This window comes from Styela clava, chromosome 9 (assembly GCF_964204865.1).
Source record: "Styela clava chromosome 9, kaStyClav1.hap1.2, whole genome shotgun sequence".
NCBI lineage: Eukaryota > Metazoa > Chordata > Ascidiacea > Stolidobranchia > Styelidae > Styela > Styela clava.
In genome coordinates this window covers 6,131,709-6,203,624 of record NC_135258.1, presented here as the reverse complement: position 1 = coordinate 6,203,624, position 71,916 = coordinate 6,131,709, and the positions used below count along the sequence as shown (strand labels likewise).

General features: G+C 34.9%; 7 protein-coding genes across 14 annotated transcripts in view; 3 read left to right on the top strand and 4 right to left on the bottom strand.

Moving 5' to 3' along the window:
• Positions 1-1,861, top strand: part of LOC120340026 (uncharacterized) — a 3,585-nt gene extending 1,724 nt beyond the window's left edge. Inside the window, exons 3-5 of the mRNA XM_078116527.1 lie at positions 61-196; positions 568-677; positions 919-1,861. Of these exons, the coding sequence (XP_077972653.1) occupies positions 61-196; positions 568-677; positions 919-1,085 (413 nt within the window). The 3' untranslated portion in view covers positions 1,086-1,861. The remainder of the gene's footprint in view (positions 1-60; positions 197-567; positions 678-918) is intronic.
• An 8,989-nt stretch (positions 1,862-10,850) lies between these two features.
• Positions 10,851-14,015, bottom strand: LOC120339141 (uncharacterized). 5 transcript variants are annotated; one of them, XR_013477960.1, is made up of 9 exons: positions 13,887-14,015; positions 13,508-13,631; positions 13,108-13,232; positions 12,433-12,524; positions 12,079-12,115; positions 11,972-12,004; positions 11,521-11,553; positions 11,243-11,433; positions 10,851-11,171 (listed from the first exon to the last, which is right to left on the bottom strand). XR_013477960.1 is itself a non-coding variant. In XM_078116555.1 (8 exons), the coding sequence occupies exons 1-8, from the start codon at positions 13,975-13,977 to the stop codon at positions 11,396-11,398; spliced, it is 573 nt and encodes a 190-aa protein (XP_077972681.1). In that variant the 5' UTR covers positions 13,978-14,015; the 3' UTR covers positions 10,851-11,395. The 5 variants fall into 5 exon arrangements, 4 of the variants coding, with proteins under 4 accessions (XP_077972681.1, XP_077972679.1, XP_077972680.1 ...); XM_078116555.1 differs by having other exon boundaries at positions 10,851-11,433; XM_078116553.1 differs by lacking the exon at positions 11,243-11,433.
• Positions 14,016-17,390: 3,375 nt separating this feature from the next.
• Positions 17,391-41,926, bottom strand: LOC120340027 (uncharacterized). 4 transcript variants are annotated; one of them, XM_078116282.1, is made up of 44 exons: positions 41,799-41,926; positions 41,078-41,131; positions 40,661-40,840; positions 40,107-40,198; positions 39,701-39,722; positions 39,231-39,248; positions 38,798-38,827; positions 38,053-38,085; positions 37,585-37,638; positions 37,381-37,413; positions 36,993-37,019; positions 36,612-36,644; positions 36,417-36,449; positions 35,942-35,974; positions 35,656-35,688; positions 35,150-35,182; positions 34,704-34,736; positions 34,244-34,276; positions 33,735-33,767; positions 33,371-33,403; positions 33,256-33,288; positions 33,017-33,049; positions 32,586-32,618; positions 32,358-32,390; positions 31,959-31,991; positions 31,536-31,568; positions 31,204-31,236; positions 30,746-30,778; positions 30,434-30,466; positions 30,143-30,175; positions 29,331-29,363; positions 28,709-28,741; positions 28,325-28,360; positions 27,948-27,989; positions 27,521-27,553; positions 26,599-26,631; positions 24,777-24,934; positions 24,405-24,507; positions 23,615-23,711; positions 22,734-22,812; positions 21,803-21,891; positions 20,955-21,089; positions 19,603-19,637; positions 17,391-19,162 (listed from the first exon to the last, which is right to left on the bottom strand). In XM_078116282.1, coding segments are annotated over exons 1-44 (2,133 nt in total). In that variant the 5' UTR covers positions 41,854-41,926; the 3' UTR covers positions 17,391-19,160. The 4 variants fall into 4 exon arrangements, with proteins under 4 accessions (XP_077972408.1, XP_077972410.1, XP_077972409.1 ...); XM_078116284.1 differs by having other exon boundaries at positions 20,971-21,089; XM_078116283.1 differs by having other exon boundaries at positions 40,661-40,834.
• An 884-nt stretch (positions 41,927-42,810) lies between these two features.
• Positions 42,811-48,675, bottom strand: LOC120339582 (dual adapter for phosphotyrosine and 3-phosphotyrosine and 3-phosphoinositide-like). The gene is made up of 5 exons (XM_039407741.2): positions 48,461-48,675; positions 47,469-47,653; positions 46,018-46,132; positions 45,133-45,277; positions 42,811-44,152 (listed from the first exon to the last, which is right to left on the bottom strand). The coding sequence occupies exons 1-5, from the start codon at positions 48,665-48,667 to the stop codon at positions 44,022-44,024; spliced, it is 783 nt and encodes a 260-aa protein (XP_039263675.2). The 5' UTR covers positions 48,668-48,675; the 3' UTR covers positions 42,811-44,021.
• Positions 48,676-58,767: 10,092 nt separating this feature from the next.
• LOC120338688 (uncharacterized) lies at positions 58,768-60,460 on the top strand. The gene has a single exon (XM_039406598.2). It carries the CDS (start codon positions 59,045-59,047, stop codon positions 60,080-60,082), a length of 1,038 nt encoding a protein of 345 aa, XP_039262532.2. The 5' UTR covers positions 58,768-59,044; the 3' UTR covers positions 60,083-60,460.
• A 1,824-nt stretch (positions 60,461-62,284) lies between these two features.
• LOC120338691 (uncharacterized) lies at positions 62,285-65,602 on the top strand. Its single transcript, XM_039406602.2, has one exon. The coding sequence runs from the start codon at positions 62,496-62,498 to the stop codon at positions 63,726-63,728; it is 1,233 nt and encodes a 410-aa protein (XP_039262536.2). The 5' UTR covers positions 62,285-62,495; the 3' UTR covers positions 63,729-65,602.
• An 856-nt stretch (positions 65,603-66,458) lies between these two features.
• On the bottom strand, positions 66,459-68,057 carry LOC120338687 (3-oxoacyl-[acyl-carrier-protein] synthase, mitochondrial-like). The gene has a single exon (XM_039406597.2). The coding sequence runs from the start codon at positions 67,860-67,862 to the stop codon at positions 66,534-66,536; it is 1,329 nt and encodes a 442-aa protein (XP_039262531.2). The 5' UTR covers positions 67,863-68,057; the 3' UTR covers positions 66,459-66,533.
• Between the last annotated feature and the right edge of the window lie 3,859 nt (positions 68,058-71,916).

Below are 71,916 nucleotides of genomic sequence, written 5' to 3'. Positions count from 1 at the left end.
GATAAAATTTGATTGCTTTGTAGAAGTAAACTTTTCTTTACACTAATTTTTTCTTTCCAGGTTTACTGTTCCGGGATCTACAGAAAGAACCTGCACATGGCAGTTTTCGAACAATTCTCCATGATGAACTTTTGCTTCCACATTTTGATAATGGAACTTTCAAATCAGATTTGTCTAAAAAAACAAAGAAAAAGATGTTTGTATTACAGTATTTATTTTACTATTGTGTGTGCCTGTGTTACCTGCTCTTTATATATTTACTGTCTACTCAAATGTTTTTTTAAACTTTCCAATGGAACAATATTAATTCTCAATGCCAAAGTATTTTTTCGAATACGGAATTAAATTTAGTACCAAATTTAAAACAAATAGCAAAACAGTACAATCTTGAAATAGGAATCCTGATCATACTTATCTTGGATTGATTTAAATATATTCTTGTTAGTGTGTTTAGCATTGCCATCATCATGCAGGGATTAAGTTAGCAATATGTAAACAATATTTTTCTTCCTGGTTGTAGCACTCAAATAGCTTCTCCTAGTTACAATTAATCCATTATACTTTCAGTCATTCTTCACAAGTTGCAACATCATTATCAAAGCTTGTTAATAATTTCCCCTTTGCAAAATATCTTGAAGCAGAAAAAGAAATCAGCAATGCAGCTTTGACCTCAAAAGGTGAGATAAATTTATTTCAATACAGGTTGCATTCTTTTCATATTAATTAATCATGTGGTGAACAAAAATACGTACGCTAGTCTCTTGTCGTGCTGGTTACCAGTCCAGATCCAACTTTCCAAACTTACATACATGTTCAAGACTAGTGTTATCATTGACTGTTTTGTTATTTATTAAAATGTTCTACATTTCAAATCAAGTTTAATTCAATTATACATTTTAAAATGAGGTACATTTTTAGATCGCCGGCTACTCACTGATGATATCTGGTGGTTTAAAGATAAACTTATCTATGAAGAATTTAATGTTACAGTTTATGAAGGCCAACTGAAACCCCCACTTCAGTTACAGAACATTTATCAATATGGCTGTGTAGTTCTTGGAATGAAGACTTTTTTCATAAAATAGAAGTTTTTCGGCGACTTCCACCTCATCCAAATGTAATCTCTGTATTTGCTAGTGGTTGGTTAAAGGAAATGAATCGATATTTCGTTGCTACTGAAAGATGCCAGTTCCAAACTCTCAGTAAATATTATGAAGAGAGAAAACAAAACAAAATTCCTTTTGATCCTAGACTTGCTCTTGTACATGCAAAACAGTTAGTTAGTGGTCTACAACATCTGCATAAACATCATATTGCTCATGGGGAATTGAAATCAGATATTCGGTTTTCACTTGACATGCAAAATGTGAAGATTAGTTTTCATACCCTTTATACAATATTCTTCTCTTCAACAGTCAGCTTTGTAGATGATATTTTTTCTTTGGGTAGAATCTTCTTTAAATTATGGTCTAATAGACATGATATAGTTGCATTCGCGATACATCCTATGAGAAATATTGATCTCGCTGATTTGTTAATTCCTAACCCTCACTTGGCCCACGATTTGCTCACAAGGATGAGAAACGAAGATAAAGATCAACGGCCAACAATTCAGCAGCTTGTTGATCATGAATTCTGGAAAAGTATCAACATTTAGTTTTTTCTTCCTATTTCTTTCGGCTTGTTGGTCAATTCTACTGACTAGCACTTAACCTACACGAATTCCAAAATGTCGTAATTATCTTTATTAAATTATAACACGGTGATTGCAATAGCGTTCAACGACTTTGAACCAGACGTGGGGTTTCATCCACGGGCTCCACCACATCATCCACGGTGCAAACAATTGGCTAAGCCATTCCAAACTAAAAAATTGCAATGCAAATATGCAACAATGCCTGCTACTGAGTTATATTTATAGCTTGTTTTTCGTGAAATTAGATTCATTATCTGATCATCTGGAGTAAGCATAGTTTGACAGGAATTTCGTTAATAATTGTTTCATAGGTGAAATTACTTTGAAGTCATTTTATATTTTTAACTTTGATTTGGTAAACAAATTATGGAAAACTCGTAGAAGACGTTAAACATTATTCTTTGTTTAAGAGTAAACGACTATATTATTTTTTATTTTCAGATCATCTGTGAAAGGTTAAATAAATGACCACGAAATTTTTAACTATTTCTCATATATTTGGTTTTAGATATTTATATTTAGAAAAATATCAATTGTTTTTCTCGAAACTAAAGCTGGGTATCAAACAACGATACTCGGGGTTTCTAACATCTTACTACGATTTAAAGAATCGGTGAATTATTCTTTATGAGAGAGCGTTGTTATTGACGAGCTCAAAGTCGCCTACTGGAGATAAATAACAACCAAACTTATTCTCTCTGCCAGTCAGTCAGTCAGTCAGTAGTTTATTTTATCACAAACCGAATGTAAACATTGACGTACAAAATTGAAAAAAATGAAAAATTAAATTTCAGTGTGAAGGGAGACGCGATAAACCAGAGAAGGTTATCGAGCAACGTCACCTTTGAGGCAGTAAGTCTAATATTAAATCATGATGAGAAAGAAGTCAAACATAAAATACTAACAAAAGCCGGACCTGAGACGCCATTAAGCGACCCGGTAACCCGGATAATAACGAAAGAAAGCAACTCCAGACACGACAGGCCGCGGTCGCCATGGTGACCGCATATCATTGAACAACCAACCAAGAGAGCCGGACTGCCGTGGTTATTCTGTGGCTGCGCTAAAGACTTTTGTCCTCTTGGCGCAGTACCGGTATCGCATTTGAGAGGGACATCACCGGATAGTTTTAATTAATTTACAAGCTAAGCAATGTTTTAAATACACACTCGTGGGGCTATGTAGAGGCTGTGTGTTGGAGGTAAATAATATATATACGATAACAAGAAGAAGAGTTAGAAATGGGAAAAAAATAAATAAATAAGAGGTAAGTTACACATTATTCTGATGTATGCTAAGTGGTTGTTAGACCGAAACGTTGTTAGCGTAAAACATTACATGATACAAAAGATGCACATTATAAAGAAAGGTAAAACCAGTAGGATATCATACTATGAAAGTTGAAACACAGAACTTGTGCATTTGAGTGTTGACCAAATACCACAAGGTAACAATCGAGCAATTTTAAGAAGTAGTTCACAAATTCAATAAAAAGAACAAGACTTATTAATTTCACTGTACAACATATAATCTATAAACAGAAATAAGGATGAATAAATAATTCACTGTGCGATATACTATAATAAAGTATCACAAAATAATCCAAGCTTTTAATTCCAGGTGATGTCGATTTGAGGGCTGTGGATCAAGTCAGGTATTATCTTGATAAACACGAAGGTAGGGTAAAAGTGTGACTTGACAAGTTCAAGGGGCCTGGTAAGAAGAGATCAGAAGATTTTTATATATAAATTTGAAGGTCACATAGGATGAGTCATGTAGGTCTTGGGTGGGTTATTCCAAATTAAAACGCCTTTGTATTTTAAAGAGTTTTGGGATTTGTTAAGTGAAAAGCGAGGTACAAATAAATTACTCTTCGTCGAGGAACGAGTGTTGTGGTCATGTACTGAGCTAAGTGTCACAAAGTAATGCTCAAAAGCTGCTGGTAATTGATTTTTTTGGATTTGATGCATAATCTTAGCAATTTCTAGCTTATGGATATCAAGTAATTTTAACACTCTATGATTGTGGTATAGAATGTTTAAGTTAGAACGTAAAGGTGCCCGGGAAAGAATTCTAATAGCCCTATTTTGCAGAATTTCTAAGTTGCGCAAATTTTTTCGAGATGTAGAACCCCATGCAGCAATAGCATACTGAATGTGGGACTGGAAAAGCGCGAAGTAGATGGTCCTCAGAGTAGAATCCTGTACATAATATCTGAGCTTACACAGAATCCTTACAGTCCTGTATAGTTTCTTATGCAATTCATAGGTGTGCGTGTTCCACTTTAATTGGTGGTCAATATTGAGTCCAAGATATTTAAAAGAATCGACCACTTCTAATTTGTTACTCTTAATTTCAACTGAAAGTTTTGGGTATTTGATGCGAGATTTTGGGCTGAATACCATGATTTTAGACTAATCTATATTTACTGTTAGTTTGTTGCATAACATCCATTCATAAATTTTATTTATTTCAGTGTTCATATTTCATTTATTTCAGTGTCCTTTGCGTTGGCGAGCAAGCAAGCATCATCTGCAAACAATTTACTCAAGAGCTTCGAGCAGTTGAACAAGTCGTTTATAAAAAGGAGAAAAGCTAATGGGCCAACTACGGAACCCTGAACAATTCCGCAGTGGATGGGCAACATTGGAAATCTGTGTGGGCCTACTTCAACAAATTGATAACGACCCGTCAGGTAATTGGATAATAGTTTGCCTGCATTACCTCTAAAACCGTAATGTTTTAACTTATGGGTGAGAATAGTGTGGTCCACAGTGTCAAAAGCCTTTTTTAAATCTAAAAAGGCACAACAGACATAGTCGCCTTTGTCTATTTTATCATAGATAAATGAAGTCAAATCAAGTATGGCATGACTGGTTGAGTGGTTGGCCTAGAATCCGAATTGGCATTTGTTTATCAAATTAAATTTGGTACAATAAATCATCATTCTAGTATAAATTAACTTTTCCGCTATGATGCTAATTGAGGATAAAATGGAGATTGGTCTATAGTTCGAAGGGTTATTCTTTTTACCACATTTAAAAATTGGTATTACTCTAGCCATTTTCAATGAGGAAGGATATATTCCTAGACTACGATAAATTGAAAAAGTGACTTGGTACCGGTGATATAATATCGGCAACTATTGTTAGGAAATAGGAGGAAATACCATCGGGCCCAACAGCTTTAACCCTTTTTCAGGTTCCTGATTACATAGAAAACTTCCGAAGGTGTTGTTAATTCAAGAAAGAAAGAATTCTGCGAAGGTACACCTAGAAATTCGGTACATGGTTTTGAGCAACGTGCGATTTTATCTGCAAGTTTGTTCCCTATGATTGAGAAGAGTTTATTAAAGTCGGTGGCCACTTGAACTGGATCAGAAACTGTGGTACCATTTTCTAGTAATAATTCTGAGATGGTGGTGTTATCTCTTGACTTAATTTTGATGATGTCTTCGATGGTTTGCCATGTGCGTTTCACATCGCCTCTGTTGTTCACTAGAATATTATGGTAATACTGTTGTTTCGATTTTCTCTGCAAATGAGTTAGAATGTTTTTGTACTTTTTGTAGTGAAGACGCTGGGATGCATTTCTCTTCAGATACATTTGCCTGAACATATTATTTTTTGTTTGATTCACTTATAGATTCCCCTGGTAATCCGGGGCTTAGAATACAATTTATTTTCTCTACGTGAAAGTGGGCGGAGTGGTGCATGTTTGCTAATTAACCACTTAAAATGGTTGAGAAAGAGATCGAATGAGCTATTAAAATTTTGTTCAGATAAGATTTCACCAATATAACGGTTGCACATCAACTCGACTTCTAATCTGAATGTGTCAGTAGAAAAATTGGCCATGTCACGTTTCATGCGTGTTTCTGTTTTAACTCTAGGACTGGATGAAGATAGTGTACACATAATAGGGAAATGATCAGTAAGATCACTAAGAATAATAAATGATGATGAACAAGATTTTATGGTGTTGGTGTAAATGTGATCTATTAAGGTGTGGGAGGATGAAGTTACTCGAGTGGGTCTAGTGATAATTGGAAATACAAAGTGGGACAAAAGCATATCTAGATAATTGGAAGTGGGAGTATCGTGGGTGTCTAGGAGGTTGATATTAAGATCACCTAGGATTAAAAATTGCTTTTTTGCCCTCGCTAACTTGTCAAATAAAAAAGCCATGGCTTCAGTAAAAGATGGAATATTGCGATGCGGATGCTTATAAATTACCCCCATAACTAAGCTTTTGGCTTTTGAGTTTGGTTGAGAATACTTGAGTTCAATCCACATGTCCTCACAATTTTGAAAAGATAAGTTAAAATCTTGAAGAATTTGGTATTCTATGTTACTTTTGATATAGATACCTACACCACCAGCTTGCGTTGGGGAGGGGGCATGGATAAAGACATAGCCAGGAATGTCCACATTGGTAACAGTGGACTGACTTTTGATTCTGGTTTCGCTCAGAGCGATAATTTGTGGCAGGATACGGAAGTGAGAAATCAGTTCCATTAGAATTAGATGATCAGCGTATTTACCCAGAGATCTAATATTAAGATGTAAGACAATGAGATCAGAGGGTAAAAAAGTGGACGTTTCTTTGTTTATAGAAGATATTTCTAGATATCGACACAGAACTGTAGGAACGTGAGGGTGGAAGCTTGTCGATTCCCATGAGCTAAGGTTAGAATTTAGTTCTTGGACCAGTGGTATTGTTTAAACAGAATTTTTGCAAGAAAAATCTTGAGTATGAACACAAAAGCTGATGTGAAGAGGTAGATCAGATAGCATAAGGGGCATATTGTGACAGAAGTCCCACTACAAGTATCATATAAACAGTTGTTGGAGAATCTTAGGTAATTCATTACAGAATAAAAGGGTGGCGTTTTTAAAAAAATCAATGAACGTCGCGTGTTTACATAGGTGTGGCATGGCGACAGAGTAATTGTGCTTCAATACCGTATATATTTGTGTATTACTTTATAGTTTTTTCAGTATTTTCTATAAAACACGTTCCTGCCTATTTATCAATGCGATTACAGTTTTTATTTGATGTTGTTGAGTATGTCCAGCAAATATATTGTTGATTTTTATATTTTTATGGAGTCATATGTTATCCTAAACTAAGTTATAGCATAAATCTACCCTCTGCTTTGAATCCCTCTGAGTCACCTTTCCCGACTGAACTTACTTGGGGGAATCGATGACAATAAAGACAAAAAATATGAAAGTATTAAAACTGCTCACCACTGATTTTTCTTTATATTTCACTGAGATAGTCTGTGATCAATTTAGTCTTAGTTAATTGCAAAAAAAGTTTGAATAGGTATATTGGGAGAGAATCGTGGAGTTAGATTTTGGCATGTTTCCACTTAAGCTGAAGTCGCATTTCTAAATTCGTTGGAGTCAAAATTCTGAATTCGCCGGAGTCGGAGATTACGACAATAAATGGTAAAAAACAAACTTTTCATTAGAAACCCCTGAAGCTTTGGCTTTACTGCGCGTTTTTTTGCATGGCGTGTATACGCAAAGTTTTTGTTCACAAATTTTTTTAGCATTTGGAGGAGTAGGCGAGGTTTTTTTAATTCAAAGTCAAATCAAAATTTTCCAACTAGAAGTCGTGAATTGATTTTGAATTTTTTCTGCAACCCCGACAGAGTAGCAAGGATTTTAATATTCTCTGTTATACATTAAACGTAAAAATCAGCATGTCGATCACACTCCTTAATTATTGAATAAATAAAAAAAAAATATTTTTTTTCCATGAAATATCAATTATATTTGTGAGCTTTCATTCGATTATAGACAAACTTCTTCAGTCAAAACAAGATACGGCTGCAAATAATAGATCAATAGTCAGTTAAACATATTATACTAAAAATACTTGCAATTTCAGCCAAGCGAACATTCTTTACTTACTATATAATGTTTAAATGTCCATTTTGAAATCTAGTTACTGGTTAGTATAAAACGTGTATTATAGAATTACCCACTATTACTTTACCCTTGTTCGGCGTGATGAATTTCTCACTTGGTCCTGGAAATTTGAAAATAATATATGGTGAAGTAGGATTCGTACACTATTTCTGGGAGACAAAAAGTTTAATTCTACCACATGTAATATAAGGAACCTTTGTCCGATTACCAGTCCTGATTGGGTACGGAACTAGGTAACCAGTTAAATATTCCAGATAAACGAGTAGGAGAGGAAACCGCAGCCGCTTCTTAAACTAACCTATGTAGTGTTAATTAAGTCATTTTCAATAGTTACCAGTGACCATATATCGATCTCTATTCCCAACACGATATCTAAGATATCCAACTGCAGCCTATTACAAACTCACCGGTATCATATGTTGAATGCTCTCCCTTTGAAGTAAACTATACAAAACAAAATATAGTTTTATTATTGATTGAGCCAGTGATTTCCCTACACCCCCCCCCCCCCCCTATAGGGGGTGAACACCCTCCCTAAAATTTCAAACACCCCCCCTAATTTTGAGGTGCGATTCCACACTGAGGGGTTCTAAACCGCAGTCTGCGGGCCAATTACGGCCCGCGTGACGATTTAAAATGGCCCGCCGAACTTGAGTGAAATAGTTTAACCCTTCATGTGGTACCTTTTGAGTTTTAGATACCGTCTATTGTTACATCATTACCACAGTTTAAGCACGTTTATTTCGTAACAATTGAATTATTCCGGTATCTTATGTATAGGTATGGGTATTATGATTACACACTGCAGTATTTTAGATGTCAGCCATATATTAAGAAGGCTTAAAGATGTCACAAAACGAAAACTAGGAACTGAAAACAGACGTTTTTTAGATGAATGACAGCGTTTTTATTTCTTTATTGAAAAGAATCAAACTTCAGCAATTTGTCTCCTTACAAAATATTTCAGTTCTGAAGGAATACAACATTATGATCAGTTGACGAGCGTATTTCAAAATTTAATTCATACAAAAGTCAAACAAACATGTTCAAAAAAATTGGAAATGTGTAACAAAACAAGCCATAAGTAGCCATTCATACAATGTCAGATGAGCAAGTAACTTCATTAGTCACTATCAGTTGCAAATTAGTTGTTGAAACGTGGTAGTATATATTTACGGTTGAAAGCCGTGCTTGTTATCTATTCCCCGAGAATTCTATCAGTTAAATATTATAACTATTGATTTTATTACATAACACACTGCGATGCTAGGTGTATCAAAAACTGCTGCTCTGGATTTTGGCTCGCCGTCAATCAACTTGGGGCCCCCCATGTAGGCTACATCGTTTCTTAAATACATACCATTTTTTTAAGAATACAAATAGCCTATAGTTTTATCTCTAATAGCAAATTATTCACCCCCCCCCCCCCTCTAAATTTTGAAACACCCCCCTAAAGAGAAAAGCTGGGGAACATACTGGATTGAGCTACAACAGCTTTTACTGTATTAGGTATGTACTTTTAAGTTAGGGAGAAGAGACAAGCCGACAGGCGCCCAGGATCTCCGCTGATAGTTGAGGCCCGCACTCAAGCAACCGGGTACCATCCATCGAAACTTGAGGATCTTAACGGCAGCTCGATTCAGAAATGGAGCGGGTTGTTACCAATGGTAACAGTTCATTTTGAACGCTGCGCGTTCCGTTGACATACTCGCGTGACTCGTATATACAGTGGTTAAAAATTAAAAAAAAAAGATGTTCACTAAAATCCCTAAGGCTGCTCCAGTTTGAGGAGTATCGAGACCGAAGACGACTTATTGGAAAGAGGATTTTGCTATGCGGAAGGTAGCGTTCTTGAAATTTTGATTTTCGACTTCGTTGGCGAGAAAATGATGATAAATTGTGAAAAAAACTAAAAATTTCATAAAGATCAGCGCGTTTTTTGTTGTTACCATGGGAACGAAACCTCAATCCGGACTTTCTATGAAACGCTCATTACTTATCTAGTGACAGGATAATCCACGTGATAAATTTCATCCGGATTAGTCCAGCCGTTAAGACGCTACATCTAAAGTCTAAACGGACAGACAGAACGACTGATAATAAGTGTCTCTTAGAGCGGAGATCCAATAAACTACGGAAAAAAATAATTGCCTGTAGGTCTTCCGCCAAATGTAGAGAATATTAAAACGTACCTACAGGTGGTTCACTAATAGCTAATTTAAGTGTAGTAAATCACATCGTTCGTGAGACTAAGTTTTGAATATTGCCACTTAACTTAAAGCTCATCGGAAAGCATAATGACAATTACCGTACGTTATACAACCATTTTTTGGGAACAGAACATAAAACTAGCAAATAACACGCAAAACTATAAAAACGAGGCAATGTTTACAACCCTGCTTAAACATCTGTCGGAGCGGCTGCTGAAACTGCAATTTCTACGTCATTGTTGACTTATTTCTGATTGGTTATGGTTGAGCGTTTAGGTAATAAACAAGGTAGTCGATGCTCGGGGAAATCCAACGTTGAGTAGCTAAGCAATAGGCTATTATGGCACACTGAATATTGTATCACCTATGACTATAATGATAGACACTAGAATAGACCTAAAAAAAAGCCAAACGGAAATTCTGACGCCAAACGTGTTTAAAAAAGCTAAAAATGTCCAAAAATGGCGGTAAAAAAGCCAATATGGCAACCCTAGTGCCAATAGAGAAAAATCGATAGTATATTTATTATGACCCTTAGTCTATTTCAGCGTTTCTCAAACTGTATTCCACGAAACACTGCTGTTCCATGAGCTTCTTCGAAATTGTATTTAAATTGGTCGCCATGGCAATCTAGATCGTGTTTTGGCGACTCTGGGTCGTAGATTTGTATTCTAACTGACGACAAAGAAGCGGAACGGCGGACGGGCCTCGTGTCAGACTCCACCTACCAATTTTACCTTCTAATTACTTGGTGTTTCGCGAGGCGAGATAACACGTAAGTGTTCGAAAAAGCTGATTTATTTATTATGGTCATTAATGATGCTGAAATTGTAAAATAAGTAGTTTATGTGTGACGTAGAACGGCTGCCGTTTACAATCACAGTATCGATACAATCAGTTTTACGCTATTTCGAAGAACGTGTGGTCATTAATATGGCTCTTAGAATTTACATGGGGACGGAGTGATTGTGCTTCATGCCCGCATATATATAAATGTGTGCATTGCTCTCTAGGTCCGTATTTACTTCAAAACACGTACCTGCCTACTTTATCAATATAATTAAAACATTAATGGTAATGGGACAAAAGATGACCGAGCAATATTTTAATATATGAAAAGTAATAGTTGATAAACGTCTTGCTCCCAACTTTATTATCAAAAAAATACTTTATTCATTCATAAATCCACCTCATCGAAAGCAATATAATGAACTTTGACGTTGGCTATTGTCTTGTAGAAACAATTCGATCATTCTTTCATGTGAAGATGTCTTGGGAGTTCCACTGTCATTAGACTTTCATGTTCAAGTTGTTTCATCATTTCTAAATTAAAAAGCATTAAACGTGGAATTACCTTGTTTGTTGTTTTATAACATGGACAAGTTGACACTCACCGACTCATTTTTTGTTGATTTACGGCTTGCTTAGTTTTATTCCCAAAGTTTGTGTGAAAATTATACAACACTTTCCTTAGTTTTTATTCGATGTCCTATGAGTATGTCCAGCAAATATTTTGTCGTTTTCTGTTTTTATGGGGTCAGATCATGTTAAAAGCCTAATTGAACTATATCTCTGCTTGGGATCCCTGTAAGTCACATTTTTTGGCTAAACTTACTTGGTGCAATTACTAACAATAAAGACAAAACAATACACAGCAATTAAAAGTGCTCACCACTGATTTTTCTTTGTATTTTACTGAGGTAATCTGTAATCAGTTTATTGGTATTATATTGACTATAGGATCGTGGAGTTTGGAATTTTTCAACTTGACGTGAAATCGCATTTTCAAATTCGTTGGAGTCGAAATTCTGAATTTGCAGAAGTTGGAATTCAAGACAATGAATGGTATAAGACAATTATGTTTAGAAGCCTCAAAAGAATTAAGTTTACTGCGCGCTCTTCAAAAGGCGTGTATACGCAAAGTTTTGATTCACAAAATTCACAAAATTTTTTCTCAATTTTTGGGGGGGTAGGAGTCAAAGTTTTTTTCAACTCAAAGTCAAAACAAATTTTTTCAACTACCTATTAAACACTGATAAGCTATAATAATAACTCATATTATGAGTAGATGACTCTCAAAACCATTAAAATTTACCGTTAAAATTTACACACAATTACGTTACCCTTGCTGAGCTTGATGAATTCCTCATTTGGTTCTGTTGATATAAAAAAGAGTAAATGGTAGAGTAGGATTTGTACATTCGCTCACCTCAGCCCAATACTAACTCACCGGCATCATACGTTGAATGCTCTTCCATTGAAGTAAACTGTACAAAACAATTTATCATTTCAATATTAATTGTGCTACAACGGCTTTACTATAGTAGATATGTATAACTTTTAAATGAGGGAGAAGAGATAAATACGGAAAAAATTATTGCCTGTAGGTCTTAATGATATACTAATCAATATGGTTTTATTCATGTGACTTCATTAAGTCATCGCTAGGGCAATAGTACACGCTGCTTGTAGACTCTTGTGAACCCGGTTGATGTGGGATTCAAATGGTTTAATTCAATGAGTCCCAATTAAATAAATAAGCATTCGGCATAATATTCCTATAAATGTATTTGCCTAAAACTACCTTAAAATAAACAGTCACTACCAAACAACATGCAGCAAATGAAACCAAGATCATCAACAGATTGATTGATATAATCAGCTTCCAACTCACATCTGTAAAGAGTCGTAAAATAGTCACATATTAGTCGTGTTTGCTAAAAAGATCGGCAAACAATGGTGACGGAATGAAGTGTTCCCATACGTTATAAAACAGTGAATGCCGGGCCCAATGAGACTCTGCCGGGTTATTGAAAAAATTTAAGAAAAACCCTAGAAAAGTTGAAATAGATTGACCTGCTAACTCCGTTAAACTGCCGCAATTATATGGTTCCCTAAAAGTTAAACTATGATCTGAAATGGAACCTAACGAATGTGCTTGCTATTTTGCAGAAAAAGATTATTTCATTCTTATTCTCATTACTTTATTAATATCTCGTTCAAGCATTTTTGCAGTCGCCGTCACACAAGCCCCGAAATGGTCAAACGGTAAACAAAATGGCAAAAAAGAAACTGCATGTCAATGCGCAATATCTCACTCATAGTCACAAAATTCAATGTATTCGAAATCGGCGGAATGTTTTTGTCTTTTGAAAAGGAAATATAAGATTACATTCGTTTACTCAACTCAGTTCCGTTTACCGATTTATTCCGCCGGTTAAAAACTAATATTACTATATAAACAAAAAAATATGAATACCGTTAGTTGAATTATTTTCTGGAGACGTTTTTTTCCTGCATGATAATTGCTTTTCTCGTTTCATTGTTGAAATTGTTTTGCTGTGTTGTGAGTTCCATGTACTCGAAAGATACGTTGTTATGAGGCTGATAAGAAATTTATAACTATAAATGAGATTAGATAATAATAGAAGAAGATATAATTGAATCTGACCACTACTCTTCCGAGCGATTCAAAGATAGACCCGGCTTATAACTTCAGATGCATATTATTTCCATCCCAACTCCATTTCTACAAAAACTTTGCGGTTTGTAAGCCGTTTTCAGTTTCAGATGGGTGTTTGTAATCTTACCAATACTGAGTACGGGAACTAATTCCAATATCAACAGAAAATCTAACATCCGGGCTTCAACTAATATACCTATTGAGACGACCAGAATCTGAATTTTGCGGACCGTTCTGATCGTGCAGATCATCGTCTTCAATATCTTTCTGCTCCATATTTTTTCTGTTCTGATACTTTTTGATCGTTTGTGCTTCTGCGTCTGTTTAAACAACACAATCTGTTGAGTATATTATGTGGGCCAAAATTTTAGTGCGAGGGATTTGATTTGTATGTGTTACGCGCTTAATACTTTTAAATAAATAATATGGATATCAAGCGAGGGCAACAACAAGAACCCTAACAACAGCAACAACTTAGCAAAACGTTTTATTGGTTTGTGGTTTTATTCTAATTGGTAACTTTTATAACGATGCTCGTAATTGAGCTATACGCTGAGCATGTCATCAAATATTACCTTTATATTCAACAACATTTTTGTTGCAATCTCTTTGTTTTTGGCTCTCCTCGTGGCATCGTGTAGCAGACAACTGTCCCTTTCTAACCATTATTACTATCTGGAACTAAATCACTACAGATAAAAAAAGTTAAAGTAATTTCATAAACATTTCATCTGTCAATGTAAACTCCTCATTTTATATCGGAACTTTGGTGCATCTTTACTATTAGCACAAGCTATCTCTTGGCGATGAATGCATACATCAGAGCTGAAGTCTTAAATGCAATCCGGATACGCTACTGACAAAACTCACTTAGCAAAATCGTGATGCGCCCTAATAAAAATAAAAATAAAATACATTCATGTATATCAGCAATTGCAAATCTATCTAACTTGAACAATTCAACTTGCAAAGGCAATCCTTGTTATTGCGGTGTTTGATTTTATTGTAATTCGATTCTTTGTGGAGTTACGAATATTATGAAATTATGATGTATAGTCAGCTCAAATATTCCTACTAGATCTAGAAGTCTTAGTAGAGTTACGTAACAATCTTGGAGCTGATTAGCATATATCGCGTCCTGTCAGAAAAGATCATACAACAGCCAACTGCCATTTCCCATTGTAAAGAAATAAGGCCGTGTTTTGTTTGCACGCGTCATTATCGGTGGGAAGTGTTTGTTTCCGTAAAAACGCGAAACAACAGGAAATGATTCTGTGTGTTCAAAGTCTAGTTGTTGCAAAAACATGACGATTGCACAGATTTAGATATAATTTTAATGGGATAAATACGTCACTATACTTATCAGACATTTAAATGGGCGTGTGAAAAAGTATTTTCACTTTGTTGTTGAATATGTTGATAATAAATTATGTATGGTGTACAAGCACCTATCCGCTGACCTATTCAATTATCTTAGAAAAATTTATTTATATGCTCTCAATTAATTAATTGCATAAAGATATGAAAAATACGAATAGCAAAATTATGGATTTTTAAAAACGGAATGATGGAACATATCGATGGATGCATTGTTAAGCGCCAATGCTGGACTTCATTGTGCCATATTTTCTTCTTCTGATAGATGAATACTATCCAATATTTCCTCTGGACAAAGCTTTCGTTTAAAACCCATTGTAAATATAGCGATATCAGGAATGTAGCGTATATGCAGTAATTTCGAAAATCTAATGAGGCCGCAAAATGTAAAACACTGACCAGGTGAGCTACTGGTGCCACCATGTCTTCCGCGTTCCCGTTATCAGTTTTTTTTATTCAATTTTCATGATATCCAACGGTGAATAATTAGCCTTGATGTTTCCGACGGAACCTCATAAATGCATGAGGATCAAATATTTCACTTTGGCCATTCATTTTCGTCTCATATTCAAATAATAAAGTATATAATAGGGCCTTTATATTCTAACAACTTTACTATGTTCGATCAAGATTCGTCTGAATAAAAGGGTTTTATCTGGGGCCGAGGATATGATACTGATGCAATGATGACACAATCTGAACTCAAGCTGTGAACGCAATTGCGCAATCTACCTCACGCAAGACGTTACGCACGAAACGTCACATGAACGTTATCACGACAATGTCGTCGTCGCCCTTTGCGTCGTTACGCAAACTTGGCGTCAAAATAGTTGATCAATTTTGTTCGCAAACCATTGGAATCGATAGTACAAATTCTGCAAAAAAATGAGTTATGCGTATGTTAAGAAAGTCATCCGTATATTCAACGAAAGGTAATTTTGTATACTTTTCAAAATTTTACATATATTGATGATACACTTCTCAAAAAGGTATTAAATCTTATCAAAATACAAAAAAATTGGTAGGTGGGACTAAAAATAGAATTACACATCTCATCGGAACATCTCGTGAAAAATAATGCCAGTTAAAAATAAAAGACTAGATAAGCTTTTATATGACATATAACAGACCATCTGATATCTAATGGTTTAGAAGTTATTTTGATTTGAAATTAGGGATATTACAATTTTTTAACGCGTCAAATCGATGCGACGCCGTGGGAGGTCAGGGTGAGAGAGTAGCATCGTTCTGGGGATTCAGAGTTCAAAGAGTTAATTAACTCTTTGAATCCTGAAAGCCGCTATAGCGGCTTTCCCGAGAAAGTCTTCTGACGCTGAAAGCCGCTTTAGCGGCATCCCGCATGAGCTATGCAACTTTGAAACCCTCATATCTTGCGAACCATATATTATATTTAGACAAGTTTTACATCGTGTGAAAGATAATCTACAGGACTAGTTATAATTTAAAAATTGAGATAAAATATTGTGATCATCTTGTGGAAATTGGCAAAATTAAAAAGCATTAGAAACTTCTGAAAAACTCCTAAATCTAATTGAAAAAACTTCAATTTGTTTACTTTTTAACCTAGTAAATTATCGACAACATTTATAGAAGTTGAAGATAGCTTTCCAGTGATACAATTAGATTGAAATTATGTTGCACCATTCAAATTTTAGAAGCATTTTTATTCGTGATTTTGTTTGTCGCAAGATCGAGGCGACGTCAAGGTGACGTAAATAACGACCTAACACATTTACGCCGTTACGCAGCGACGTTAAGCAATTACCGGTACGTTGGCGCGTAGCTTTATGTTCCATACGAAAAACACTTTTCCCCGCATGCTCGTAACGTCATTTACTTAAGTTCGTACTCGTGAAGTGACTAACGACTTGTAAACGATACACGAGGGAATTTACGCATTACATCTAGCCTTAAAATCTGTTCGACTAAAACACACAATATGCAGTGTTATTGCCGTTTTAATTAATGTTTAGCTATTTGACTTTTCCGTTGTCGAGGATCGTCGTCTCTAGAGTAGACCCTACACTGTTATCTGCAATTCAAATTCCCAACAACCAATTATTCCATAATATCGACCTCGGACCAGGGAGTGCCAAACCAAAAATGTGAGCAATCTTAGGAAGACAAACCTTGGTTCGATTCCGAGGCTTAGTAATATTCAATTCATATGAATATTCATAAATATAATAGATAAATAGACTAATCAGTGATATTGGCCTCCATAAACAAACAAAGTTGTATTAACAATTTTGAATGAAAAAAAATCTACAGTTGTCATAATTTTAACCGGGCTGGATTATTTGTCAAAATTGAGACTGTCCCGTCTATACGAGGACGTATAGTAAGCCCAGTATATGAAGTACTGATACATTTGCGTACGTATCGCATCTTCTTGTTCATTGACGCATTGTCTGTATGCATTTTTAATTAGATAAGCCATTTTCATAATGTAATAGAATCAATTGGCTTGGAGGAAATCTACACTTACGCTTTAGATTTGTCAGTAAACTCAATCTCTCGACTCCAAAAATTTAAGCTTTGACCTTGCTTGATCGAACTTTAGAATTGTATCTAGCGTATACATAACCCAGCGTCAATCGGACACTTTATCAAAACCGTTTCACATTGAGCTTACGGATGATATCAACTCTTTTTTTCTAGATTCATTTTGAACACAAATATCACCAATGGAGATTTTTATTTCACAACTTCACAATACGAATAACACTTCCCAATATCAAAAAAGTAAAACCTTTGTTAGTTGTGGATTTGACACAAAAACTTTATATCAGCATCGTCATTGACTACATGATATTTGGCATGGGGGTTGAAATGAAATATTTTGACGATGAATCGTTCAAATAAAAATAGTCCCAACATCCTCAAATTTTTTGAAAATTGTATCATTATGAATCCCTATCGATCGGTTAGCTTAATTGCTGTTGATATCGATTTGATAAAAACCAGTAAACAAATATTTTTCTCATTTGGAGTACTCAGAGGTGGAAAAGTTTACTTTTTCTGTTGTTGGGTTCACAAACTGATATTTTAAATAATTAGAGCGGGAGCTGTTTGTTAAGGGCGATAGTATAGATTTTGAGAGATGGTGTAAAATAACTCAACAAAGCAATAGTGATAAACGTTGATACACAAATGAATATTCAATCAATAACAACAAGTAAAAAGAAAACAGGGAACATTATAAGCAAAGTCTTAGAAATTTACCATCAGATTATATAAACAAATCCTGTCAACTTATAAAATATTTTGTAAAAATTGGAAGTTACATGCAGGGCATAAATCATCTTTAAAAAATTCTAAATTCATACAATATTGTATGTGAAAATTCGTGCATGTTACATTCTACACGTACCAAAAATCTGGCAGTGCAACTAATGCAAGTGTCGCCTCGCCTCTATCCTATCCTTTATTTATACAGGTCGATTATATTCCATTTAAGCCCAAATAGTTTTTGTCCATTCTCATGAATGTGGTGATAATCATTAAATAGGGCTATAACGGAAACTTTATTCAAACTGTTGTACTTACTCTTCCTCATTGATCATATCGTTGATGGATATTTTTATTTCACAATCACAACACAACTGCACAATACGAATAACACTTCACAACATCGAAAAAGTAAAACCTGTGTTGGCTGTGAATTTGACACAATAACTTTAATATATGAGCATCGTCATTGATTACGTGACATTTAGAATTTTACGTGTGGTTGACCCAATATACCGTGTTTTTCCCAAAATAGCCTGAATTTTAAAAATGATTTCAACATGAGCCCTTTCCCTAAAATAAGACCTAGTCGACAGCGCCATTTTTTTGACTTAGTCGATAGCAAGAAATCTCTTCTATACGTTTTAAATGAAAAATAGCAGTTATTTTAAATGAAATCGTGTTATTTATAGATAAATGGACATTGGTTTTTATATTTAGTATATTTAAAAATCTCGTAATGTTCTATTTTGTATACTTGTTTTTAATAAATGAAAATAAAAGACAATCCGGCTTGCTCATTACTTACTTGTTTCCCCAAAATAAGAAGGGGTCTTATTTTGGGGAAACAAGTAAGTAATGAGCAAGCCGCTTTCAAAAAATTCAGTAGCAGACTCACAACTTGGCATTGCAAATATGTGAAACGTTAAGATACAAAATAAACCTTGTCACGAATTTTTAATTGTCACTTTCCTCAGTAATATACAACTAGTGGACATAATACAATACAGATTGAACACAATACAATGTTTCGTATATACCGAGCAAAAGTTATCACTTTCAATCGAAAAATAATTTTATTGTAAGTTCACAACTTAGAATTGTCACATTTGTAAGCATGTAAAACGTTTGAATTGCAAAAAAAACCTTGCCAAAAAAAATGTCATCTTGAGTCATAGTTAACTCTTTTATCTTCTTCTTTACCTCTTTATCATTACTTGTTCTGAAACGAGAACGACATCTTCAGAGTGGGGTGAAAACTTTTTAATATTTTTTATATTAATAAAAGATGTACTCTGGTTAACATTGCGAAAGAATAAAATTCAGAAAATTTTTACTTCATTTCACTTTTTTCACAATCAACTAGCAGTTGCTGGAATTGAAGCTCAACATTTGAAACTCGGATGGATCATTCGATTTGATGAATTGGGTTCAGATCATGGTAGGCAACACTAAAATGAACTAATCAAATGGTCCATAAACACAAATAAACCGGCAGATACCGGTCAAAATCTTGCAACTCCCATATTTTCCCTTCTGCCTTCTTTATATTTTCAAGCATGTAATCTTCACATCAAAAATGATTCCTTTTTTACTATAAGAGTACACAATTAAAATGCACTCAATAAATCAATATTTTATTTGAGTCTTTTGTTTACTTACAAGTTTGATGGACATCATTGCTTTCTTGTAGACTCCTGTAAAATATTAATTGTCACTTGGATGTTAAGTTCAATTGCAGCTTTGATTTTAAACAAGTCTCTAGTCGAGCGTTTCTCTATTATTTTTTGTCCTGAAACACCTACGTTTTTTTTTATCTCGCCCCGCAGAATTTAGAAGATAAAATTAATAACAGAAAAAATGTGTAATGAATTTACTTTATGGATCAACTTGCAAAACAAGCTTATCACGACATCTTTTGAGGCTTCCAGCAATTTGCCAGCAACCATTAAAAATGAAATACACGGAAACAGCCTTAGGTAAAATGTTAACTTGACAATTAACAAACGAGAATATCGGTCAGAGACCGAAGACTTATCGATCGAAAGTTAGGGGATCCCAAAACAGCGCTCTTACTCTATAGTGACACCTTGTGTCCCATCAATAATTAATTAATAACTCTCTAATTATACGAAATAATCAATAGGCTTCTGGTACGACATATGATGAATGCACATGCAAAATCTGGAGCAGATTCAATCTCGCTTTCGTGAGATATCGCGTGCATCTAACAAACAAACAAACAGACAGACAAATAAATACCTATACCAAATAAATATCAACATACTTACCGATTAAAATCGATAAGTAATTAGGTCGACCGTTGAGAATATTGAACGATTGACGGAAATGACATGCATACCTTGTGTATATAGTCAAACCGTTAGATTTGCTCGTGCTGGTGCATGCGGGTATAAAATCGTGTCTTACAAAACTTTTGGTTGGATTGTCTATCCTCACAAATGTTGAAATTAGGGATGATTGAGGAAATATGAATAGGTTCAAAATATGAATAGGTTACAGTACAATCCCATAAATTATAGTTGAAGTAGATAAGATAATTTATTTCGACTCCCTAATCAGCACAAACAGCGATAGAACGATTGATAAAAACAAATAAATAAGAACTGATTATGAAATCCGAAAAGTTGACAATACCTTGGATGGGGTTTAAAACGTACAGAATATAAGATGGAAAGTATTGCCAAAAAGAAGTGGTGCGAGTTTACTCACCTAAAACTATTGAATCAAATTATACACACTCGCACACACACAACCATAGGGGATTAATAAAATTAGATAAAAAAGAGAAGACTCAGATGAATTATATGGTAACAAAATTATATGGCAACAAAGTATGCACGATTTCTCTAGTATGAGTCCAATTAGTGTTTTCTATGCCAACTCTCACAATGATTTTGCAATGTCGTATTCTACCTTAATGGAAAATTATAATAAACAGACTGTATAGGAAGTGCAAGCTAGTTGTGAAATAAAACCAAAAGGAACGTTACTGCGTTGCCGACATACCCATGCCTGCATGAATATCATCTCTGTTAGCTCCCCTGGACGCTATGTCAGCATACACTGCTGTTCCCGTTAGTTTGACTTGGAAACACTGAATACCGTTCTTCGTGCCTACATAATACCTGCAAAATTCGAAACAAGGCATGCTATAGATTGGCACTCTGCTTGACGTACAATCTTACTGCGTTTAGGCTTCGTATTAATGCGATACAAATATGGTGTAAGAAGCGTGAAGTCATGGCTTTCTCAAACATATAATAATACAAATAACGGATCTGTGAATACTTGGTTCATTCCACAAAAAGTAACATGAATACGACTAACCGCCGTAACCTGCTTTGGAATGGTTTGCATAACTTAAGCAATATTGTCGCTATTGGACACGAAATGCACTATGAATCGTTTGTATTTTTTTCGTGTTTGTGAGAAAAACAATCGCTATTCTCATCAACTACTAGACCGGGGGTCGGCCACCTACGGAACGCGGGCCAGATCCGACGCGCAGAGTAAAATAAAGCGCGAGGAGTTGAATATATTCTGGACGTAACTTTATTGTGAGATATGTGTAGACTAAATTATCGTTTAACCTAAGCATTTAGTGAACAGCTACTAGTTACTCGTTTAACGAGACTACAATTTAATTGTAATTACACAAATGGCAAAACTCACAAAAGTTAATGCTGAGTGCAGAGGGTTCAATGGAGCAGAAAGTATTCGAATAGGGCTTTTTGAGATGCAATGCAATAAGAAAATAAAATCCATAGACTGGTTTCAGACATAAAAAAAATAAAGTTTCTGCTGCTGCCTATGCAGATACAAAACAATTTTGTCTTACCACCAACCAGAACCTCCGGTGCTAGCGCAGGTTCCTCCCGTGGCTACAAACTGCGCTCCATCGTGTTGCGAGAAATCACCTGCTCCGATCTGAAAGACAAACAAGAGAGGGTCACAATTAGACTACCGTTACCATACCGCAGTGTTCACCATTTCACCGAACCTTTCGCTAACGCGAAGGCGGAACCGCCACAAGGTGCGAACTTTTTAATTTTTGTGACGTCATTGCACACAAAGAACGAATCCCAAGGATCTCACATAAGATTTTGGAAATGATTAAATATAATAGCCTTCGAAATATACAATTTTCAGTCACTTTTTTTATACGGTAACAACAAGATGAAAAATACTAAAAAAATTATTATAAGAAAATAATCCATAGATTCAATTCGTGGCTAAGAAAGCAAATCGCTTGAACGCTACAAAATCTCATTGTCTGGTCTAAAATAAAATGCTTTTCAGATCTAGTCTGGGATCAGTCACGAACAGTGAGCAGACATTCAAATGAAGTCTGCCATTCACATGTTATTTATTGAAGAGTGGGTTATAGAAACAACGGCGCTCCAGAAGTATGTGTATCAATATAGAGGTAACTAATTTTGTTGTGTAAATGGACTGAAACCCACGGGTAGGGGGATATTCACATGACTAACAAAAGCAGTCTCCAAATTCGTATTAGAATTAAAAAATAGGAAAATCAGAATAAAATTATGGCTTAACCCTATTGTGGTACACATACTACGGGAGTACCACACCAACCGGGACGGAGATCGATCTGACCTTTCGTTTTGTATGAAAATGTTCGTATGATAGAAGCATCTAATTGTACTGAACTCACACAAATACCCGTTTAGTTGTTATTCATCCGACACAGAAATGGACTTATTTTCCACTAATTACAAATATAATCACCAAAGAAACAGTGAACTCACCAAAGTATTGGATTCGGTTTTATCAAATTTTCCAATAGTCAGTTTATACATGGACGCTTCGTCTCCCACTCTGAATGATCTGAAACAATAAAGCATATCATTTGGCAGAGTCTGAATTTCAAGTAAAATAGCAAATGCATTGTGTTTAGACTAATCATTCATTTTAAACTGTCAATACCAAAACTATTTTACCTACTTTTTTGTATTAATGATTATTTTTTCGGTTGACCAAATAATATATCCCTCCCAATCAATCGGGTATTGAAGAGTTTAACACATTCCTCTACTTTGCAGCTTAGATATGTTATATAAGTCAGCTTTTAAAACCACTTCATGATAAGCTGAAATTCTCTCAAAAAACTAATAAGCTACTTGTCTGATTTGATAATTTTACTGGGTTTAAATCACAAGCAGAACGAGCGATGCACAAATATACTGCACAAGCCAGTATCAGGATTTCCGCTGATAGTTGAAACCCAGAACTCAAGCACCCGGCGATTTTTTTTGTTTATGCCGTTGATGGGCGCTAGATGATTCCAGCACTTCTTTCCAATTTTTTTTTTGGTCTTTTCTGCCGCCTTGTTTTCTTTCATATTCCCGCACGTTTTGGTAGTTTTCTTGATGACTCCAACAGCAACGTAGCCATTCGCGTACATAAATTTGAGCATAACTCTACAGTCTTTATGAAATACTTTGCCACAAACAATGTTCAATACTGAATAGACAATTAAACACTGATACGAAGACCGAGATAACTGATTTAAGAAATTACGTATAGTTTTTGAGTTATCAGAAGCTTGAACGAGTGGGAAATCATGATTTTTAATTTCTACATTAACGCTAGAAGTGTATAGCCATGGAGCTCAGTCAATTAAACTTACTCGTAAACTTGAGTTATCACAGTCCCGATTTTTGGTGTAAGTTCGATTTTGAGTTTGTAATTCCCGTATGAGGTAATCTTATGCATATTATCCAAACCTTTGATACAAGAAGAATATATTACAAACGAACATATTCATTGCACGTCTGTGTCCTATGGACTATAGCGAGGTAACAAGTCAAATAACGTATATTAATAAAACAGTTACAAAAAGCTACAATTTACCGCTTCACTGCTAAAATGTCAAGCAGATGAAGCTATATTCGTGTTTCAAATTTATCAATATTTAGTTCTTTTATAAACCTCTTTTTAACAAGAGAGCTATGCTCAAATATATGGACACGTAGAGTCACATAATTTTGATGACGTCATAGCGAAAAAAAAAGTAATAGCCTTCTGGAGAAAATTTTTATCTTTAACCACTGAAAATTTCAAAGCAATTGGTCCAGTATTCGAAAAGAAAAGCGACTTTTTAAAAACGTGTCAAAGAACAACAACAACAACATAATATTGAAACGATCGTTATGTCCACTACGTGTCCAATAATTCTAACTAAGTTTGTCGCATCCAACAAATTATCGTTTAGTTGAAATACAATCCGTATTTACTGTAGTCTTTGTAAAATGAAATGTATAAATAGTTTTCAACATACGAGTGGCTGTACAAAAATGAACTTTTAGATGAAGTTCAAGACCTTGCCTTGAGCAAATTTATAAAGCAATCATGAACTTCTTCAAAACGTAATTTTTTATGGTAGTGTTCAAAAGCTATTTTGTACTGATAATATTTACCAATCCAGTAGTTATCTTCAGCGGGCTTTCCTACATCCGTTTGGTACAGTTCTAATGTAAAATCCCTAAAGAAGTCAGGATTTGGCTCATATCTCATCAGAACCTGAATACATCGCATTTTGATATAGAAAACAAACTCTGATTTGAAATAAGAAGTTTATAGTAAAACAGTAAATTTATTGACATTCTGTATTCCTCAAAATTAAATTGCTTGAATTATTACCTAGGTCCAACATATTTATCTTCAGCCAGTTGTACGACCGAAGATGATCATAAGTTCGGATGAGAGATGCGCAATAGGCATGTGAAAGACACAGATGTATTTTAAAATTATTAATATATGAATAACAAAACAAATAACAACAATCGTACCAGCCAACCCTTGTGATTTGAGCAGTAGACTTCTATGCCAGAGAGAAAGGCTGGCAATGTCAGTTTGTAAACCGCCCCTTCCTTGTTAGTATCCCAGGTCAAAGCATTTCCATATCGGGTCTCGTCACAGCTTTGTGCTAAATCGTTTTTATTCACCTCTGCAAAACAAAGAACCAATGCGAATAAAAATTATGTGCTATCTAATTTATTCGAACATGAGAGACTTTTCGGTACGTCTCTATACCCTTGACTACTTCCCTACTTGTATTGCAAATGATCGTATGAATTGTTTTCCTAATTGTAGTCGTCTTGTACTTGATTGGTGTGATCTTTTGCAGCAGAAAATCTCTTTTTCTGCAACTAATGAGTCAATCGATTTACTATTTTTAGTAGCTTAAGGCGTGAGTTGTCGTCAGAAGAATATTCGGAATTTTTCCCTCCTATGAGATCCATCACTCCATCGAAATTTTCGACGTTTTGTTTTAATTACCAAAAACACAGTTTTTGTTCTCTCACGCGTGATCATCTACTTGACAACTTCCTTCGTTTTAGAAATCGATGCTCAATCACCTTTCAGTCTCGCATGCAGTGTTGCCATATTGGCTTCTTTAACGCCAAATTTGCCATTTTTGGCTTTTTTCAAACGCGTTTGGCGTCAGAATTTCCGTTTGGCTTTTTGGCGTTTTTTTTTTTTGGCTTTTTTCAAGTCTATTCTAGTGTCTATTATTAAAATCATATGAAATACAATATTTAGTGTTCAACAACTGAACAATAGCCTATTACCTGTACTTAGCTACTTAACATCAGGCTTTCCTGGAGCCTCTATTCCCTTGTTTGTTACATTTACTCTTAACCATACCAAATAAGAAATATTTGCAGTTTCTGCAGCTGCTCAGACAGATGTTCAAGCGGGGTTGTAAGCATTACCTTTTTTTTATAGTTTTGCGTGTTATTTGTCAGTTTTTGACTCTGTTTCCAAAAATTAATTGTATAACTCAATTTTCATTATGCCTGGTATGGTTTATGTGAGCTCTAGTTTAATTCTGCAATTGCAGTAATCAAAATTTACTCTCACGAACGATGTGATTAACTACGCTAAAATTACTGAATTAGATATCAGTGGTCCACCTGTGAGGGGCACGGCGTTAGATAATATTTTAATAAAATTGATGATTTATAAATTTAAAAAGTGAAATTTTTTCTATAGTAAGATACAATATAGGGAGAATTTTTTAAGATATATTACAAGTTTAAGTAGAAACATGTAGGTATATTACACGCTGAAGAGGCACCCTGTCTTGTATATATTGAATGGTAAAATAAATCTGTCTACTTGATATTTATTTCACCTTCTACAGTTCTATAGGAACTTTACTTTCTATTTGTGTGCCTCACTGAATGGCATGATAGCTTTACGTCTTTAACATCATCAATACGTTGCCAAGGGCTTAAAATCTGACTAATCATGGGGCTTTTCTACTTGGTAAATTGTTGGCTTTTCCTGGCTTTTTTTGTGTCTTGATTTGGCTTTTTTTGATCGCTGGGATCTGGCAACCCTGCGCGCAGGCTACCGGTACTGCAATTAGTTGTTGAACTTCCGTGATATATATTCGAGATAGGCTCTTCCACTACAAACATTTGGTTTAGATAATAGATACTATTTCAACAAAATATTATTTATTTTCATTTTAATTCTATTAGTAGGCTTGCGAGTGAACAGAGCTATGTTATTTGACGATTCTACGTATAAAAAAAAACACTCGTCATCATTTTTTAAATCTAATATTACAAATAAATTAATTCTTGTTTTATAATTGCTCACCTTCGAATTTGCTACCAACAGCTGTTCCGAAATCTGAAAATTTAAATTAATTTCGAAATGTTTGTTCGCGATATTTTACGAAATTGATTTTTTACAAAAATTTGGGTCGCTTGAAAAGACGTTTGGAATCACTGGTCTAGTATAGTTATAAGGAAAAGTAAATTTTGATTTATTCAAAAAATATCAACAATTCCATCAAGTGAATCATAGGTCTATCATTGTCCAATATATCTAATAAAAAAATAATTTACTAAGAGGAAATAACCAATCACCAAGAGAAGATGCGAATTAAATATAAGAGCTATATTGCAGCTAGAAAATATCAAAGTTTCAGTAATTTGCCATGCAATGTCATCACTCGAGTACAATATTTACTACGATAGTAAGCACGATATGCATTTCCTTTGTACGATCTGAATCTGACCCAATCAACAAATTTGAAAATATTACAGAATTTGTTGTGTTCAATTTTTTGCGAATTGTCAGTTGCATTAAAAATATTCTGAGATTATCAAAGTTGAAGGGAAAAGTGAACTTTGACTTTCTTTCAAAAATATCCACAATTCTACTAAATTATCTATATGTCTACCGCTGTCCAATGGTAATTTAGTGGGAAGAAATTTTCAGTCAACATGAGGACGATAAAGAGATTGTTATGCCGATATAAGTGTGAGAACCTTGCTGCAATGGTAAAACATCAAAATTACGTGAATTTCTAATGCAATGTCATCACTTAGACAATATCCGCGTCCTTTGGTAAGTACTAATAGCATTTGGCTCTTATCGGGGAAATTCAAAAATATTACACTCATTTTGTTTATTCAAATTTTCACTATTTCACAGATATTCACTATAATTTAGAATTATCTAAGATTTAGCAGTCGCTTCATATAGTAAATAGATATAGATAAACTTTGAATACCTGCTAAAGCTGACGTCATGTCTTTTTTGAATGCTGAAATAAAATGACGAATGCATATAATCAGTGAAATTATGATTGGGATTCTAACATTGACAAAAACCGAGCAATAGCAGACCATTCCCACGCTGCAGATACTTATTTCAACGTAGCATCATTAAGCATTTTTATTTTCAATTGCAAGGGATAATTCGCGCAAGAATGATCTCTTTCTGATAATAGACACCAGGCGTATTGATTTGCATTAATAAGCAATCGATGACGTAAATAGTATTAGTAAAACTACATAACAAATGAAGCTGGTGGTCAAGTGAAAGGAAAAATCATAAGTAAATATACGATAAAAAATTTTCCTAGCTCATTAGCTAATTCTATGTTAAGAGAACGGTTACAAAAGAATATTACAAAACCGTATCCTATTTATGCTCACCATTCCATTTTGTGTCATAGTCGTTTGCCATTGGAGTCATCACTATAAAATGTGGTTTAGTTAGAATTGGAGCAGAAAAAACGCAAATGTTTAGTGCTTGCAAGTTTGTACAAAATAGGATTTGGGTTCCTCAAGTGGTAGTAGTAATATATAAGTGGTGACACTGACTATATAACGGGGAAGAAACATGTTTTCCGCAAAACGTAAGCAAACAAATTTAGTTGACGAACCACCGTTTTTCATGAAAACCTACTGGCTATTTAAAAAAATACAGAAAGTTTAGTAAAACAAAGTCCTTTATAATGTCCATGAAATAAGCTTAGTGTGGCGGCATTTTAATATTTGAGAAGGTTATTTGAATGGTTAGCCATACTTACCTGTAGCTAGTTCTTTTTTCAGTTCACGATCGGTGTCTGTGAAAACAAGCGGATATTAAAGTTAATTCTACATCAGAAGATAGGACCTTGAACTAGATTTATCTTCCTATTTTAAAACTTCTATAACTAAATAACTTCTATAACTTAATAAAATAAACAGGAAATGTTGAATCACATTTCAAAGGTTGCGGTTAAGTCGGGAACAAAAACTAACTATTGAGGATATAAGTCATGTAATGAATTCAAAGTCCATAAAGTGTATTTTTCGCTAAATATTATTATCATTATACATTATTATATTTATAAGTATCGTATACATCTACAAATACTCCATGGCTTCCAACTCGCGTTACCAACGCTTTGTAGAATTATGAAATAACTCACCTTCGAGCGCTTTTACTGTTTGGTTTTTGTAATCTAAAAAATGTTTACAAAACTTTATAATTTTTGATCGATATAAGAAAAAAATTTAGTGCCGTGGAAATAGAAAAATGCTTGTTCCAACTCATGATACTGAACCATTAAAATTTTTATCTCTACTGCAACTCACGACTCCGGTTAACCAAAATGGCTCCGACTACAACATCTTCAGGACCGAGGAGATGAATAAATGCTATATCCAACTCACGATACTAAACCATTAAAATTTGACCTGGCTAAGACTCACAACTCCGGATAACAAAGATATGAACCCCACTGCAACATCAGCAAATATATCTAAATACAAATCTAGACTATGACTAGTATACGCCACGTAGACTTTTACAACGGTACACGTTAGGTACTCTCGTAGTGTGTGTACCAGGTTAGGGTAGAGTTATAATTTTAGTTCTATTACAAGTTCGGGGACTGTCTGTGATAGCCAAGTGAATATCCACCTGTCCATAGGTTTCAGTCCCTTTACACAATTTGATGTAAAATAGGCGAACAGAATTAGTTACTCCAATATTGGTACACACAGGAGCGGCGCCCGTTAACTAACGAAGTAAACGCAAATCATATTTACCTCCCATTTCACCGGTTACGTCAAGAACTTTGGCTGCGAAAACAAGAATTTATTCAGTGTTCATTTTGACACATTTTCAATTCGAAACATAAAAAAGCACCCAGAAATGTTGACTGCCGTAATGTAACACAAATAAACACTGCTTATTACAAGCAGTTGTATACATATAATATTTATTTGTCGACATGAATTTCTGTTAATTTAGTATCCTGATTTGCAAATAATTTTATTTATATTCCACCATGAGCAAAAAAGTTATGATTCTGATGATAAAACATTCCATGCTTCTGAAAGAATAACAAAGTAACACAAATGAACACTGCATATTATACTGATCTCATCGCTATGAATATTATTATTAATTCCCTTTTATCTAGTTTTCGTCATTTCTTTCATCCCGATTAGTGTATAGTTCCATTTACACTTACAAAAACGATGACTTGGTGTAAAAGGACTAGACTAGACTTATTATGGCAATAAAAACACTCTTGGTATTTGTAAAAATAAATCAAACGATACACAGATGACAAACATATCTTTTTTTTATGTGGAAGCAAGAAATTTGAGGCGCAAAAACACATAATGGACAAGCAACTTTTGAAAAAATAATTCACAAATATTCGATGATATGCAGATGACTTTTCAGGTGTTTCCTCCAGTTGGCACCAACAAATTTAATGAGTATGAACTTAAGATGACTTTTGAAAACATGTTAAGAATGATGGGTTAATAGTGGAGCATCGGGAAGATAATTGATAACAGAATGGCCCGAACCATCATTGTCTACAGATTCGTTTAAAGATATCACTCACCCAAAATTTTCTTTTTAATCGCTTTTAATTTCTCTGTAATAGAAATAAATTCAACGTATTTTTTTAGATTAAAGTTAAGTTAAATAATAATTGCATTGCTAAACACGAAATTGTAAAAATATCATCGAATAAGCATCAATAATATCTCTATCTTCCAAGTTCTATGATAATTTAAAAATTTTATTTCGAATACGTGTGCTTTGAAAACATAGGTTTATATCCTTATACTTAAGATTTTCTACAATTCTTTTTGGGTTATGCAAGTCATATGCCATATTTAGCAATACATACCCGGAAAAGTCTTCTTAATATTCGCTTCAATTTCTGACAAAAATTGTTATATTTGAGATTGAGTGATAAAAAGGATCAAATAAACAACACGTATTTTATAACATGGTATGTATAAATTTCAAGATTTAATCCGTCGTTATCTAACCTAATACTAGAACGAGGTTAGTTGGAAATTTATAGAAATCTGGTATATAAGCAAAGAGACAATTTTCATGTATTACAACTTCTTTAGTTATATAAGTGTTTATTTATTGTGAAGTTTCGAGTACCATAAAAAAATACACATCAAAAAGAATATATGAAAGCATTCACCCGTGGTAACGTTTGCTACGTCATGCATCGCTTCTGTTAATAAAAACGAAAATTAGAGAAGTAGTTTCCGACAGAAACTGTTTACAATTATTGAGTCTTGCATGCAAAACAATTTGACTACATGCCCATAACTTCAAATCCTTACCAATTCATGTTTTTCAGCATAACTAGGTAATTATGGCCGGTCGGTGTTTTCAGCGCTTGGGCGGTGTGACTTAGTGAGACATAATATATTTTGTGACTGGGAAAACCATTGAATTCAGATAATGTGTTAAAATATTCGATTACGGTCCAATTTCAAATGAATAAATGCAAGGTAAATATGACGTCAGGTCCCAGCTGAATGCCATTATTACGTTCATATTCCATGATTTATCAATTAATTCTTGTTGTGTACTTATAATTTCCGGGTTCACGATCTATTCATCCATTATTAGGAATATTGACAAAATACTCACTATCAATTGAATTCTGAAGAATTTTGTCTTGTGCTGAAATTAATTGATTGAAAATAAAACAAAATGTGATAACTTACCTAAAAGTGCGAATAAAAAATTTATTAAACAATTCGGTTTGCTATTTTACGGTTGTGACCGCCACAGAGAAGACCGACCTGATTCCCGGATTACAAAATTGCTCGAAAATATGAGTAACGTGATTAGCGCAACTTTCCATGCCAACATTCTATGTTTTCTTGCAAGGCAAACATATAACGTTTTTCCAATAGTAATAATCACAGTAGAACTATTTAACGTAGATTTGAATTTTAAAAAATTCATTTCAAACCAACCTGATTTCCTTTTTCCCAGACTTTTTTCAATCCCTGTGTTATAAAATTTTTTAATTGAAAAACCATGAAAAATCAAAAATAAAGATATTTGAAAATATTCAAAAGTAAAATTTAAACTATGTTGTCGGAATCGACTAATGCAGAATATGCATAGTGTCTCAATTCATTAAAATCTCCAAAATATAATGCAAACAACAGAGTTCAAAACAGATAAAACTTTGAGTAAATTGTCGTTTTCTATGTGAATAATCAATTTCACTTTAAAAGGCTTGAAGAATGTATTACATTTAGATAACAAAAATATATTACATTTATTGTTAAGCGTTCAAGGGCCGCCTTGAAGTTCTCTGGTGCCGCATGCGGCCCCCGGGCCGCGAGTTTGACACCCATGGGTTATACGACCTATATTTTGGCAGCACTTACTGTCTGTCGTAGAATTGATTGTATTCTTGAAAGCTGTGACAAAATATCAAACATTAGTTAATTTTACTCGACGAATTAAAGACAGTCAAACTGGGTGTAGATGTTACGACTTCCTCTCTCCCTTTCATGAGGGCACGGTGACCGAACGGTAAATGATGAGACTCAATTGTGTTGACATCAGGTTCAAATCCCATACCCGCCATCTAGGGCGCAACGGGTTGGGTAGACAATGCCGAACCGGAAAGATTCCATTGCTAACATGTCGTCAGATATCAGCTTGCATAATACCATTATTTCAGAGCAAAAGACATAAATGAACGCGGAATCGGAAAAGATCTAAACTGGTTACATAGTTAGGTCGCACTTCATGACGTTGTATCAATTAAATAACATACTGACCCAATACTTTCTGATTGACTTTCAACGCTTCTCCTGTTAAAATTGAACATTTTCTAACTTTAATATGTATAGTAATAAAATAAGGGAAAACCACAATTATATAGACGACGTTGCTTTTTATTTCAACTACCGTTAAAACTAGTAGATATCTGCCAGTGTACAGCGTTGTTCAGAGTTCGTAAACAATTTCGCAAAGTACAACCAGAAAATTCCGATTGAACTACTCACCAGCTATGCTGGCTCTCATATCGGTCAGAAAACCTGCAAAATATTTCAAAATGAAGTCGATGTTTATATTCTTCAAAGAGATATGGAATGGCAATACTGTCGACCATAGGGTTGAAAATGAGATAATTCCCAGACCAACCCATACGTAATGCTATAGTAATATAAATATCCTATATACAGCCCATATATATTATACGATGAACGGGGTTGCACCAGAGATACAGGATCTACAACATTAAGCAAAGTTAACTGGAATAAATTAAATACGTTTAGATTGTATAGGCTACGTTTTGGATGAATTATAGTTAGAAATATGTTGCACAACAAAATAATGTTAAATTGAATTTCTAATGTTCATATGTCTTTAAGTTAATCGCCGAAATTCAACAGAAAAAAGCATTTTTCTCATAAACCTATCTACATTTACTCACCCAACATGTTGCCCTCAATGTTACCGTAAAAGCCTGTTTGAAATAAAACTAATAGTTTGACAAGTAAAAGACTGCAATACTGTAAATTTGGCCTCAAATATCACAATAATCTCGTGTCTATTGTTATGTGTTTAAGTATTTAGTACCGCGATAATTTGTCAGCATATTTGCGTTTTTAGTAAAGCTATAAAAATGATCACAAAGCTTAAAGTATTCGTATTGTATTGAGACAGTCTTACCCCCAATTTGAGCTGTATAGTTGGCGTCCATGTCTGTTTCAATACATAATTGTATTTAACGCGTTATACTGCATTTGATGAAAAATCGATATAGAATAGATTTAGAATTACATACCATTTATTCCTTTATTGACAGCGTCTAAAACTTCTAGATACGGATAAAATATCAATATGTCAACTGTGTGGTTTGGTTTATGATTATTTCTGTTGTATCTCGCATCAAGAATTGTGAGTTCTAGTTCGTTTTAGAGTATAGTCTGACCACGCGGATAAATAAAATTCAATTTCAAAATTAGTTTCGCTTCTATTGGTTGCAAATTATCGAATTTGTTTTTCAGAATCGAGTCTACATCTAATGCATTTTTTTTTATTTTTATTGATCTGCTTCGTCTAGTTTGGTGGACCAGTCAAATTTGATAACACTGAATTATTAAATCTATTGCAATGTATGTTTTGTTATATTATCTCTAACAGCTTACTTTCCATTTTTCCACCAAGTAATTTTCCCTGCTCTGTAAATTAAAAATAATATAAAATATGGATTATTTTATCTCAGTGTTAGGAGGAATGAATGTTTCCTTTGCCTTTGACTATCCCTTCCCTCTGCATCACCATATACACTTGAGTATTGTTTTTCGAAGTGATTTGTATTGACAAGCTAATTTTAATATTCACTTGTTGTGTTGAACTTTTTAAGCCGCCATAAATAAGAAATGATGGCAACAGTTTCTATTTTATTTTATTTTATGGTAGTTGCTCAATGAATCAGAACTAAATTCCGGAGTCAGTTTATATCTAAATTGAAAAACATAACTTGAAATACTCAAAAATACTAGATTGAGAGTTAACGAGTACTGTGATATCTGCCTAAATGTCTGACGAAATTTTGATCAAAAGAAAACTTATTGTCACAAAAATGACGCAGTAGATCTTTGCTTGAACGAATATCCATTGCTAATTATCACATGCAAATATAAATCTTACTTACCTGATGTAGAATTCACCAACTCATTGGTCAATTCTGAAACAAAAGATCATATTCCTAATGTCATCGAGCTATGAAAGCGGCCACTTACAATCCACTTACGTCCCATTTAATAAAAACGCTGGAATTTGGCCCTGTGATTAGACTAGACTTTGTTGGCACAGGCAACAGATTTTGGTGGGTCGCATGCTCCTCACTCAGGGTTTACTAAATTGTTTGATAACCGAAAAAATTCAAGTTTTCATAAATGTAGTGCCTACTTTGTCAGTGGGTTGTAGCTTCTTGTACAAAGACTTGTTTGGAGTGGAAAGAATGACAAATACGTGCACGCAACAACGGCTGTTTATTATTCGATTAATTTTTGATTTAAAATTCAATTTACAATCAAGATTTCATCTTTTTATAAAACATTCGACAATTCTGACGAGCAAAATAACATCATAGTCTGAAATAACATCTTTACCTCTAGTGGCCTCATCTATTTTCATCCCTTGCTCTGGAAAAAGAAAACATGGGTTTTCGTAGTTTTAAAATTTGATAAAATTTACTGCTAGTTAATGATACTGGCTTTTGAAAGGATGCGTTACAGAACTATATAAGAGTATTTGCATTAGAATTTGCGGAACGATCGAATTTGAGCATAAATAATTATCAAATTGCTAAAGACAAATAAAATGACTTTTCATATTTGAACATATTTAATATAAATCCCTTCTCGAAATAATTTGTTCAAATACGGTAACTAGCAATTACTGAGTAGTGCAGAGCAAAGTTGTGGGCGATCACTGAGAAGCAAACGATATAAAATTAAGGTAGGGAAAACTGCGTCAATGTGAGCCGATGGACGTGAGACTTCTACAATCATAAGAAAAATGCGAAATGCAAAATTATAAGTAGATTGGAACTCACTTGTGAAAGAAGTCATTATGCTATCATCAAGAGCTAGAATTAAATTAATCAACATTGTTAAAAAGTTCGCAAATTAATAAAAGCATGCTTTTATTGAAAACAAATGTTCTCGAAATAATCACATACCTGCACAGACTTAAAACGAAGGAGCAAAGCTCAGATATAGACACGGAGTTTAGAGGTCATATAAAATAATCTATATTACTGGTGCGCAACAGGCGTCCCGCGGGCCACAATCCGGCCCGTCAAACTGTTTAGTGTATCCAATTTCTAATTTCTCTCTTCAAGCATAAAATTTTACCTCGACAGTTTATGTTTAAAAAGGCGCTCTCGTGGGTAAAAATATTTTTTTTTTGCTCTTGTGGCTGCGTTTAATCGTTCGCCGTTTGCCCGTGCCTTCATTACTGTAAATTTGGCTAAGCGATAGCCTTTAGCGATGTTTAGCACCAACAACCATTTTTAGCAAATTAACCCATAAGTTCACTCGGTATCAAATAATAACTCACCAGCCAAAGTTGCTGAAGTCTTTTGTTGGTGCTCTAAAGAGAACAGCGAAGGGACAATGAATTATTAAGCCTAAATGTTTGTAATTGAAGATTCGTTTTATATGACGATGCATCGCTCATTCACGCCTTCAGTTGCAAACAAGGGCTGTATATGTAGCCACTGTTATCTATGTCTACGCTCTTGCATGCGTCCGAGTATATTGATTTGTGGCCTCACGTTCCAAATGGCGTCTGTGACAGGGTCTTGATAAAATGAATGCCTAACGTTAGTAAAAGTGGGATTTACCTCTTGCTTGTTGTTCAATAGCGGTCTTGTGTTCTGAAAACATGATAAGTAATTAAATATAAAAATGAATAGGAAAATAATATTAGTTTCTGAATATGAGCAGATTGTGTGACTTTGTTTTAATATAAAACTAATTATTTCAAATACAATTCATTTATTAAATAAACATAAGTTCGTAACTATTGGAATGAATCATTACAATGTTATTGCTTATAATAATACAATCTTATTCGCAATATCAAAGAGAGGAAACTAAGAAAGTAAAAAATTAGTTAAATGTAACATTCCTAAACTGAATTGGTAGCCTTTTTAAATGAAATGAACTGTCCACTATCGAGCATTACATACATACATAGCGAGGTACACATTATTATTCACCGCCATTTTTAGTGTGGAACCGGGAACCTTGGCTACCATTTTTGTAAGTGCTATCTTACATTTCGAACTGCAACTTATTCGGATGATAATACTTTACCCAGTAACTTCAATTTAAATTTAGCTTCTTTTTCTGTAATATAAAAAAGTACAGAGTGTTCATGATGTACTATATTGAAACTAGGAAAAAGAAGTTGCATACGTTTCGTGCAACTGATTGTGGTCATATAAAACTTTTGAAATTGAAATTGAAGAATTTATAGATATAATAAGAATACCGCAAAAAGTTTCATACCATCCATGCGAGCCGCAAGGTTTTTTGAGACATCTGAATAAGAAATAAATTCTAGGAAAATAATGAAATGACAGAGGTTGACATGAACTGAAATCAATGAGTTTAAGGCGTTACATACTGCGCGAGAATCGAATGAAGAGAAAACAATTAAGAATGCTCCGTCAAATAGCAGAGGTTAAATGAACTATTTAATTATAATAATTAATAAATTTAGTAAGATTGGGGCGAATCACTGTACAAATACTTATTATCTTGACTAGAAATCCATCAAATTTTATTCTTTGATATCTTGTACTCCACACATAATTTAAATTTGAGAGAGGGAATTTCAATGGGGAATAAATATCAGATGTTTCGTATTTATATGAAACAGAGACTTACGCTTAACCCTTTCCACCAAACGCTTTCCTGTGAATAATTATTGTTGATAAATATTATGCAATGTGAATCAAGATAGCAAAAAAGAATATATTCATAGTAAAGAATTAGTTTTGTAATATAATTATTTTTGCTTTTCCTGTGCAAACGAATCCGAATTCGGGGCGTATTTGATTTTTCAGCATGCTGGAATCACATGTTGAAAACTTGGGCTTAAGCTAACATAGAATGTAACAAAGCATGAAAATTGAATTCGCATTTGTGTTTAATCAAAATTGGAAAGAGTTCTCTTGGTTTTCATAACCTACAGTTATATTATGTGTTATTGGCTAAAGAAATGAATGTCAAGTGCAGTTATAAAAAAAAATGTAATTCAATAAAAATATTTTACCTGACATTTTTTTCATAATTTCCTTTGTTTGATCTGAAAATATAAAATGATTGCAATTGAAGCAATTTACCTTCGCGGGAGCGGTTAAGTAAGAGTGTTTAATCACATTTTTCTCGCTAAACGCTGCTCTACCAAAAACTTGTCTTGCACTTTAGATTTTCCTGGTTTTCATGTTGTGAATTATATTGTTGCGAACGAACTTACTGTTTATGGCACTGATAACACGCTCTTTCTTCTCTTTGATTCGCTTTTGCATTGCTGGAAAGATTCAAAGAATGGAAGTTCAAATTACTTATACTGTACAGCAAACACACGCTTTTATGCTTCAGTCATGCTGGGATTTATACTTTATTCTGTTGGATTTGTTACTTTTATCAATGACCCAATAAGTGTATGTTTTAGTAGAGTAAATATCGAATACATACTACGCGACGTGGAAGAGTTCGACAATTCGACAATTTGATCTAATACAACAGGCTTTACAAGCAGAGATACTTGGCTACTAAATTGCCAAAACTTCGAAACTAACATTAATGTCCTTCTCTGTTGACACCACTGACGAAAGAAATACCTAATCACAATCAATATTTCTGACATCTTAAGAAACTATTCATTTTACTTTAAAGGGCAAATTTTGTATTTTTTGAGTTATTGTTAGTAATATATCCTTACCGTCAATCTTCTTATTGAGGTCGGCATACATTTCTGTAAATAAAAGTATGAGCTGTAATAAAGCATGTTTAGGTGTGACTAAAACACCCATCCTTGGTAACTGAGAATAAGCTGCGATGAATTATTTGTGTGTGTGTAACTAAAACGCCAATCCTTGGCAACTAAGGATTTTTTTTCACTACGTGAATTTATTTCGTAAACAGCCATATGTAGTAGGTAATACAAGAGGAGGTTTCCCGATTTTAAAGACTTTGAGAATTTCAATAAAATAATACTTTTTCTGAATGCTATTGCGAGTTATCAGTTTACCATGTAATATTTAGAGATGTTAAGCTTCACATATCATTACAGCGTTTCGAGACGGACGGTCTTAATTATAACATAACATATTTTATTTGAGGTAATTAGAGGCTTCAATGACAAAGCACTTGATTGTTTAGTAACGAGAGACATTCCGGGGATAGGATTTTAAAACTGTTACTAAAACTGTCAACAGTAGCACAGAAAATTGTTTCATTTCAATGTCTCATCTGAATCCTTGTTCGGAGCTAAGGTGTGTATATTCCCCGTGGAAAATAATGTAATAAACTTGCTTCGAGCCAATAGTAATAAATATATTATTATAGTAAAATCTAATATAATGAATATTATAGCATTCCACGTATATTAATTACTCTATCAGAGAACAATTCGACAGCGAATATTGCCGACTAGTAAATACACTTTTTCATGATGTAATTCTTACCATTTGCTTTCTCTATGACGGGATCGGGTTCTGCAAACATAAATGGAAAAAATTGAAATGTGAAATGAACAAACGTGAGTTGATTGTGCAGTAGAAAAGTTTGTATATTGAGTATTACTATTATAAAAAGAAAATTATTGGAGATGATATTGCCCAATTGATTATTTCATCACTTCGACGGTTCGGGACCTTGCTTGGGAAAATAAAAATAATCGAAATTGTCAATCAATGGTTCTACGGTATTTTATTTAAAAACAAACGTAAATTATTATTTAGCGACGAAAAAGTTACCAAGAAAAGTAAATATCCGGGGCTAATTCTAGAGTCTGTCCGTCTAAATTCTAAAATATCGTGTCCTATACTTGTCCCACATGTCTCACGATTTACACTGCTACATAGTTTGCTACTTCTACGTAAATCAGTAATCACTTACCTGGAAACGCTGGGGGACCTTAAAATATAAAAAGTATTTCAATAATCCAAATAATTTTACTAATAAAAGCGAAACGCACAAGTGAGTGGAATTGAAAACTGCTACCACGTGAACGTACTTCATTCCATTGTCGAAAAAACGACCGATGGACATATATTTAAAAACAAAAATATACGAGTAAATAAATGCAAACGGCTTAGCTCAAATAAATTTTCATTGCTAGCCACTATAAATTCAAAAAAAAATTTAATCAAAAGCGAAAATCAAGCAAGTTGGTCATTTACCTAAAATACGAAGAAATACCAGAGAAACGCACAGGCAAAAAAGTGTCTATATGGCTCTATTCTAAAAAAAAATTTGGTTTTTCACTACTAACATGTTGAAAGAGATTCAACAGCATACAACAAATTATACAACAAATTAACAAAACGATTCATGGTTTTGTTTTTGGATTAAGCAGTAAAACTCACCGGGCACTTTTCTATCCTTTCCCTGGAAATACAAAAAGTTCGATAATAAGCTTGTATATGTAGAAGAGGAAGAATTAGTTCAACAGACGCAACTTTAGAATCGTGTGTTTATTTCTGCATTAACGTGATACAAATGTATTACGACATTTTTGTGCCATGAGTCAAAACTATACTCAAGTTCCAAATCCAACATAAAAGTGTCCAGCAAAGTATGTGAACGGTATGTGTATGTTTGCAATTTTTACATTTCAGTTGAAAAAGTCTTTTTATTTTTATAATGCACATATAGTACTTCAGCTCGTATTAGAAATCATTCTATTTTTAATATGTTACGGATTCGGCCCATGGGCCGTCTGTTAACGACCTCTGATTTAAGCAAAAGTGAAAAACGTTATTATTCATTTACCTCTACAAATATAAAAACTGCAAATGTGCCGACGAGAGCAGACATCGCAAACACGTAAACTGTGATTGATAGAATCAGTTTCCAGCCTATTTCTGAAAGATTGAAATATTGAATTACGTTAAATGCTGGAACGTTACCTAAAAAATTGCATTCAAGAGCTTCAGTCATGTTAATGCAGAAATATTTCAAGATTGCAGGACATTTCTAAATATGCTTTATATTTAATTGTACGCATTTCATCAGTTGTTCAAAAAATAAGAGAAGAAATTGGTGCCATTAGCAAGAGAAAAGGTTGAAAAAGATGCCAAGTGTAACGATTGAAACAGCGACAAAGATATGAATAATTGACCAAAGTAGGCGGTGGTGATCCGATACTGCACCCACCAAATAAAGTTATTATTGCTCTTTCGGCCTTTTCAAATTAGAGGTGCTCTTTGCATATCAGAGTATAGTAGGAGTGAAAAACGGCATAAAAATATTGCAAAGTCATTTTTTAAATTTCATTTTTTTTATATTTATGTTGTTGCCAATATTTCTTGCTATAATTCTCCAACCTGCAGTAAATTTTCCAAACATTAGTTCACGTTCCATTCTCTGTCTTTTCTTTTTAGGTAGTTTTTGGATTTCTTGTCTCATTGAAGTCTTTTCATTCTCGTGTTTATCGCTTCCATCCAGATCTGTTTCATCCTCATCGGAACTCTGACTTTCATCCGATGAAGCTTGATCTTCTGAAACTCATAGATAATAATAAAATCCGATATCGGGTCTTGGTTTTGGACCTTACTCAATTCAGCAGTCAGTTTCGTCAAGAGTATATTCGCAGAAGTAAGATGTTTCGGAACGGGATATAAAATTACAAATGAATTTTAGAAAAATATGAACTTTATACTCAATATAGCGGGATATAAAATCGAATGAAATTTTGTCAACGGGAAATTCAAAATTTTCAATCATGAATTTATGCTACTCACCGACATCTCGCTCATCAATAATTCCATCTTCACGGGTATTCGTAGCGCTGGTTTCTAAATAATAATTTTTTGGGTTCTTTATTTGAGTATTTTTCACTCGAATTTGGGCATTTATCTGCTTTTGGGGTCGGTATGGTTGCATGAAATACGGAATACGCTCAATTTGTTGGATTAGGGAAATTCAATTCTAGTTGGGAATTCAATAACAGGGGTGGGCAAGGTCTCTATACCAGGGACCAAACATTTTGCCCACCTAGACTGGCGTCCGTGTAAATGTGACAAAAAAAGTTACATTTTATGAACAATATTTACAGTGTTACGAAGGAAAAAGGGGAAAACAATAAGCCTCCTGCAAAAATCCAAATTTTATCGCAATATCAACAATTCCTAGAGCTATTGTGTAACTGAAACATCAAAATTTGGTTTTACTTTGATTGTGGGAGGATCAGGCGGGCCAGATTGAGTCGCCAAGCGGGCCGAATTTGCTCATCTCAGATGCTATTGAAACTTTGAAGGTCGTCCGTAATTCCGCTCACAAATGAGATTCTTTTATTTCTGAATGAGTGCGCGTGACCTGCTTAGCTTCTAGGTAGCCAATGAAATTAGGCTTTATTGTTATCAAGCGTTGAAATAATCTTCTATGAGCTACTACTTTTTTGGTTCAGGCCAAATCTTTCTTAAACAAAAAGTAAAACTCTTTTAATACATATTACATTATTACCTGCTTCCAAACTGCCACGGTTTGAAGGATTCTCATACAAATTTTCTTTTGACATGTCTTTAGTTTTAAAATGCAAACAACGTTGCAAAATACTGAAGCAAAATTTTAAAGTTAATTGATAATATGATATGCGATTTGCAGAGTAGAAACAAATATTAATTTAAAAAGGAATTCTTGAGAGTCGCAATTGCTGAAAACTGACACTGTTGGCCACTGCGAGCAAACTACTATAAGTAAACAACTGCAATCTCGTTGAAAAGTTCCAACTCCGACTTTCGAGAATACTAAATTCTAACAACGTAATATACTTTCTGCCTTTCAAAATTCAAATTCAGTAACGTTTCGCCTAAGACAGATTTATTTTATAATTCATCATATGCGCATAAAATGGCTATTGCACATGCAAATAAATTCATTTTTTCTAATTAAGAAGAACGTTGATGAATGCTTAAAGAACAACAAGAAATTCCAGTTAACGGATGATAATACCGAATAGTTTGCAGTAAAATTTTACTGTCATCAATTATTTGTGCTTGCAACTACTAGAATGGCTATCTCAAGTGAAGGTGCGCGCGCGGCGTCCCCTAGTAACTTGTATCTGGCCCTCTTGCAATAAAGGTTGTACATCCCTGGTCTAGCCTATGTACTCATGTAGCTTAAAGCTACAGATATACTGACTCAATGGCAGTATGGCTCGTCTAGCAGTAATAAGAATGCATGTGAAAAAGTTCTTAATACCGCATTTTACCAATTGATAAAACCCTAATACACATAATTACCAAAACGCACCGTCAACACCAAAAAAATTCAAACTGAATTAAACACATAGGTTGTCACAGGAAGTGGTTAGCAACACTTCCGTTTAATATCAAATAAAACAGCAACCTGTTCGGGGTCCGAAGTCTTTCTTAACCGCGTCATATTTCCTACGATAGCAACGTTATCTGCTAATTGTAACGCAACAACTATGACCCATTATTTAATTGCTAATGTTGAATTATTAAAAATTCTTGCCGTAGCTGTACAATATGACAAAATTTATACCGAGTATTCACGGATAAATTTGTTTCAGAAAAACAGACAAACGGCCAGAAAAATTAATCAAATTAAAGCTTTTATTAAAAAAAATGACTATTTATATCTGAACGATTATGGGTGCTTCAGAAGTGTGTGTACCAATATGAAGGTAACTATTTTGTTCGTCTACTTTATATCAAGTTGTTAGAAGTGAATGAAGTCTATAGGCAGGGGGTGTATTCACTTGACTAACACAGACAGTCACCGACCTCGTGATAGAACTAAAATAAGGAAAATTGGAGTAAAATTATGGCCTAACCCTAACCCGGTACCCACACTATGGAAGTCCCTAATCCACAAGCTTGCTAATCCACTTGCTTGTATCTCAGCATGGTAAGAAAACAACGTATTTTCAAACTTTATACTTTCATGTTCTGGAATGTACTACATCCGACAAATAATCGAGATTTACAATCTGCTACACACGGAGGCACTTTGCACCGATCCTATTCTTCATAAATATTCATTCATTTACATTGACAGTTTATAAGTTGTTATCACTAATTTGAATACAGTAAATATATGGTTACGAATTCGATAGACTCACAATGGATCCCAAAGTCAGGCCTAAAGGTAAGGCGCAGATTCATGACAAAGTCAAACACTGTAATACCTATAAATTATATTATAATATATCGTAATAATATGAAAAAGCTTCTGTTGATCCAACTATATCTTCTTGTCATGTCGTTGGGTATTTGTATTTTTTGTACTACTCCGGTGATTCTTGAACGGCAAGGAAGGCCACAAAGGGAGGCGTAGACAATTTTTGAGGGGTCGTGAAGCTAGTCCTAAGTAGATATTTCCATTTCTTTATTTTGGATATTTACGTTCTATCCACGTATTTTCAACGTGTTTTTTGAGTAAAACATACTTTAGCTTCACTATCTGTTTTTTGTAGCTTATTGTTAGCTACTATAGTGTGAGATTGCTACTGTATTTTCCATTCCTGATGAACATCAGTTAATTTAGTTACCATTTTATGACATGGATCTGTCCCTTAACCCCAAAGCAGGGGACTTAAGTCTGCTTTTGGGTGGGCGGTCTATGGCGATAGATCACAGGACATGGTAGCACCGTACATTGTATTATTATAATTGTCTTTTGCATAGGTGAAAGTCTATTCTATTTATAGTCAGGGGTCTTTCAAAGTGTATTTTGCCGAATCTTCCAAGAGAGAAGCTCAAGCCATTCCAGCATATCATTTCCATTATCTGCTATGAAATTCCAGGTTCTGACTTTACAAACGAGAGCAAATGTGAATTTGTCTTCTTTTCCTAGAAATAGAAGACTTCATTATAAAGAAATACATAAAGTTGTGATTTCAGAGATCAGTGGGACGACGAATGTGTGCAAGATTTGAAATCAACAAGGTTGAAGAAAATTGAGTCCGGACTCTGTTAAAGATAGTATGGAAAATCGACAAAAAAGCATCGACTATATATAACACTGGGGACTAATTAGGGAAGAAGCTTCTTTACGGCGCATCGGTGGTCTCGGCACTTTCACAATTGAACGATGTCTTGCATGTTACCGTTGGTTCCACGCTAGATGACATTAAAGATGTGTAACACGAAACAGACTGCAATGCTTGATAGTGGAATACTGCTCATTTAATCTCGAAAAGATTATTTATTATCCAATAAAAAGTCTGTAAGATGACTTAATTCGTGGGTGCTGACTTGTGATTGACGTTAAACCTCGCGATGTTTACCTAGCAGGAAAAAGAGTGCTCATGTAGTATGTGAACCAAGATGACAACCACCGGAACGTATTATGTGTATTGTGTACCAGGTTAGGGTTAGGTCATAATTACAGGTACAAATACTACGGGAGTCACTTGACTAGTCCTCCAATTCGTAATAGAACCTAAATAAGGAATTGGTATAAAATTATGGCCTAAATCTAACATGGTACACATACTACGTTCCGGTGTCCGCCATCTTGTTTCACATACTTCGGGAGTACCCAAATTAGTAAAGCGGTACTAGGATCTTGCCACAGGCAGAAAGTACGCATTTTCATTCAGGATAATGCATCTATAAAGGTTACGAAGGGGTATATATGGCTGGTGTAATACCGCCTGATAGCTGCCGCTTTTCTTGGTGTCCCTGACTCGATGACTTTGAAAGTCTTTTGCGACCCCACGTCCATTGCAGTTGAAATGAAGTAGATATTTTCGAGAATCCTTTTTTTTGTTCAAATGTTCAAAGTTTGTTGCACGAGGAAAGTATCCGAATCTAGCGAGCTAACTTACCTGGCAGTTCTGTCCTTCCACATTGCGTCGCTTCAGTTAAATCAATCGTACTGATCAGCCTCCCGTCATCTTTATTCTCAAAATAACTGAGTTTATTCCTGATGCAGACGAACCATCTTCGTTTCCATGATTTAAATGATCCTCCCTGGGAAGATATTTTTATTCCAATTAATTCAGCACAAATTTGGGTGTTCCCGAAGTATGTACACCGAAATGTCGCACAACCTGATCCCTAACCTAGTGCACATACTATGTTCAGGTTGTGCGCCATTTTGGTGCACACACTTCGGAAGGTCCCAAATTTGAAGTATTCTCTTGACCTTACTGTCTTAAAGCGCTTTGGATCCAAATTACGGTACTCCCGTAGTATGTGTACCAGATTAGGGTTAGGCCATAATTTTTTTCCGATTTCACTTATTTTAGTTCTATTACGAGCTCGGGGACTGTCTGTGTTAGTCAAGTGAATATCCGCTCTGCCCATAGGTTTCAGTCACGTTACACATCTTGATGTTAAATAGGCGAACAAAATTAGTTATACATACTTCTGGAGCGCCCAAAATACACCAGTTAAATTGCCGTAAACGACAACGAAAGTTTTGGTCTTCTGTAATTCTTATGTAATTCCTTCTGTCGAGAGATTTAAAACTTTTAAGTGAGTTGTTTTATTAGGCATATGGATCGTTATTCATGATTAAAATTTAGTTATACGGCATCTCCACGGCGGATATTAAACTGCTTTGCGCCGTATCACAAGCTTTTTTTTCAGTGAGATATCCAGGAGATATTAAGCATATGAAGTGTGATTCATGATCAAAATTTAGTTATACGGCATTTCCAAGACGAAAACTGATTTACGACGCATTACAAATACGACATTTTGCTTACTTCTTTTGTAAGATATCCAGATTTGGTCGCCATTGGGACTGCCCTGATTCTTTGTTTGAGACTTTTTGCTGTTGAATCGACTGAAATCGTGGAATGCATGCGAATTTCATCAAAGCTGTGAAAATGTATTGAAATTTTCTTTGTATTTGCTGTAGTGTTAGATATATTTTTTATTTCTTTATTGTTACTATGGACCTCCTGAAGTATGCGCATCAAGATGGCGCACAACCTAAACTCACGTTGTGTACCAGGTTAGGATTCAGGTTATGTGACATCTTGGTGCGCATACTTCAAGAGCACCGTTACTATAATACCTGTATGTACACATTTTAAACTACTTAAACTGAACAAAAACTGGAGTGCGACTTCTGCATAACACTGACTAGGGATCTATTAAACAATGAATGAATAGTTTTTTGCATAGTGAGGGAGGAAAAAAGAATTCCAAAATAGACGAAAGGAGTAATTCAACGAAAAGGGTTAGAACAACTGCCATAGAAAAAGGATAAGAGGTTGGCCCAGATCGATAGCATGTATATTAGTAATATCGCAGTTTTCGTGAGGCATTTCAGTAATCTTGCTACAGACAGTATTCTGAAAAATCAGATTTATTACACAGAGATTCACTATGTTTTGCAAGTATCGACATCTTTTTGTTTTACACTCTGCGTAAAGTCGTGGCAGGTCCAATGAGCCAACAACAAATAATTGTTAAAAGCCATATAATTATCAGTGATTATAGATGGGCGTTGAGTAGATAACGACTCCACAAACAGACTCAAGTACCATAATGTCCGAATTGTTTGAACAGCATCGTGAGCATTTCAAGGACGAACGCTCAACTATTAATCGAATTAAAACTTTTCCGAATTTGATCTCGAAGCATGATTTTGGAATGGGGCAAAACTATCAAGTAGTTCCTACATCTTTTAATTTTTTAAATTTTCAAATGTTTTGCTTATTATAATCTCCAAATAAAGATAGACAGCCTGATTAAAGCTATTCTCTATCGACATATCGGTCTATTCTCTTATCGACAGTATCGTTTGCCAGCTTTATGTTTTAATATCACAACTATGGCAGTAAATAAAATTCCTCGAATAAGTTGAAGTTCATCAAGAAGTCTTCTAGTTTAAAATAAGATCGAAAAACACATTTCATGACGTTTCTACAAAGCCAGTGATTACTTGTACAAAGCCTTGCTCGGAGTGCATGTATACGGAACAACTCAAAAATTATGAAAACTAGAAAATGTTCGGAGTGACTTTTCATATTATATGAGATGTTTTAAATTAGTTTAGCAGATTTTTCACTTTTACAAAAATAATGACTCCATACACCACCAATATATCCCCCCAGATTTTCTGAAGTAGAAGATCTTTGAGTTACCGGATAAGAAAATTCCGAGCACCACAATGAGGAAATTACATGCAATATTGTATACATCTTACCCTTGCGGTTCCTCCACATGATTCGGGTAAGGATATTTCAGAGTGACCATGGTTCCATTTTCGAAGTTATCTCCCAAATCTGATTGCCTGCTTCCAAGTACCGGTTGATTTGCGATGTAAGACTGAAGTAACGAAATAGATTCGAAGTCGGCAAATCCCAACATATAGCTCATCCCATCTTTAATCTGCAATACAAATCTATATCAGAAAAGGGCATTTGGATGTCTTTGGAGGCGTCACTGGCCCACGCACCAACCATTTACGTAATCTATTTTTATTTGTATTTATTTTTGCTTATAAGGTGCTACCTATTCTCACAATGGGATTGTAAATACGGGAATCAGGGGCATTCTCCACATGTAGGCATTTTAATATTTTAGGGAAAAAAGTACAAAAATATCGCTTTACATCGAGTGAGGTTCCACTTTTATTGTTTACTCATTTTAAATTAATGCAATACATATCCATATGCACGGTATTACCTATTCGAACTGTGCAATAGTCAGGGTACAATGAAGATATGTAAAGGCAACTTAATATACTTTGTCCGGTTCTAGCATCGCCTACCAAATTTATGGCACTCCCGTATAGTGTGTGTGTACCAGGCTAAGGTTAGGCAATAATTTTATTCCGATTTTCCCTTATTTTAGTTATATTACAAATTCGGGGACTGTCTGTGATAACCAACAGAATAAACCCCCTGCCTGTAGGTCTCAGTCCCTTTACACAACTTGATGTAAAATAGACGAACAAAATTAGTTACCTCCATGTTAGTACACACACTTCTGGAGCGCCCAATTTATTATACCGTGGGTTAGGTATGTGCTTAAAACCCAAGAAGTGTCATCTGCAAGTAACACTAGCTAACGATGCTTAATCGATTAAACAAATACCAAAACAGGATTCCCTGTGCATAGTGAGGAAGGAATAATAAAAATCCAAAACAGGCGATGATAGGAATATGATGAAAAAAGATATTCCTTCAAACTTACCAATTTAAAATGCTTGACTTGGTCTTTAGCTCTGACACTAATACAATATTCGTCTGCGTCGATATTGACGAGTCGTAAAAGAAAACTCCCTTCCTCGCCATTTGACATCAACAGTACTTCCGCTAGGTGGCGAGATAATTTGCCATGGTAATAAGGTAGTTGCTTTAGCGGGTCTCTCTGCCTTGCTCTTGGCATAGATATATTCATTATGATTAAATTTCTGTTAATACATATAAAGGATTTAAAAGCAGTGCTGTTCGGCAATGCAGGCTCTGCGCAATCATATATTTAGAACTTGTAAATACCAAAATTGAAAGAAATTCAAGACAGACGGACTGATCAGATTTGATAGAATTAAAGATTTCAACGAGAGAAGTTTATAAAAACTTAATACAGTCAACAATAATGCTAGTCGTCAGCTGCGGTTGACATTTTTTAATAATATCTGGTCAGAGCAACGTCACGAGAAATAAATAAGAAATCGAAGGATATGATCTCAGGCGAAACTAAATGCGACCAATAAAATATCAAGGGCTAGTGACACTATAGAAAGTTATAATGTGGAATTGCGCATTTGTAAATATCAAAATTAGATATAAAATTTAGGCATATTTTCAAACCTAAACTAAAAAAATACATAAACTGCGAAATATTAAATTAATATTAACATCCTTTTATTCATCTACGGTTCAACAATGCCAGCCACCATTACATTCGACACTATCATAGCGAATAGTAATTGATGTGACATCACGATTTCTGAAAAAAAATGAGTAGTTGTTACAATGACACTTTCTGAAAAAAAAAAAAAAATTTCTTTCTGCATGCGGCTATTGCAAAAAAGCTTCGTCCATCCCTGCTCTAGTCGTTGTCTATGAAATATTTCTGTTTGAATAATTAAAATAAAACTTGTGGCGCAAGAATCGTAAATTGAATTTCATCGTCGTCAAATAAAGACTGTGTTTGTTGTAGCACCACAAACATTGTCGCGATTTTAGTGCTTTTTACAACAGCCGTTTACGTTTCTTTGCATGCGCACGTGATGATAAATATGTATGACGTTTTCAAATGAAATAATCTGCCTTTGAATTAAAGACAAACAATGGTGGAATTAGCTTTCAAATACGTACGTGGCGTGAAGACGTGACTATGGCTTGCATTATTAAATACCTGTTTGAATTCATTTTATAATCGAAATGAATTTTTCTCAAATTGAATTTCGACTACTTAGAATATATGTAATTATATATGACATCAATTAGGAAAAACATAGAATCTAACACTTGGATAGTTAGCCGAGTATCTCACACAATAAAAACATGCAACATCAATAACTGACAGAATTGCAAAAAATGGTTCGACGAAATTCGGTGGACAAAAAAACAAAACAAGATGGCGGCAATTGAATATTTTCGTCTGAGCCGATTCAAATAATTTACTATTTGATTCGGAAAGCCCATGCCACCAATCGCGCACAATAAAATACACATGTATGTTTACGTACTGTAAGATAGGATAGGATTTACATATTTACCGGGGGTAGATGAAACCCGATAAGACGGCTTAATCCTGTGAGAAAACACGGCTTTTAGTCCGGTCAGCGGGTTACATATTAGATTAGTTGACCAGTTTATTTTTCTTCAGATACATGGACTTGTTGGTGGATAAGGTCAGTAGTTACAAAGCCAACATGAGGCGGTGAGGAGTCGAGCAATCACCTGGCACTTAATTAACCCTACGGGATTGGATGAAACCACGCAGAGTACTCATATAGATATGACTTTGACATAGAAGGCAACAATTTCCAGGAATCCATAGTCTCATCCATTTTAACTGATCTCATAAAGAGGATGATACATTTGCGATAGCCATTATTTCCATTCAACATGCCACATAGGTTGGGGTGGTGAGATTAAACAATAGACTGGCTATGACTCGTATTAATTGTGCATTAAATTCCGCTATTTACAACTCTTATTCAAACAACTTATCTCAACTTTCAATTGCAAATTATTCCCCGTAAATCATGACCAACTCGATTGAACTTTAGAACTTTAGATCGCCTGGCCCCGTTTACCCGTAATTTAATGGATAAGCTGTCCCGCACCTAAATAATACAGCTATTCCTTATCGATAGTCACGGGCATATAAGCCAACAAATCACATTCGAATGAACAGCTTTCAATCGGAAAGTCCATTTTCACCTTTCTTTGCAAACAAATATCATGATTCAGGTAATCCTATCCTATGGTGGTCGGATCACGGTCACTTTAAATATAATAGCCGTGAACGTGCACTAGTCCGTTTTATATATATCACAAAAAACGCATCCAAAAAAACAATAAAGTGTATGTTTCAAGAGTGTAACCAGAGCCCCATTATAAAACCCCAATATGACGAAGCTGCAAAAATCTTTCAATAAACCAGAAAACGAAACAAGATGACGCATACTTTCATATGTTTAATATATGAATGGTGTTTATGTTGCCATTCTGTTATGACAATGCATTCCAGAGGTACCTATATCCCACATGTTCCCCACCCTTACACGGGCACAAGTGTTAGACGTTATGAGAATTGCGATAGTTTCTATTTGAGTAACTCGTGGATTTTACACCCTTACAAATGTATTAAGTCTGTTCTGGCGTACCCAGGGGATATTGGCCCTCACATTTTTTGAAATCTAAACATACATAACAATTCTTGTACTTTGAAAATATCTTGAGACTTTCAAGACTCTAGAAAACCCATGTTTTTCTCTAGCTGTGTTACTATCTAACATACCCCCCCCCCCCGCCCCCTTTAAAAAAAATTGGTTACGCGCTTGTCGGTGAGGCCAACGCGGTCTGGGCGACAAATACTAGGGTAGGTTGTCGGTTTATTATCTTGTTTACCCATCTGAAGTTCTCGAAAGAAAAATTTATACCTCAACCAATCTTTATGAAAGTATAATATTTAGTGCCGGTGGGCTCGCCAATCTCTCGATTATGCATCAGATGACGTCGCTCAACATTTGTCTCATTTGGTCATATACTGGATTTACATCGATATTCTATTTATGTAGTATAGAGAAGTGAGTATTTCTTGCTTGCAGGGTGTATCTGCAAGGCTAGTAAATTTGCCTTAAAGAGGATACTTTATCCCTGAGTGTGAACCCTTTGGCTTTTATAATATAGGCATGTGGATTAAAAGACGTGGACTGGAATTTAGGCTTAATACTATTCAAAAATATATCTTTTTCAGACGAAGACACCATCATTATATTTATAACTACATGTACTTGGTACCCAACTTAACCTTAGATGTAAATGTGGGGTATTTGTGTTACGTGTGAACAATGTAATGCACAGTCCATAAAATTAGGCCGATCGTTAATTAAATAAAAAATACGAAAACTTAGGATTCATGATAACGCCTGGAGATAGGAATTCCATTTTTAACCTGAGGAATAGAGGAAGTTCGATAAGACAGCTTAAACGTATGGCGTAACGCGACCTCTTGTTCGGTTAACAGTACATGTCGGATACGAGAACAGTTAACCGGTTATTTGTTTCAAATGCTTATTGAAAACTGTTTTGCGTTTCGCCTTTGAACGGTTCCCGTACATTTGAACCAACGACAATTGCACCTGCATACTATTGCACCTATTGTATTTTTTTGTTTTACGGATATTTGAACCCATACTAACCCTAACCAATGGGTTTTAGCACCCGCATACAGATTGAATTCGCGGATATACACATGGGTTCAAATGTACGGTCACCCCTTTGAACAATTATACTATAATTCGCACTGTTGCGCAATATGTCTGCTATGAAGGTCAGAACCGTCTTATTTTTAAACTAACATCATAAGTTACTCAAACTATGTCCTTGTCCAACCAATACTTGTGAGACTGAGTAAACATGGTGCGTTAAAAATACGGGTGTCTTTCGCCTCTAAAGCTTATACAACAATTCGACTACGCACTGTTTGCACAACAGCTAACTATGCCACGATGCTTGTGTCCAACCAACACTTCTGGATCTGACTAAACAGCTTGCGTTGATTCTATAACCACTCTATAAACTACTTATATGTATCTTGTATTCTGATAAATAATGTCCTGATCCTACATTACCAACAAAATCTCAGCGACCTCAACGCGCTCGGTATCTATAGGGTGTCCATAAAGTCTTAAAAAAATTTAATATAGCAAACGGGAATTTATTAATATCATAAATTGTTTTGGCATTCACATATGTATCAAATGAAGTAAAACACTAAAACAATTACGCTACTGATTAAAAAACAACAAATCTTGTTAATATATATTGAGAACTGGCTTCATCACAAAATTAAAATCCTATCCGATATTACTAACACAAAAGCACAGTGGTCTGATTTCTCTCGATATATATAACAAAGCATAGTCCAACCCATACCACCTATGAGGTTGAGCTGTACGACAAGCTCGATTGTTTCGTAAATTGCACTGAATACAATTTTTCACTTGTGGCCTGTGTTTGGTCCCCGTTGTATATTATTCGTTGCATTCTTCTTTATCTTAAACAAATCTTGAATGTTTATATAAGTGATAAAGTTGCGCAAACACGAAATCGTTTATATAAAATGCTGACAATTTATGTAAGGCCAACAATGGAACAATCGTACCAAATAAAATTCGACTTTATTAAGCACGCCATTTAGAATTGTGTTTGAGGAAAGCAATTTTGTTTGGGCCTTACTGGGGGAAATTAGAATCTTCCACAAAGTCAATGTGCCCAGTTGTAATCGTTAAATTTTTTATTGTATTTCCGACATGAGACGAATTTCGACACGGTTCCGATGTGAGGTCCAAACATGGCCATTCCTGTTCGAACCCACACGTTAACAAATATCACGAAACACGAAGAACAAATTACCAATCTCTGTTAAACATTAAATTCATATAATTCATGGAGGCTGTTTCATTTTGCGAGTTGTCTCGTTTGTCTAGTCTAGATTTTGGCAAACTGAAGAAAAAAATCGAATAATTAACTAGAATTTTAGTGCTACTATGTCAAATAAACGCGTATAAAAACAGCCGTGACAAAAAAAAAACATTTACATTAAAATATTTCTGCAACAGAGTCTTCTTATGACCACGTTGAAAAATGTGCCAACATTTTGATGATTATTTTAGGAGCGAAGCAGTATATTCTCTTTAAACGATTGAGAATTAGGACTACTGACTAGCATTTCTATCATATCGTTACAGGGCGTGTCCTCTGGTCGCTTGAATAGCAAGTTATGGATGTTTCTCGAGCATCGATTTCCTTGTTTATATCCGTAACAATAACAATTAACAATACGTTCACAATGACGTACGATTGGAATTTGTGCCGTCACTCAGACACTTTTTTTCGCTCAGAGAGATATTCAAGCGCGGTTGTAAACATTGCCTCTTTCTGGTAGTTTTGCTTGTTATTTTTTAGTTTTGGTTGTGCTTCAAAAAAATGGTTGTAAATCAAATAGCTTTATTGTCATCGTGTCTTCTGAGGACCTCTAGTCGAGTTACAAAAATCAAATCTTGATACCGCAAACGTTGCGACAGTCCAGCCTAAAATTAGCTACCAGTACCTATAACAGGGATGGCGAAACTTTTTCAATGAATGGGTCAAAAATTATATTTTTATCGCGGAACAGAAGTGAGTGGGTCACAGATATTTAATCAAAGTTTGTATCTATAAGAAACTGCTGAAACAAATCTTTTGAACTTCTGTTGGTGTTGGTGTAGTTTTGGGCTTTATTTATGCGGCACTTCCATCAGGGACTTGTTATGGCACTCGAATAGTGTACGAAAACACACATATGAATTACCAAAAACGTTTAGGATGATGCGGCAAATTATTTTACGGTTCCAAAGAGTTTGAGAGGAAATTCCACTCTGATAGTGTTATATTTTTTGATCCGTTTTCAACCACATTAGGGCACTTTCAAAATGCCCCATTGTTATTTCAGATTTCTAGGTTTTCAATTTCAAGTCTGAAAGATTTTGTTTTCCCAACGGCATTATAGGCTAGAAACTAATAAAATGCAAAGTAAAATCTAGTTCTCCTATAACCCCTAAGACAGTCTGCAGATGCATTTCCGAAAGAGACAAGACGTAGCGAGAAATGAACAGATCAATTGCATTGTTATGTCATAAACGATGTCAGAGTCAATAGCTGATAACCCGTACGAGATTAGGGGTTTTGATAATTACCATACCTGTCCAGAAATTAATTTGAATATTAGCGATCGCAGCCCTGACGGTACATGATAGTTTAGTTATTGTTAGATTAATTTAAGGCCGTTTTAATCAATGTTTATATGTTAGCATTTTTTTTTTAACTAATTCGTACCTTGACGAATAAAATGCAGTGGGTCACCTTGTGACCCACGGGTCAGTGGTTCGCCATCCCTGACCTATAACCTGCACTTGGTTTATTGTTTCGAATAAAAATGGTGGTTTGAGCAAGTGAGCCAGTTTGTAAGCGTTGGTGGTTTTGCAATGATAAAGTATAAGGAGAATCTTTTAGGAATCAAGGATCGGAAAAAAGTTCATAATATGATCTTATATTATAAGATCCCACCTAACAACGCCATCTCAGCGGAACAGACAATTCGTTTTAGCGCATTTTTATGTCAAAATAATTTCAGACAAAATGATGATAGTAAAAATTATCGTGAATTATGGGGGAAATCAAAAACGTGCATTCGTTTCATTCATATAGTCGTTATTTACAATAGCATTTACATTATAGCATCTTTGACACAAATTTATATTTTTCATGTGCAAGTAATTCTAATACCTTAGCGTTGCCCATACCTGAGTCTAATTTATTATCTATGCCCAGTGATGAGCTGTAGCCGGAACGCACCGGAACGGCGTTCTGGCTGTGGATATTTTATTCCATTTGCTTTCCTGTTGTTGAAATAAAATTTTGTCATAGAAAATTCTAGTTTCTCTTAACCAAGTTTTCTGAACTTAGATATTAACTTACGTTTTGTTACGTTATAACTCTTTTTACATTACGGCAAACAATTAGTTAGTACAGCAGTAACATGTAGTGGATTTTTGCCGACCTGTGACCCCGTGAAAATTTATCCTGTTACATTCTAATAATAACATTTGTATTGAATTGGTACGAATATTCTTGTAAATATAAACAGACATATTTCAGATAATGAATTCATATTTCATTGTAGTTCTTCGGCTCTATCTTGGGACAGACAAAAATTTCTGGCAGCGTCCTCGTCGCGTTGTAAATATATATTGCATACACGAATTAGGTGCATTCCGGTTGTTACGGTTTTTCCAGCTCATCACTGCCTATGCCTATGACTTTACAATGCATTAACAGCTAGCTTGTACAATTAACGCATGTCACAAGAATAATGACCAAAATTTTTTTTTTGCGCCTGCAACTAAGTTAAGGTGTGACCCTCGGTTTCACCCAGTTATTTCTATCTGACCCTCCTGTACTTAAGGTTGCATACCCCTAGTTCAATGTTCAGGTATTTCAGCTAGTAAATCTCACGTGACCTAGTTTGAGACAATATTGTTCGATCTGACAGAAAGAACGAGTATTTATTTCAACAGTAAGCCTTGGCAGTTCACCATACATAGGGTCGAATTTACAACAAATTGGGGTCATGGGGGGCAAGTGTGTAAGCACAGGAGTACAGGTCGCAACTTCGTGTTGGCGTTCATGGAATTGGATGGGATTTTCATATTCACTCGAAGGGAAACCAAAGCCGATAACACGGCATATTCATATGACGTTTTACGGTCTCTCGTCCGGTTACCATTTCATGTCGGAACCGACCACAGTGCTATTGTGCACGATCCACAGTTTCTAATATTAATAACCTAATATTTAGCCTACCACAGACGTATCATTAGTACCTATTCGCTATGCTCCTAAGCAAGTTGTCGCGAAAAAATATCTTCGCGGAAAAGTACTGTTCGTAGATTTGCCTCGTAAATGTCGCTACAGCGAGAAATTGCGGGGCTGAGAGTTGCTAGGGTAAAAGGTTACATTCCTGGTTCTTCAGTATATATAAAATTTTGTACGATATCCTACAAATGTTCAAAAATGAATACAACAAAATTTTGTCATTGTTCTCATTACTCAATGACAAACTTACCATAAATTCTAAAAACTCATGTGCAGCTGACGTTCCAGATAATGCGTGCGTGCTTGACGACAACTGCTCGTTTTAATACGTCAATCAATGTCGAGACCAGATGACGACAAACAAAGCATCGCCGCCTGCTTTGCGCTTTTCACTCGCTGCTGTAACAGGTTCCTATTCGCGGATTACGTTATTCTTTCGATATCATTTAGAATAGGATAGGATTTACATATTTATCCCGGGAGAGAGGGAAGCCGATAAGTCGGCTTATACATATGGCGAACCACGGCCTCTCGTCCGGTTACCTACCATTCCAAGTCGGGTATGGGATGAGTTATATATATATATTGTTTGTTTTCAGAAGCATGGACTTGGTGGTGGAGGAAGCCGTAACCGACCAGCGGTTACGGGAACCACCCAACGACTGCGAGGAGTCCAGCAATCCTCTCGCACATACCGTAACCATCCCTGCATGGGATTCGAACCTGCGAACCCACGCAGAGTAATTAGAGGTGCGGTGGCGAGCGTATTCCTAACACTTAGCCCGTTGAGCCACACCGCCGCGCCTAGACAATTCTATAACGTTTTCGTTTGCGCTTTTCATGTGATCTTGATTAGACAATGTTTACTTCTACTCAAAAAGTTTTTTTGCCAAAAAGGTATGGGATGTAAAGGTATTGGGATCATTACAGCCGGGAGCCTTGCAGTACCGGTACCGTATTGTTACCTTCATACTGTCCGACCTGACAATACCAGAATGCCGTACCGGTAAGGACTGAACTAAGCTCCATAGTTCATTACGGTAGTACGGTAATTTTGATGTGTAGGTATGAATAACGGTAAAATTCCTCTATACAGCTAATGTTAAAATTATTGAGGCAAGCCAGGTCAGTATATCTTAACCCAGAATAAAAGAATATTGCTATCACTTATTTCTGTAATTGCAGAATTGTTTTACATATTTCCCTATAACTGAGTGTTTCTTTCTAAAATTGTTTTTGCTGCCATGCCTTAAGGCAGTGTTCCCCAACCTATAGCATTATGGGTTGCCTGAAAATTTATTTGGGTAGATTGTGTTTTCACCGCAAACTTAGAATGTTTTTGATTTTACTTTCTGGTAAATTTTATTCATTATTTTGTATTGAAGTGTTGCTCAATAGTAATACTTTGTAAGGGTGACCGTACATTTGAACCCATGTACATTTGAACCCATGCGTATATCCACGGGTTCAATCTATATGCGGGTGCTAAAACCCATGGGTTAGGGTTAGTATGGGTTTAACTATCCGTGACACAAAAAAAATTCCATAGGTGCAATTGTCATGGGTTCAAATGTACGTGGGTTCAAATGTAATGGAACCCTTTGTAAGTATCTAAAACTTGTCAGCATCTATTTTGCTTAAAGCTACGCCACTATATCAAAAACTCGTTGATGGCAAACCAGCGCAGCTCTCTCACGTTGAAGTGATTTCTGGGAAAACATTGGTTTATGTAAAAATGATTGTTTTAAATTCTAAGTAATTTAATTTTACGACCATAAAAGCAGTACATGTCGTTTAATATTTGAGCATATTCTTAGGCCGAGAGACCAAACAAAATTTATTTATAAAAAATTTGGGTCGCAGGAAAGAAGGTTGGGAACCACTGCTCTTGAGAATGCTTTTTGATCATGGGACGCAACAATGAAAATATATGACAGCATAGAAACACTCGATGTAACATCAAAACTATTCTGTTTATTTCAATAATATATATTTGCCTGCTTATTTTGCAAAGTTTATCAAATTTTTTAAATCACTACCCGCATTTATTAGTGATCAATAATTCGGTTTAATAGTAGCGACAACGGGAAGTCTTTACATGTATAGTACAACAAGGAAAACTTATTCTATAGGCCTAGCATGCTGTGAATGTTTAAGTGTAAACAATCATCTCAGTTGCATTATATATTAATGATCAAATTTGAATGCAACAACATGAATCCAAGCGCAACCTGAATTCTATTAGCTGCAATCACTGTTGTTTGTAAGATAATACTATTTGCTCAATTCAATATTTCTACCAATGAAATTGTTGCCATTGGAAAGTTGAAAGGACGCACTGCAATGCAAAGTTTGAGACCTGGGGATGTTGGCCAAATACCTTTTTTTTAAGGGTAGATAAAAAGCATAGTGTCATTCATAAGGAGTTGTGTCAAAAAAACTATGAGTTACATTGCTATGACTGGTATTTATTATTTTCAAAATCCAATCACTAACGTTTATTTCATATATATAGTTGAAAGAGCTATCTACTTCATCCTTCCATCCAGATTATTTAGTTTTTTATAGGCATGCAAAATTTTGCATATCGCAGTCATTCAAGCCCCTTGAATAAACAGTAACAATACCAAACTAAATATTTTCTCAATTTCAGATAATTTTAGGTATAAATATTAAAATCATGTCATCCTCTGCCTTGCCGCCACCAAGAAATTTACCATCCTGGTCTCGAGTCTCTACATTCGATAGATCACGATATCCAAAGCCATTTTTGCGAGACAGGATTCCACTGCCACCTAATGGCGACGCGACTGCTGATTTCAACACGAGCTTAAGCAACGTTGACGTCCAATTTCTCGAAAAAATGACTTCTAATGTCCAACACCATTTATTAAGTCAAGATAAAAGCATCAAATTTTTGCAACAACAACATTCTGAGACTTTATCAAAATTACATGCAGAGCTCGAAATGCTAAAAAGAGATAACAAAGCTTTACAGTTTAAAATTGTGTCGACTCAAAAAGGTATTTCATCTTTTCAAAATTTAGATGAAACTATACAGTCGTATTCCAATACAGCTCCTGCTGATATCAAAACCCTTCTTTTGCAAGAGGAAATTAAAGATTTGAAACAAGCATTAAAAGAGGCGAGTTTGAAAAATAATGAAATGCAAGAAATGATTCATAAGCTCGAATCGAATAAAACAACTGGACTCGAAACTACAACTGACTTACAAAATGCTGAATTAAGCAGACGACATCGTAGGAAATACTCCGTCAGTAATTTGTCAACACCATTGCCCCTCAATGCCACCCTAAATCCTCTTCAAATACGAGACAACATATCGGACGCACCACGTCTGCCTTCAAAAGCTGAGTGTGAATTCATCATTCAACAACTACATGAAATAAATTGCCAGCAACTGCAGGAGCTTTCTCGACTGCGCGCAGATCGTCGAAGTATGACACCACGAAGCTCCATTACACTCGATTCACCGGTAATGAAGATGTACAGTTCAACTGAAAAGGAGTCATTCTCAGATACACGACTGCCCAGGATACCAGTGAGGCCGTCCATCAGAAAATCTGTCAAGAGTGCCAGTCTTACAGACATGGAGGCTTCTTTTCCAAGCCTTGAAAGCACAATGACAATAAATCCTGCTGATCGTCACAGACGTCAGCAAAAAATAAATACTAAACAAATCAGGAATCTAAAATAGTTTATTCATATTTCTTTAGCACTGACCTGTGATCACTGTGGCTAGCTTGAAATAAGCAAAATTTTTTAAACTTATTCAAAACTTTTTTTAATCCCTATTTTGACTGACAGTTATTCAACTTGACAAAATCTTTTAGGTTTTATTCATATTTATATCCAGTAATCGTACAGATAAATTATATTTAATCAATTTTTTCAATGATTATTAAGTACATGGAATGCACTCATTGTATATACTTATACTACTGTGTTGTTTAATTATACTTTGTTGAGTTTTCACTGTCTCCAATTACATTTTTGTGACTCCATTATATGAGTATTAGTGTGCTTTGTAATAATAGTATTCATCACTGATAGTAACAATATACGTTCGAGTACATATGTGTTCAATATTTGTGAATATATAGGGTCTGTTAGTGTGTAGGGGATTAATGATGTTGCGTCGTAACGGTTCTCAAACATTTCAAGCTGCACTCCCTTTATCTAACAAATATTTTTATTCACTTCACGTCGCCATCAAAAAATTGCTTGAACTCTCCTTGCGGGAACCGTCCCCGCTGTTTGAGAACCCCTGAGTTAAAACAATTAGACAGAGTATGTATCATCGCTGGCTTAAGTCTATGAAATGATATGGAGTTGGAGGAAGACTAATTCAAAAGTAAACTGTGGTCATTTTTTGCAAGCGATTTTTGACTTTTTGTTAAAATAATAGTCACATTCTCGCTCCAGTTTAAAAAAAAATTTAAAAGACTAGCTGCAAGTGAGAAAATCCAATTTCGATAACAAAAGATTCGACATATGAAGGCCATCTATAATTGTCTATAGAAAATGTATTGTCAGCTTAATGCTCTTTGACTTTTATTATATTTATCACCATCAAGAGTCTAAAATCTAGACAATTGGAGTTTGAAAGGTTCCAGCTTTGACTGGAAAAGATTTGAACTCCTGGATAGGATGGTTAGGCTTGTTAATGAAACTAAAGTTGGATTCATTAAATTTCTATGCAAAAAGTGACATATCTCAACATAATTTCTACTAGGGGCGATTCAGGCCATTGTCAAATGATGGTTTTTCTTGAACGGCATTGGCAACATGGAACTTATTGATTGAAAAAGTATTCATAAAATAATAGAACAATTACTCAGGGTACAATCGTAAATATGTACAATAAGAAAAAATATATAAAATTATTGAAATATAAAGTAGATCACGACCGTGATATTGATAACCATTCTTATATAAAGTTTAGATGAACATAAGAAGATAGGGTACCGGTAGTACGGTTATTGGAACCCAAGTATACAAAAAAATTGTTCTAACGATTCCGCTAGTGGACGCCCTAATTTTGTAACAGATGTGGACGGAGTCGCACTCTGTTGTCTGGAGGTAAAATTTATTAGAGATCATTTTTGACAATGGCATACGGATAAAGAAAACAATAAGTAGAATTTAAAAAAAAAAAATTAGTATATTACATTTACATGCGCTCGACCTCCACACAAAGAAATTTATTTTCGGTACCGGATACCCTGTACCGCAATAAATTTACATACACGCTGCTAATGCTCGACATAGCGCCAAGAAGGCAAATTATGCTGTGTTTACAAGTTCTGCCTTCCGTTGCGTTGTTATTTTTTTCATCATAAAAGAGACTCTGTAACGAACGGTACGGTACCAGTACGTTTTATTGATGATACCTATAACTTTTTCAACTTTATCATTCTATCGAACTATCTTGATTCGGTTTCCAAATTTTTTACCTACGAACTTACAGACTTAAGTTAAGGCTGTTGGTACCGGTACCGGTACCTGTTCGATACCGGTACTTTCATGCAAAGGTTTTCATTGCCGTTACCGGTACTGAAATGGTATCAATCGATTTACGGTACCTTACCGGTAACGTACATAAATGAAACTTTTAGCGGCTTTTTTAAGTTTCAGAATGTATCGTACCCCCACACTTTAACCCGAATAAAGTTGAATAGAGGGGTATTTTAACTCAAAATGATAGGATTTACCTATTTATCTCTGGGAATAGAAAGTCGATAACACAGCTTTTAATCATATGCGAACCACGCCCTCTCGTCTGGTTACCAATTTCAGAATTTGGGTCGCATACCTTGTGGGGATTAGTTATTTGTTTCTGATTTTGATGGGGGAGGAATCTGTAACCAACCGGTGGTTACATGAACCACCCTACTGACTCAAGTGACAACCTACAAGTTCTGGAGTAACGATGGTAACCAGTACAGCAATCCTCTCGCACATAATTATCTCCACAGAAATCAAACCTGGAAGTGGGGTCAGGAGGTGGCAAGTATACTTGCACAATGATCCACACTGCTGAGCCTGTTTTTTCTCTGAAAGAGATGCATATGTGATACTCACCCCTGAATGCCTGAGAAAAGTCTCAAATGGCCGCTGAAATATTACTGAAAGCAGAGCACGATATATTGATATGGTTATTATTACTCTCAGTGAAAATTATTTTTACAGAATGTTATCGTATTACAGTATTATGTCATATGAATTCTGATATGATGGATTCACCAATAGACTTGGATTTACAATTTCCCCAAACATATGTGGAAATAGAGGTTGATGGTTCTGTGGCAGAAACTGATGATGGTCAAATAATAGGCATTGAAGTGATAGAATCAAGTGTGGGGAATGATGAATTAGTGAAAGAAGAATATGAAGTATTGGAAAATGACTATTCGAAAAAGAGGAAAGTTCAAAGCCCATTAAAAAATTACAAAAATGTAGACAAAATAGCGGAATCATTGACCAAGAATTTATTCCACAAAAAAACAAGAAAAAGAGGACGAAAATCAACACCACAGTCATTGAGCGAAGTTATCAACTCTCAGTCTCTCACTCTAATTGACAAATCTTCTGATAAGCAATGTAAAAAATGTGGAAAGATATTCAGTGTTCGTACTAGTTTGGAACAACATCTTAAACTTTTTCATGGAGAATCCAAACCATATGAATGCCATCAATGCAAAATGAAATTTATCCGAAAAGTTGACCTGAATAAACATTATCTTGTTCATCAAGTAAAAGCCGCACACAAATGCAATGTTTGTGGCAAAAAATTTAGCAAGATAAATGCGCTAACAAACCATTTATCAATTCACAAGGAGTTGAAGGAGTTTAATTGCGAAGTTTGTCAGAGAAAGTTCAAAACACATTCCGCACTAAAACGACATTTTCATACTCATACCGACAGTAAAGATTATGAATGCAAAATATGCAAAAGAAAATTTCTTTGGCCTTGGCATTTGAAGTCTCACATTCGAACACACTCTGGTGCTAAAGACTACAAATGTGAAATATGTCAAAAGAATTTTACTAAACCTAGTGATGTGAAAAGACACATGCTTATCCATTCTAACATAAAGCAATTTGAATGTGAAGTTTGTGGGAAAAAATTCACCCAAGCCGGTCATGTGAAATCTCATGAAGAAACTCACACCAATGATAGAAAGTTCGAGTGTGAATTGTGTGGATCAAAGTTTCTACGTTCAGCCAATTTAAAACGGCATATGCTCACACATACAAATCTTAAACCCCATAAATGTGATGTTTGCAGTAAATGCTTTTCACTACGACATCATCTTAAAAGGCATTTACTTCTTCATTAGCTTTCTGAGAAATACCAAATTCAGATTGTTGAACATATAAGATGGAAAATATCTGTGTTGTTCATTTTATTTTTGAACTGCTAAATCATACATATAAAGCAGTGGTTCTCAAACAGTGGGGCGCGCCCACAAGGGTGGTGTAGACAATTTTTGAGCGGACGTGAAGCTGATGAAAAATAAAAATATTCGTTAGACTTGATTTTGCCTGAGTTATTTAGAACATCTACGTGTGTTTTGAAAAAAACATACTTTTTGCCTTACTATCTGTTATTTGTAGCTAATTGTTAGCTAGGTATTTTTAAGGTAAAGCGCAGGACAAAATCTAAACGGGGGTGCGGCTTAAAAAGTTTGAGTACCACTGATATAAAGCGATATAATATGCCCTTTATACTTATTCATTTTTTACTTTTTAATAAACAACGTGGAATTATTTTCAATTCATTTGTAGTGATTATGAAGCTGAACTATAAGCAAACAAGCTTATAAAAATCGCCATCAAATTTATTCGTACTGGAATCAACGATCATTTTCAACAGGCAGACTTTATATGGAGAATTCTACAATCAAGGAAAATTTTACCTATTTTGCATATCTTTTTATTGTTGCAATGCTCATTAAAAAATAAATCTCGCTTTGTAGAATACTTTTACAATGTGGTCATTTTTGTAACTGAATTGAAAGGCCAGCAAACTCTCATTTTACAGTGATACATGTTGTGGTATATTTTTCATTTGCAATTTTTAACTGTTGTTCTGTGTAGTAACACCCCAATATTCTTTCCCAGTGTTATCAATGTGCCTTTCAGTTAGGTTATATTTTCAATACCGTCTATCACTGACCATCCATGTCATTGTTGCATCCAGAGTGCAGCTGGTCAAAAGCTTTGATATAAATTATAATATATTTTTCAAAACTATCATGTCAACTATGTGTCAGGCAGCGTTAAAAATTAGCCCCAATTAGTTCAATGAAACTCACAGTAAAACCTTTCTCATTGACTGTGTCTCCGATAATACAGTTATTACCATTTATTTTCTGCCCTAATGCCATATCAAGTATGTACTGTTGGCCTGTTGCATTCACTAATCATGATGATGATAACTGGATTCAAATTTGCCCGGTCAGTGTAACTGGTAAATTCAATGCTGGGTGGTCAAAACACTTTGGTTTTAATTTTGCAATTGCTTTCAAGACGACTTTCCTACAACTTGAAATGAATCTGCATTACAATGACAATGCGTGTTACATTTTTCTCTGAACAAGGCTATAGAAAAGCATCCAATCCTACATAGTGAAATGAAAAAAAAAATGGACGTGGCCTAGGTTTCGAAGGTATATGGTCATTGCTGTTAAAAGTCTCCGAACTCGTAGAGTTGGACAGAATGGTGCATTGGAATTTGGGAACGTATTTTGCAATAAGACAGACTTTAAATATTTTTTTTCTTTGTCAAAACGATTGTGCTGCTAATGTATGGCATAGTAGAGAATGGATGTACAAAACATCTAAGATTTGACAAACCATGTTATTAAGTTTAGCAGTTTGTACCATGGCTTACTATAAAACAGGTCCATAGGCAACGCTCTATGCTTATGCTATAGAAAATGTAGGTGCTTATTGTGACATCATTGTTTGGTTTTAGCTTATTTTACTTAATACCACCATAAGACCAAACTCAAGAGTTTAGTGAAAGAAGCTCGAGAAGTTTCATTAAAAATATATATATCGACCTGGGTCGCACTGGATATTTGAAACTTGTCTTTGGGGTCGTCCTGAAAAAAGCTTGGGAACCCCTGGTTTAGGGAGTGCTTCACTTCCTACACTTAAAACCATGAACCAACCGCCGTTTGTATTTTCTTTGAATAAAACAATATAATTTTGTTTTCGTTTAATGAGCTTTGTACGGTAACCCCATACTCTTCAAAATCATTCTATAGCCCAATGCCCTTTTATGTATGGGTAAAGCCCCAATCTGAGCAATTGATGGTGTGCCTTATGATCTGTAAAATATGAGACCCAAATTTAGCAATCCGCATGAAAAATCAACTTCTAGTAACTGAACATCTATGAGTTAATAGAATGTTGAAACATTTCACATAGTGTATAAGCCATTTAGATTTTTTTGTGCTAAAGCTCAAAGGTCTCTCTTCGCAGAATCAAATTACAAGAGTGTTGGCTGTTGTATATGGTGCAAATTTTGCAATTTAGAGTCTACTTGCCACATTCCAAACAAAGTACCAGTGTTAGATTGGTATATTTTCGAGAACTCTCAAGTCAGTTTACTAAGCGTCTTTATTCAAGTCTATTAGGCTTGCATAATCCAAGATTTTTCTCAACAAGGGTTGGATTACGTATTTTCCCAGATCCAGGTTTATACAATGAGAAAGATATTTTTCAGTGTGGCATTTGCAAAGTTTCTCCAGAAATTTCAGTGGCTCTAGCACCGAACCACCTAATTATTTAGTCACCTTTAAGAGTTCATACAAACAATAACCCTATCCTTATAAGCTTATATTTTAATTCATGATAATAATTTTGAAAGTCAATTTTAAAAATTGAAACTCGTAATCGTTTTATGTGTTCGATGGTGTGTGTTAAAACCTCAGTGGCAATGCAGCAGGAGCACTGATATGCCCCGGATGCTATTTCGAATATCAGCAGTGTTAAATGGCATATTTGCAGAACTAGTATGGCTTCAAAATAACACCGGGATAAAGATGGCAGGTCCTCAATGACTTTTATAAACAAATATATTCATTTTAAACAAATATAAAAATTGAAAGGAGGATATCAAATTAAATAATATTCTATACGCTAGTAAAACAGAGTGCGGCATTGGTCCCACCGAAACCAAACGAGTTACTAAGTGCCACCCTTAGGCCATTAGTTTTCCAACTTCTCGACTGCAATGGCACACAGTCCAAATGAATATTAGGGTCAAGCTTGTCTAAGTTTAGTGTTGGCGGAAGAACAGAATGATGGCAAGCCAGAACAGTGAATGCAGCTTCAATTGCACCAGCTGCTCCGAGCAAATGTCCAATCGCCCCCTTTGATGAAGAGACTGCTAAATTATTTATATGATTTTCAAATAAAGTGAATATTGCAACAGCTTCTGTCCGATCTCCTTGCGGAGTTGAGGTTGCATGCGCATTTATATAAGTTATATCTGACACTTTGAAACCAGAGTCTTGAATTGCACTTGCCATGGCTCGTTTCGCACCTGGGCCTCCTTCCGAAGGCAACACTATGTTTTCAGCGTCCCCTGAAAGTCCATAACCAGCAAGCCTTGAATAAATATTTGCGCGACGTGCTAATGCATGACTTTCTTCTTCTAAAACAAGCATTGCAGCACCTTCTCCCATTACAAAACCTTCCCTATCTATATCAAAAGGTCTTGAGGCTTTTTCAGGAAATTCATTGAAGCTTTTAGCCAATGCTCTTATTTGTGAGAACCCTGCTAATCCAAGTGGAGAAATACAAGCCTCTGTTGCCCCAGCAACCATGACATCACAATCACCATGGGCAATAAACCTCATTGCATCACCGATGGCATGAGCACCAGTAGCACATGCAGTAGAAACACAATGATTTGGGCCTTTGAGGTGATGTCTCATTGCCACCTCTCCAGCTGGTAAGTTCAATAATATCCTCGGTACAAAATGAGGCGACACAGACCTTGGGCCTTTGACAAGTAAATTATTCCCGGTTTCGCAAACATAATCCAACTCAACCATCCCAACACCTATAGAAACGCCCGTGTTCCATTGTTCTTTCTCTGTTGTCGGCTCCCACTTTGCGTCTTTTAAAGCTTCATCTGAAGCAGCAAGTGCATATGATGACATCATAGATTTTGAGCGATCTACATAAAGTTTTTCATCAAATTCATTTCGAGGAACGTAAGCTGCCACCTTGCAAGATATTCTTCCATATCCTTCACCTTTGAGGTTAGTTATACCACAAGAACCGTTTATTAATCGCTCCCATACTCTTTGTGTACCACATCCTAATGGAGATACAATTCCTATTCCAGTAACGACAACATTTCTTGAGTAACATCGCACAGAAAATATTGTGAATAATTTTGCATGTCGTTGGCAAAGAAACTTTTTACAGGTTTTCTTGAAAACTAAGTCCATTGCCAAAACTTTAAGTGTTAGTGTAAGATAAGATACCTTAATATAAAATTCAATTTAATCAACTTTTTCAAGGTTGAAATGAAGAGGCATGCAGAACAATATTATGAGGACCTTTGGTTGTTGAATAGTTTCACCCAGTACCATTATTAATTTGTGTAGAGTGTAGATATCGTTTAGATTTAAAAGTCCTTGGAAACAGCTGTAAAAAAAAACATGTATTTCAAAATATCCAGAAAAAAAACAATATTTGCTGAACATAGACTATATCTATTAGACTATTTTCAATTTTTCATGTGTTAATTTTACAATGCAAAACAGAAAAAAAAAGGTATAAAAAACAAGAAAATGTTATGGTACTGATACTGGTTTAAATTTTTACTCCTATCAAACCATGAGATGTCTGAAACTCTGAAGCCTATATTAAGATGGAGCAAGATATTTTACTCCAACGAACTGACTAATGACTTGATATTCCAGAAATTTACAATTCAAGTTCCCTATGTTTCTAACTGTCCATGTGTCACAGATAGGTTTTTATTCTGTGTGTTGGAAAATTCAGAAGACTCAGATTCCGGATTTGTGGTTTATTATGAGGCAACTTCACAGTTAAAGCACTTAAAACAGCTAAAAAAAAACACCGGACCAAAATTTACAGTTCAATCCAATGTTTAATGATAAAATTATCTACTCTCAGCATTTCAACTGAAATCTAAAATAATCTGTTTCTGGGTGAAAAAGAAAAAAAAACTTATTCTTTTTTTTTTTTTTTTTTTTTTTTTAAAGGTCCACGTTGTGGATTCATAACAGTTTTGTAAAAATAAATAAATGATGAAAAAATAATAATCATAGAACATAGTTACATATAATAAACAAATATATTCGTAAACATCATCCAGTATTATTCAGCAATTCATATTATTCCATTGTTGATTCCAGATAAAGTTTCCCATGTTTATCAGTAAATATACATTAATTTATATGTTTTTAATTTATAGCAGAAAAATAAAAATTTATACAATTAGTCATAGATTCTTACAAATTATGTCTAGTTCTTTTATAAAACTAGGATTATGTCTAAGTTGTTCTATATTTCTCCTTGCTAAAAGGGATTTTCTAATTCTTGTTATGACACTATTTACACTTGGATTAACATTTTCAAAAATAACTGCATTACGTTCTAACCATATTTCATATCTTGCAGTACACAGAAGAAGTATGACTGCATTACGTTCAATTAATGATAAATGTGAAAAACACTGATTATTTAGTTCTAGTAAAATACATGTTTTATAAATATTTTTTAACTCGCAATTGTTTATTTTTAATACAACTGAAAAAACATAATCATATACATTTTGTGTAAATGCACAGTTCCAAAATAAATGAGATATAAATTCGGGTTCTTGAGAACAAAGTACACATAAATCATTTCCAGTAATATGTCTAATCCTTGGTTCAACTTTTAGTGAAAGAATGTCCCACATAAGTTTATAATTGAAAGTTTCATATTATTAGCCAATATTTTACAATGTATGTTTGAACAAGCTCCTTCCAAACTACCATCTCTAAGAAACACTATTCTGTCACCCCTCTTCAAATTATCAACTATTTTATTATAAATTATTCGATGTTTCCCTTGTTCTAAATCAGTTCCAGCAATGTTATATTGCCGAAGGAAAGTAATAATGGCTCCATAATATCTATTGGGGAAAAAGGTATGTGATACACTATTATTTACAGGTATTTTAAAAATAACACTCAGTTGTTGCCCTATGTTATATTCAATGAAATTATATACGGATTGTCTACAGTGTTCAATATTAGCATTAATTCTATCACAGTAATATTCATAAGAAGTCATGACATAAAGGCACATTGTAAAAAGAGGAATATTAATTATATCATATCCTCCTAATATTTTGTTTTTACATAATGTATCAATTCTTAAGGTATTTCTACCATTAAATACAAACTTTTCAATAATATCATTAATTTGTTTTCCTATATACAACGGGATAGGGAATATTCGGGTCTCATGTACTTTCTTACCTGAATAACTTCTAGTGGGCGTGGCGTAACAATTTTTGGATATATGATTCCTGACCCCTACCTGATGACGTCATCCAAAAATTACGTCACTGCGACGTCACAATAACGAAATACAGCTTGCCAAAGTATAGCGACGGTCACCCGTAATGGCGCCTACGAGTATGTCAACAAACTCAATACGTCAGCGACCTCTCTCTTATCGGGGTCGTTGTACCGAGCTCAAAATTAAACAAGAATCACAGGCGAATAAATTGTCGCCAAGGAACGTTCACGATATCCCATTCTGACCAATTTCTGTCCAGCAATAGCTCATGTATCGTGCTACAATCTAAAATAGAGCGTTATACGATACAACTCTAACCAAGGCTTTAGACAAGCAGAAAATACATGTTATTTTACGCAATGGTTGAAGTTGGGTGCCACACACATAAAGACTTATTATTTTATGTCCAGCAATAGCTCATGTATTGTGCTACGATCTATTAATAGGGTGATATACGATACCGCTCTGAGCTAGGCTTTAGACAAACAGAAAGAACATTTAATTCACGCAATGATTGAGGTTAGGTGCCGCAGACATAAAGACTTGTTATTTAATATCCAGAGACTGATCATGTATTGGGCCACATTTTATATATAGGACGTGGAACGCTTTCACTCTATGCAAGGCTTTAGACCAGCAGAAACCGACATATTAATTTGCCTTGGCGCAATGGATGTAGTTTCTTACCTCGATAACTTATACTTATCTTAGCGTAACAATTTTTGCATATATCATTCCTGACCCTCACCTGACTTCGTCATCCAAAAATTACGTCAATGCGATGTCACAATAACGAAATCGAGCTTGCCCAATAATAGCGACCATAATGCAATCGTGATAAATACGCCTGTGTGTCCGGTATGGGTGTAGTTTCGTACCTCAATAACTTCTAGTTAACTTAGCGTAACAATTTTTGCACGTAATATTCCTGACCTTCACCTGATTTAATCATCAAAAAATTACGTCAATACGACGTCACAATAACGAAATAGAGCTTGCCTAATAATAGCGACGATTACTGGTAATGCCACCTATGGATGTAGTTTCTTACCTCAATAACTTTTAATTATCTTAGCGTAACAATTTTTGCATATAATATTTCTGACCCTCACCTGACTTCATCATCCAAAAATTACGTCAATGCGATGTCACAATAACGAAATCGAGCTTGCCCAATAATAGCGACCATAATGCAATCGTGATAAATACGCCTGTGTGTCCGGTATGGGTGTAGTTTCGTACCTCAATAACTTCTAGTTAACTTAGCGTAACAATTTTTGCACGTAATATTCCTGACCCTCACCTGATTTAATCATCAAAAAATTACGTCAATACGACGTCACAATAACGAAATAGAGCTTGCCTAATAATAGCGACGATTACTGGTAATGCCACCTATGGATGTAGTTTCTTACCTCAATAACTTTTAATTATCTTAGCGTAACAATTTTTGCATATAATATTTCTGACCTTCACCTGACTTCATCATCCAAAAATTACGTCAATGCGACTTCACAATAACGAAATAGAGCTTGCCTAATAATAGCGACGATTACTGGTAATGCCACCTATGGATGTAGTTTCTTACCTCAATAACTTTTAATTATCTTAGCGTAACAATTTTTGCATATAATATTTCTGACCTTCACCTGACTTCATCATCCAAAAATTACGTCAATGCGACTTCACAATAACGAAATAGAGCTTGCCTAATAATAGCGACCATAATGCAATCGTGTTAAATACGCCTGTCTGTCCGCTATGGGTGTAGTTTCATACCTCAATAACTTATACTTATCTTAGCGTAACAATTTTTGCATATATCATTCCTGACCTTGCCCTGACTTCTTCATCTAAAAATTACGTCAATGCGAATTCACAATAACGAAATAGAGCTTGCCTAATAATAGCGACGATTACTATTAATGCCACCTATGGATGTAGTTTCTTACCTCAATAACT

What these genes read in the sequence shown, in the direction of transcription:
- LOC120338688 (XM_039406598.2), top strand. Translation starts at nt 59,045, where the DNA reads ATGTCATCCTCTGCCTTGCCGCCACCAAGAAATTTACCATCCTGGTCT.
- LOC120338691 (XM_039406602.2), top strand. Translation starts at nt 62,496, where the DNA reads ATGGCCGCTGAAATATTACTGAAAGCAGAGCACGATATATTGATATGG.
- LOC120338687 (XM_039406597.2), bottom strand. Translation starts at nt 67,862, where the DNA reads ATGGACTTAGTTTTCAAGAAAACCTGTAAAAAGTTTCTTTGCCAACGA.
- LOC120340027 (XM_078116282.1), bottom strand. Translation starts at nt 41,853, where the DNA reads ATGTCAAAAGAAAATTTGTATGAGAATCCTTCAAACCGTGGCAGTTTG. An exon ending in CGTCATAGAGAAAGCAAATG is followed by an intron (nt 38,086 to 38,797) that starts GTAAGAATTACA and finishes TTTTATTTACAG; the next exon opens with AAATGTATGCCGACCTCAAT. An exon ending in GAAAAAAGAACTAGCTACAG is followed by an intron (nt 27,990 to 28,324) that starts GTAAGTATGGCT and finishes CACATTTTATAG; the next exon opens with TGATGACTCCAATGGCAAAC.
- LOC120339141 (XM_078116553.1), bottom strand. Translation starts at nt 13,977, where the DNA reads ATGGTTAGAAAGGGACAGTTGTCTGCTACACGATGCCACGAGGAGAGC. An exon ending in AAATGTTGTTGAATATAAAG is followed by an intron (nt 13,632 to 13,886) that starts GTAATATTTGAT and finishes TTGTTTAAACAG; the next exon opens with ACGCAGAAGCACAAACGATC. An exon ending in AATACAAAGAAAAATCAGTG is followed by an intron (nt 11,172 to 11,520) that starts GTGAGCACTTTT and finishes TTTTTAATTTAG; the next exon opens with AAATGATGAAACAACTTGAA.
- LOC120339582 (XM_039407741.2), bottom strand. Translation starts at nt 48,667, where the DNA reads ATGAATATATCTATGCCAAGAGCAAGGCAGAGAGACCCGCTAAAGCAA. An exon ending in AAGTCAAGCATTTTAAATTG is followed by an intron (nt 47,654 to 48,460) that starts GTAAGTTTGAAG and finishes TTTGTATTGCAG; the next exon opens with ATTAAAGATGGGATGAGCTA. An exon ending in CTGGATATCTTACAAAAGAA is followed by an intron (nt 45,278 to 46,017) that starts GTAAGCAAAATG and finishes ATATCTTCCCAG; the next exon opens with GGAGGATCATTTAAATCATG.